The following is a 72089-nucleotide window of genomic DNA, read 5'->3' as shown; positions in this document are numbered from 1 at the left end:
CACACGCCAACTGGGTGACCTTGGGCTAGTCACAGCTTCTCGGAGCTCTCTCAGGGTGTTTGTTGTGAGGGGGGAAGGGCAAGGAGATTATAAGCCCCTTTGAGTCCCCTACAGGAGAGAAAGGGGGATATAAATCCAAACTCCTCCTCCTCCTCCTCCTCCTCCTCTTCTTCTTCTACTTCTTCTACTTCTTCTTCTTCTTCTTCTTCTAGGATGAATGCATGTGATATTGATTGCCATCAGGGATAGTATTTTAGATTCTAATACTTCAATTGTATTTTAATGTTGTGCTTATGCATTGTTTTTATTGTTTGTGGCTGTGGCCAGACATGGATAGGGTATAAAAGTAATAAAAATGAAAATAAGAAACAGTGCATGTGTAACTTGACCCATGTCTTCGGTCTTCCCATATAGTGACTTTCCAGAAATAGGATGTAAACATGTTTCTAATGAGAAAAATACTGACAATGTGGTATGTTATATAAGTGATTTCTGGATGGTCCTGGCCACTAAGAAGACTCCATCCCATCTGATCATTCACTGAACATACAATGCCAATAGAATATGGCGATTGTTCTCTCTCGCTGTCCTAAGTATATGGAAAGTTTTATGCTGCAGAAGACAATCCTTAAGATTCCTCTGAGGTCAAAGCCAGTACTTTGAATGGGACATCGAAACACAGTGGAAACTAATGAAACTGGACTGACCCCAAAGTAATACGATCAAACCAACTTGGCCTTTTCAGTAATTGGGCAGCTGCATTCTGTATCAGTTGAAGGTTCCAAGAAATTTTCAAAGGCAACCCCAGCTGGATCGTATTGCCATGATGCAATCTGGAATTCACCAGACAGATTTCTCAAGGAAGGAATGCAACTGGTATAACAGCCTAAATGGTGAAAGACAACTCCTGGCCAAAGCCACTGAGGAACAGCACCTGATCCAGTCAATGAATCTGAATCTCTGAGAGAGGACTACAGTCCTCTCAGCAAGCACACTGAACCCTATATCCTGAGTCAGCTGTCTTTAAAATTCTGTCTAATTGGGATTAGTCATTAATCTAGTCATCCTCATCCAGTCTATGCTGATTCCACATACAGGTTAAACATATCCTCCTCAGGAACCAGGGGGCATTCATTGAAAATGCTGGGGGGAAGAATTAGAACTAATAAAAGGAAACACTTCTTCACGCAACGTGTGATTGGTGTTTGGAATATGCTGCCACAGGAGGTGGTGATGGCCACTAACCTGGATAGCTTTAAAAGGGGCTTGGACAGATTTATGGAGGAGAAGTCGATTTATGGCTACCAATCTTGATCCTCTTTGATCTGAGATTGCAAATGCCTTAACAGACCAGGTGATCGGGAGCAACAGCCGCAGAAGGCCATTGCTTTCACCTCCTGCATGTGAGCTCCCAAAGGCACCTGGTGGGCCACTGCGAGTAGCAGAGAGCTGGACTAGATGGACTCTGGTCTGATCCAGCAGGCTCGTTCTTATGTTCTTATGATCATGGCAATATCAATACCAGGGGTGAAGGATAGTTTAATATTGGGAATATATTATCACCCCCCCTGACCAAAGCACACAAGAGGATTCTAAGATGGAAAAAGAAATTAGAGAGGCCAACAAAGCAAAAATGTAATGGTAATGGGCGATTTTAACTATCCCCACATAAACTGGAAAAATGCATGTTCAGGTCATAGTCTTCTGTCATCTGAGGTTGGGAACCAGTAGAAGCAAAGGAGGCAGGGCGCAAAATCGCACAGGCAACAGGTAACAGCCAATCAGATCGCTGGAAAATTGGCACGCCTGCAAGGATTCCTATCTTTGTGGCTTCGAAGCTATCCACGTGTGCTAAAAAAAAAAAGCCTTTTCTGTCCGAACAAGTCAACCAATCCGAATAGTTTTCTCAAGTTTCAAAACATTATGAAAGGCCCCTTTGCAAATTCAATCCTTTTTAAAAAAAAAAAATAGTATTTGGAAAACATTATAAAAAGTGCTGTGTGGAAAAGGCCAGCGTCCTAGTAACATATTTTAGATCCTGTCTTAACAAGAAACATTGGACCTATTGCTGCATTCTTGGGACTCAGAAAAATCATTAGGGATCAGGGCCAATCGGAGGGATACCAGCAAGGCCTCAAGCTCAAAGGAGTCCTCAAATTAGACACTTATTAATTTTTTAGTGTTTGAAAAGTCTCACGTTGTGTTTTTATGAGCATTCTTATTGGACCAAAATGCAAGTCACCCCCTTAACTTGGAGCTACAAAATACTTAAGGGATGTGATCTGTCTCAAGATGCAACTGCCAGTTTTTATCACTCTTTTGGTGCCTCATTTTTGTTTTCATGTGTTGTCATTTTTTTAAAAAAAAATTCATTGCAACTGTAAGTGGGCCCAGACCTCTTGGTGGAGACACAGTGTTCCTGTGGATCTCCTGGTGTCATTCATCAACTAAGATGAGAACGGCTGCTTCAGGGCCACAAATGGGCCTGAAATTAGACTGAAAGGATGTTTATCCAGATAAACATATGCTTCCCATAAGCATAAGTGAATGGGCCAGTCCAAGATGAAACTTTCATCTCACCTCATCCTGAGTGGTTTTCAGCAAGCCGTGTTACAGCTCACAGTCAACCCCCCCCCCCCCCCATCACAACTTTATCAGCCATTAAATCCTTTACTTTCTTGGCTTGATGTTGATTGAGCTTTTGGACAGGCAGCTTTTTCACGTAGGTAATATTCTTATACATTAAATGACATGGATTTGTGCCATATTTGCTACAAATTGAAGTGGTGGTTCTTCTCAGAATCTAAGGCTCATTCCGCACACACAGAATAATGCATTTTCAAGCTGCTTTCAGGGCTCTTTGAAGCTGTGCGGAATGGCAAAGACAGTTGTGAAAGCAGCTTGAAAGTGCATTATTTTGCGTGTGCGGAATGAGCCTAAGTCTCAAGACTACCCTGTTGTTTTAGATGGACGCAAAGTTTCTGCCATTTGTACTGACATGTTTTGTTGCATACCAAATTAAATAGCTTTGTACCTTTTTTTCCTCTTTGCTATGATTACTCATATATGTTGCAAACAGCCACAATTTGTTGATTTGTTTAGGGGAAATGAATGGGGCTAGATCCAGCCAGCTTTTCTGCTCAGGAGAAAGGAAGTGTCCTCTTTATCTACCCAAACAGGCTGTGCTGAGAATTATGACTTGCATGTACAAAAAACGTGTGGGACTCTGGCTGTACCGTGGAGAAGGATTGAGTGAGACAGAGCGAAAAAACTGGCCAGATGCAACCCATGATGTGAACATTTTTCATCATAGTTTACAAAATTTCACTCTACATTTCAATATGATTCATTGCCTATATCATAGGTGTCAAATTCACTGCCCTCCAGATGTTATGGACTACAGTTCCCATCATCCCCTACTTGCAGGGGATGATGGGGACTGTAGTCCATAACATCTGAAGGGCCGCGAATTTGACACCTGTGGCCTATATCATATTGGATTGCAGTTCCATGACTAAGAGCATTTTAGAAGAAGGAGAAGGAGAAGGAGAAGGAGAAGAAGAAGAAGAAGAAGAAGAAGAAGAAGAAGAAGAAGAAGAAGGAGGAGGAGGAGGAGGAGGAGGAGGAGGAGGAGGAGGGAGGAGGAGTTTGGATTTATATCCCCCCTTTCTCTCCTGTAGGAGACTCAAAGGGGCTTACAATCTCCTTGCCCTCACAACAAATACCCTGTGAAGTGGGTGGGGCTGAGAGAGCTCCAAGAAGCTGTGACTAGCCCAAGGTCACCCAGCTGGCATGTGTTGGAGTGCACAGGCTAATCTGAATTCCCCAGATAAGCCTCCACAACTCAAGTGGCAGAGCGGGGGATCAAACCCGGTTCCTCCAGATTAGAATGCACCTGCTCTTAACCACTACGCCACTGCTGCTCCCTTGATGTGTTGAGGCTTGGCCCAGGTAAGAGTGCAATAGCATCTGGTGGGAATCCATATCAGAAGTCTAGACAGTCATGGACCAAATAAGTATTTGTTAACGAGCAGCTTGAAGTGATAAGGGGGAATTGGTTCTTGGAATGAAGCCATGAGATTTGGCTGGGAAGTCAATCGATAGCAAAAGAGAAAATATGGTTGCTGGGTCACATCACAGAGACGTCACACTTCTTTAACCTCTGTTACAACATCTAAAGTGGCTGTCCTGGTTTCTCCCACCAATTTCTCCCCTTATCTAGTGTAACAAGCAAGATTCCAGGTGTACTGCACCTAATGGGAGAATGGTGTATGACAACTAGTGGAGGAACAGTTGGGGAAAAGCTCCATTGCTTCAGGGTGCAGTGGATTTACAGATTTTGAAAGATCTCTGGGTTGTAATCTGCAGGACAAGGGGTACCCCAGGTTTCCAAGATTGTCGTCTGACACTTTAATTCATACATCAAGTTGATTCTCTGTTCTCCTGTAATCCCATTTTTGTTGCGATCTTCCAATCTCAAGTGGAAAGGTTCACAATTACAATATATAGATGATGACCACTAAGTTGGATGGCTTTTCCAAGAGGATCACACAAAATAACTACAGGAAGAGCAGCATACAAATCTAATAAAGTAAGTGGATGGATGGATGGCTACCAATCTTGATCCTCCTTGATCTCAGATTGCAAATGCCTTAGCAGACCAGGTCCTCAGGAGCAGCAGGAGCAGAAGGCCATTGCTTTCACATCCTGCACGTGAGCTCCCAAAGGCACCTGGTGGGCCACTGCGAGAAGCAGAGTGCTGGACTAGATGGACTCTGGTCTGATCCAGCAGGCTAGTTCTTATGTTCGATGGATGGATGGATGGATGGATGGATGGATGGATGGATGGATGGATGGATGGATGGATGGATGGATGGATGGATGGATGGATGGATGGATGGATGGATGGATGGATGGATGGATGGATGGATGGATGGATGGATGGATGGATGGATGTTCAGAGCCATTATACTTCTGACTGCTGGAATGAACCATAGGACATAGCTTTTGCCTTTATGCCCAGCTTGTGAGCTATGAAAGTCTCTAACCATCCAGGGTTAGTTCCAGGTTTCAGGGAACCTTGGCAGGATCCTACCAAGGAAGCCCTCTTGCCTGGCAGGCATCCAAGCACCAAGGGAGATAGTGGGTTGTGATTACTGCTAACTTCTTTTGCTACTTTCACCCTCACCCTTCCCTTTCAATGAAGAGTAGCCATTGCATCCATTCAACAACAGAAAGAAGGTAGGCTGAGTAGGGGCGAATTCATGGCTCCCACTTGGGATTGTCCACCAGTACACTGCTGGCAAGCAAATAACTCCTCTTCTTCTGTGTGGAGTACTGTGTTCAATTCTGGTCGCCATATCTCAAAAAGGATATTGAAGAGATAGAAAAAGTGCAGAGAAGGGCAATGAGGATGATTGAGGGACTGGAGCACCTTCCATATGAGGAGAGGCTGCAGCGTTTGGGACTCTTTAGTTTGGAGAGGAGACGTCTGAGGGGGGATATGATTGAAGTCTATAAAATTATGCATGGGGTAGAAAATGTTGACTGACAGAAATTTTTCTCTCTTTCTCACAATACTAGAACCAGGGGGCATTCATTGAAAATGCTGGGGAGAAGAATTAAGACTAATAAAAGGAAACACTTCCTCACGCAACGTGTGATTGGTGTTTGGAATATGCTGCCACAGGAGGTGGTGATGGCCACTAACCTGGATAGCTGTAAAAGGGGCTTGGACAGATTTATGGAGGAGAAGTCGATCTCTGGCTACCATCTTGATCCTCCTTGATCTGAGATTGCAAATGCCTTAACAGACCAGGTGCTCAGGAGCAACAGCAGCAGAAGGCCATTGCTTTCACCTCCTGCATGTGAGCTCCCAAAGGCACCTGGTGGGCCACTGCGAGTAGCAAAGAGCTGGACTAGATGGACTCTGGTCTGATCCAGCAGGCTCGTTCTTATGTTCTTACTCTGGTTGGTGGAAGAAGGGAAACAGTGTTCTACCCATTTCCGTGGACACAAGTGCACAGCAAGGGAGTGAAGGATTTCCTGGTTTGTGCATGCAGCAGTAGCAGCAGAACTTTGTTCCTCCCTTCCTGCTCAAAGCATAGAGGGTAGAAAAGAAAAGGAGGCTGCCATTGTGGCCAAGGTGCCATCCCAGTAGCAATGGCCACTGCTGCAGTACAAACCCGTGCCATGAAAAAGAGAAAGGGCTCCTTGTCCTTGGTGTGCCAACGAAAGAGGTGACTTATTGCTGCCAGCGTAGTGGTTGGGACAGGGTTGTTAAGCTCTCCTGGGAGCCCAAGGGTCATGGCAGCTGATGGCCTGTGCAGTGGTCGATACCAATTCTGTGGCTCTCTAGTGTTAGAAACAAAATGCTAAAATCAGTGGTGGCGAACCTTTGGCACTCCAGATGTTATGGACTACAATTCCCATCAGCCCCTACCAACCCCCCCCACCCCCCCCCCCCCCCCCCCCCACCCCCCCCCCCCCCCCACCCCCCCCCCCCCCCACCCCCCCGCCCCCCCGGCCCCGACCCCCCCCCCGCCCCCCCCCCCCCCCCCCCCCCCCACCCCCCCCCCCCCCCCCACCCCCGCGACCCCGACCCCCCCCCGCCCCCCCCACGCCCCCACACCCCCCCCCCCCCCCCGCCCCCCCCCCCCCCCCCCCCCCCCCCCCCCACCCCCCCCCCCCCCCAACCCCACCCCCACCCACCCCCCCCCCCCCCCACCCCCCCCCCCCCCCCCCCCCCCCCCCCCCCACCCCCCCCCCCCCCCACCCCCCCCCCCCCCCACCCCCCCCCCCCCCCACCCCCCCCCCCCCCCACCCCCCCCCCCCCCCACCCCCCCCCCCCCCCACCCCCCCCCCCCCCCACCCCCCCCCCCCCCCACCCCCCCCCCCCCCCACCCCCCCCCCCCCCCACCCCCCCCCCCCCCCACCCCCCCCCCCCCCCACCCCCCCCCCCCCCCACCCCCCCCCCCCCCCACCCCCCCCCCCCCCCACCCCCCCCCCCCCCCACCCCCCCCCCCCCCCACCCCCCCCCCCCCCCACCCCCCCCCCCCCCCACCCCCCCCCCCCCCCACCCCCCCCCCCCCCCACCCCCCCCCCCCCCCACCCCCCCCCCCCCCCACCCCCCCCCCCCCCCACCCCCCCCCCCCCCCACCCCCCCCCCCCCCCACCCCCCCCCCCCCCCACCCCCCCCCCCCCCCACCCCCCCCCCCCCCCACCCCCCCCCCCCCCCACCCCCCCCCCCCCCCACCCCCCCCCCCCCCCACCCCCCCCCCCCCCCACCCCCCCCCCCCCCCACCCCCCCCCCCCCCCACCCCCCCCCCCCCCCACCCCCCCCCCCCCCCACCCCCCCCCCCCCCCACCCCCCCCCCCCCCCACCCCCCCCCCCCCCCACCCCCCCCCCCCCCCACCCCCCCCCCCCCCCACCCCCCCCCCCCCCCACCCCCCCCCCCCCCCACCCCCCCCCCCCCCCACCCCCCCCCCCCCCCACCCCCCCCCCCCCCCACCCCCCCCCCCCCCCACCCCCCCCCCCCCCCACCCCCCCCCCCCCCCACCCCCCCCCCCCCCCACCCCCCCCCCCCCCCACCCCCCCCCCCCCCCACCCCCCCCCCCCCCCACCCCCCCCCCCCCCCACCCCCCCCCCCCCCCACCCCCCCCCCCCCCCACCCCCCCCCCCCCCCACCCCCCCCCCCCCCCACCCCCCCCCCCCCCCACCCCCCCCCCCCCCCACCCCCCCCCCCCCCCACCCCCCCCCCCCCCCACCCCCCCCCCCCCCCACCCCCCCCCCCCCCCACCCCCCCCCCCCCCCACCCCCCCCCCCCCCCACCCCCCCCCCCCCCCACCCCCCCCCCCCCCCACCCCCCCCCCCCCCCACCCCCCCCCCCCCCCACCCCCCCCCCCCCCCACCCCCCCCCCCCCCCACCCCCCCCCCCCCCCACCCCCCCCCCCCCCCACCCCCCCCCCCCCCCACCCCCCCCCCCCCCCACCCCCCCCCCCCCCCACCCCCCCCCCCCCCCACCCCCCCCCCCCCCCACCCCCCCCCCCCCCCACCCCCCCCCCCCCCCACCCCCCCCCCCCCCCACCCCCCCCCCCCCCCACCCCCCCCCCCCCCCACCCCCCCCCCCCCCCACCCCCCCCCCCCCCCACCCCCCCCCCCCCCCACCCCCCCCCCCCCCCACCCCCCCCCCCCCCCACCCCCCCCCCCCCCCACCCCCCCCCCCCCCCACCCCCCCCCCCCCCCACCCCCCCCCCCCCCCACCCCCCCCCCCCCCCACCCCCCCCCCCCCCCACCCCCCCCCCCCCCCACCCCCCCCCCCCCCCACCCCCCCCCCCCCCCACCCCCCCCCCCCCCCACCCCCCCCCCCCCCCACCCCCCCCCCCCCCCACCCCCCCCCCCCCCCACCCCCCCCCCCCCCCACCCCCCCCCCCCCCCACCCCCCCCCCCCCCCACCCCCCCCCCCCCCCACCCCCCCCCCCCCCCACCCCCCCCCCCCCCCACCCCCCCCCCCCCCCACCCCCCCCCCCCCCCACCCCCCCCCCCCCCCACCCCCCCCCCCCCCCACCCCCCCCCCCCCCCACCCCCCCCCCCCCCCACCCCCCCCCCCCCCCACCCCCCCCCCCCCCCACCCCCCCCCCCCCCCACCCCCCCCCCCCCCCACCCCCCCCCCCCCCCACCCCCCCCCCCCCCCACCCCCCCCCCCCCCCACCCCCCCCCCCCCCCACCCCCCCCCCCCCCCACCCCCCCCCCCCCCCACCCCCCCCCCCCCCCACCCCCCCCCCCCCCCACCCCCCCCCCCCCCCACCCCCCCCCCCCCCCACCCCCCCCCCCCCCCACCCCCCCCCCCCCCCACCCCCCCCCCCCCCCACCCCCCCCCCCCCCCACCCCCCCCCCCCCCCACCCCCCCCCCCCCCCACCCCCCCCCCCCCCCACCCCCCCCCCCCCCCACCCCCCCCCCCCCCCACCCCCCCCCCCCCCCACCCCCCCCCCCCCCCACCCCCCCCCCCCCCCACCCCCCCCCCCCCCCACCCCCCCCCCCCCCCACCCCCCCCCCCCCCCACCCCCCCCCCCCCCCACCCCCCCCCCCCCCCACCCCCCCCCCCCCCCACCCCCCCCCCCCCCCACCCCCCCCCCCCCCCACCCCCCCCCCCCCCCACCCCCCCCCCCCCCCACCCCCCCCCCCCCCCACCCCCCCCCCCCCCCACCCCCCCCCCCCCCCACCCCCCCCCCCCCCCACCCCCCCCCCCCCCCACCCCCCCCCCCCCCCACCCCCCCCCCCCCCCACCCCCCCCCCCCCCCACCCCCCCCCCCCCCCACCCCCCCCCCCCCCCACCCCCCCCCCCCCCCACCCCCCCCCCCCCCCACCCCCCCCCCCCCCCACCCCCCCCCCCCCCCACCCCCCCCCCCCCCCACCCCCCCCCCCCCCCACCCCCCCCCCCCCCCACCCCCCCCCCCCCCCACCCCCCCCCCCCCCCACCCCCCCCCCCCCCCACCCCCCCCCCCCCCCACCCCCCCCCCCCCCCACCCCCCCCCCCCCCCACCCCCCCCCCCCCCCACCCCCCCCCCCCCCCACCCCCCCCCCCCCCCACCCCCCCCCCCCCCCACCCCCCCCCCCCCCCACCCCCCCCCCCCCCCACCCCCCCCCCCCCCCACCCCCCCCCCCCCCCACCCCCCCCCCCCCCCACCCCCCCCCCCCCCCACCCCCCCCCCCCCCCACCCCCCCCCCCCCCCACCCCCCCCCCCCCCCACCCCCCCCCCCCCCCACCCCCCCCCCCCCCCACCCCCCCCCCCCCCCACCCCCCCCCCCCCCCACCCCCCCCCCCCCCCACCCCCCCCCCCCCCCACCCCCCCCCCCCCCCACCCCCCCCCCCCCCCACCCCCCCCCCCCCCCACCCCCCCCCCCCCCCACCCCCCCCCCCCCCCACCCCCCCCCCCCCCCACCCCCCCCCCCCCCCACCCCCCCCCCCCCCCACCCCCCCCCCCCCCCACCCCCCCCCCCCCCCACCCCCCCCCCCCCCCACCCCCCCCCCCCCCCACCCCCCCCCCCCCCCACCCCCCCCCCCCCCCACCCCCCCCCCCCCCCACCCCCCCCCCCCCCCACCCCCCCCCCCCCCCACCCCCCCCCCCCCCCACCCCCCCCCCCCCCCACCCCCCCCCCCCCCCACCCCCCCCCCCCCCCACCCCCCCCCCCCCCCACCCCCCCCCCCCCCCACCCCCCCCCCCCCCCACCCCCCCCCCCCCCCACCCCCCCCCCCCCCCACCCCCCCCCCCCCCCACCCCCCCCCCCCCCCACCCCCCCCCCCCCCCACCCCCCCCCCCCCCCACCCCCCCCCCCCCCCACCCCCCCCCCCCCCCACCCCCCCCCCCCCCCACCCCCCCCCCCCCCCACCCCCCCCCCCCCCCACCCCCCCCCCCCCCCACCCCCCCCCCCCCCCACCCCCCCCCCCCCCCACCCCCCCCCCCCCCCACCCCCCCCCCCCCCCACCCCCCCCCCCCCCCACCCCCCCCCCCCCCCACCCCCCCCCCCCCCCACCCCCCCCCCCCCCCACCCCCCCCCCCCCCCACCCCCCCCCCCCCCCACCCCCCCCCCCCCCCACCCCCCCCCCCCCCCACCCCCCCCCCCCCCCACCCCCCCCCCCCCCCACCCCCCCCCCCCCCCACCCCCCCCCCCCCCCACCCCCCCCCCCCCCCACCCCCCCCCCCCCCCACCCCCCCCCCCCCCCACCCCCCCCCCCCCCCACCCCCCCCCCCCCCCACCCCCCCCCCCCCCCACCCCCCCCCCCCCCCACCCCCCCCCCCCCCCACCCCCCCCCCCCCCCACCCCCCCCCCCCCCCACCCCCCCCCCCCCCCACCCCCCCCCCCCCCCACCCCCCCCCCCCCCCACCCCCCCCCCCCCCCACCCCCCCCCCCCCCCACCCCCCCCCCCCCCCACCCCCCCCCCCCCCCACCCCCCCCCCCCCCCACCCCCCCCCCCCCCCACCCCCCCCCCCCCCCACCCCCCCCCCCCCCCACCCCCCCCCCCCCCCACCCCCCCCCCCCCCCACCCCCCCCCCCCCCCACCCCCCCCCCCCCCCACCCCCCCCCCCCCCCACCCCCCCCCCCCCCCACCCCCCCCCCCCCCCACCCCCCCCCCCCCCCACCCCCCCCCCCCCCCACCCCCCCCCCCCCCCACCCCCCCCCCCCCCCACCCCCCCCCCCCCCCACCCCCCCCCCCCCCCACCCCCCCCCCCCCCCACCCCCCCCCCCCCCCACCCCCCCCCCCCCCCACCCCCCCCCCCCCCCACCCCCCCCCCCCCCCACCCCCCCCCCCCCCCACCCCCCCCCCCCCCCACCCCCCCCCCCCCCCACCCCCCCCCCCCCCCACCCAACCCCCCACCCACCCCCCCCCCCCCTCTCCCCAAACCCCACCCCCCCCCCTCCCCACCCCCCCCCCCCCCCACCCAGGCTGATGGGAATTGTAGTTCCTGAACATCTGGAGAGCCGCAGGTTCCCTACCCCTGGACTAGATGGACTCTGGTCTGATCCAGCTGGCTTGTTCTTATGTTCTTATGTTCTTATGCTTAGATAAAATCACTGAGAGAAAGCCAGCTGAATTGGACAATATGACAAATGCTCCAACAGTAATAGATCGCCCCAACCTACCCAAGAGTTTGCCTTTTAACGCTTGCTGTGAACCTTTCTCTGCCTGCTTCACACCAGATTGGCACCCTGTTCACCTTCCAGGGATCCTGTAGGCTATAAAACATCATTCTTGACAAGTGCTATATACCAGTCCTTTGCTCACTTTTAATGATTAGCTTATGTATATGTTTGACTTTTATCGCTCCTTTGCTGCCTTTGTCTTGGGGCTAAATCTTGATAGTTTTAGAATCAGTGGCAGGGCGTTGAGGAAAGCAAGTGGAGAATGGGGGCGGGTTGCAATGCACACATGCACAGAAGTTTCAGAGCCCTCTTCCACCATTTTTGGACCTCAACACCCACCCACCCCACTCCCCGGCATTTAAGCTCTTGAAATCAAGACATGAGCTGGACCAACAGGGGCTACTCCTGCAGCCACAGTTGTGATCAGAATGGAGCCCACACATTATTTACAGGCAGAATTTCATCCCTAAAATGGTGGAGTGTCCCTACAGGGGGGGACAGAGATGCCATCAAGCCTAGATTGGCGCTCAGTGATACCTAAATGACATACAGAATTCTCTTCGGTGGGGTGCTGTGTGGATTCCGGGCTGTATGGCCGTGTTCTAGCAGCATTCTCTCCTGACGTTTCACCTGCATCTGTGGCTGGCATCTTCAGAGGATCTGATGGTAGGAATGGAAAGCAAGTGGAGTATATATACTGTGAGGTGAAAAAGTGAGGCCATCTGAATATAGTAACCTGGCATGTGAGTCACAGAGAAGTCTGTAGCATGGGAGTAACAATGAAGCTAGCAAGGTCAATAGGTGAATGGGTCTGAATAGAAGTATCCTGGTCTTTGTTCCCTTTGAGTGCTATTGTCTATAGTTGTCCTGTGTTTGTGTGGAGCTGATCAGTCACTGTCTTGATTCTAGAGTTTTTCAACACTGGCAGCCAAATTCTGTTCATTTTCATGGTTTCTTCCTTCCTGTTCTCTTCATCAGATGCTTTGTGTGCAACATTAAATATAAATATATCTGATATAGATGTGCATTTTATGCATCTGAGGAAATGAGCACGGACTCATGAAAGTGAACGTAAGAATGAGGTTTGGCTGTTGTGGGTCTTCTGGGCTGTGCAACTGCGATCTGGTAGTTTTTGCTCCTAACTTTTTGCCACCATCTATGTCCGGTGTCTTCAGAGGCATGTCAAGGTGAGATGTGTTTCTCTCTGCCGCACAGAATAATGTTTATAGAATAAGGTCTGTCAAATAAGAGGCCTTTCCCCACTTTCCCCTCCACCACCGTCCTCGCGGCTCCCGCACTCCTGCAGTCGCGTCATTTCTAGAATGTAGCGGCCCGGCTTCCCCCACAACCAGCTCATCAAAAGGCGCCGTTTTCTGCTCGAAAGCGCCAGGAGTGCGTGCGCTGAGAGAAGTGCGGGAGAGAAGGCGCAACGTCGGGGCAACTGCGTTCTCGCTGCCCCTGAAGTGGGGAGTGCAGCTGGACCCCGTGCTACTTGAGGAGAGTAGCGCGGAGCTTAAGGTAAGTGGGGAAAGGGCCAAGGTTTGTAGAACCAAGTGCCACTGGACTTCTGTTTAATTTACAAGTTTCAGAAAGCCACCGGATGTCCCAAACCCTCGGGTGTATTCATCAGCAAAGAACATGTATTGTTAACTATATATGCTCCTTAGCAGAGCTGCAAGAATACACAAGTCGGGATAAAACTAACCAATAGCTAATCAGGTGACTTTCTAATTATGCAGTGACCTCAGCAACTATTTAATATACAAACAGTTAACTCTTTCCCGGCTTAGTTGTGTGACAAACACTTGCCAAATCCCAACAACAATCCACGCTGGACAGTTGACACCAAGTGCTGGAAGGGTCAAAGGACTATCTTCCGTACTGCCCTCACTATGGCCTTATCAGCGCTGCAGTGTAGATGTACATACCTTCTTGTGCAAAGTTTGTTATGGCTTTGTAATTTAACCAGGGCATTTTTTAAAAATTCACATGCATACTATTCTGTGTTAAGCAAATTAAAACGTGTTACCTTTTATCTACCATTGGTACTCAAAGCCAGGACCCCAGAAAAGAAGGGTGAAAGGACAGATGACTCCTTATAATGGGATTCTAATCCATGGCGGCAGTTGAGTATAAATGCACATGATAGCTGTTGTTCTGGATTAGTTTATCTGCCAAAAATGGGCATTATAATCTTGCAAAAAACAAAGCTGGGTGGCTGGCAGAGGAAAAGGAGATTTCTTATCGACTAGTAGCAGTTTGTCAGATAGGGAAGTTCACATACAAAACACTACACACTCGCTGAGTCACAGGAATGGCATATCAGCGTATGTGTGTGTGTACTGTCACGTCACAGCTGATTTATGGCTACCTCTTAGAGTTTTCGAGGCGAGAGACATTTGGAAGTGGTTTTCCATCGCTTGTTTGGGCTGAGAGAGTTCTGAGAGAACTGCGACTGGCCCAAGCTCAGCCTACAGGCTTCACGGGGAAGTGTGGGGGAAACGAACCTGGTTCATCAGATTAGAGCCCGCTGTTTACGTGGAGGAGTTGGGAAATTAAACCTGGTGCCCCAGATTAGAGTCCACAGCTCTTCGCCACTGCACCACTCTGGTGCAAACTAATACACCTTTGTTAAAAAAAATGCAACATCTAAATTTGATCCTCTTACCTGTTGTAGAAAATGCAGATGCTGAACTATATGAGCTGTTTTTTCTAATGGGAGACATCTATAACGCCTTATTACCGAGAAAGCAGCCCGACCCCAGCTGAATACACAGCTTCCTGGTGTGTATATTATGACTACATTCTTCACATTTTACTGAAGTGCTGTTAGTTTGGGTTAGCAGGACATTTAGTACAGCCTGTGTTGAAAGATGAATTGGCCCGTTGGCCAAGGAACATCATAAATCTGTTTGAGTAGGTTTGTCACACCCAAGCCTTCCCTTTCTTTTCTCGGTGCAGAACGCAGCTTAAAGCTCTAAGACAGCTGCTAGCAGGGAAAAAAACGGTCCAGCGTCTGTAAAAAAATGATTTACGTCTCCTGGTTCAGGGCTACTTCATTAAGAAGGTGGGATTGAGAGGGCAAGAAGCAAGTACTCGGGAAGTACAGGAATCTGTGAGACATTTAAACTGGCAGTGGACTGCTCCCTGGGTAACTTGACAAAGCCTGATCTAATAACTCCAAGTAATTGTCCATGATAATTGTGGGCATTGGAAATTGACTAAATGCCACAGCTGTTTATTTGAAACAACAAGCAAATAAAAGTACCTTCCTAAGATCACAAAGATCCTCCCCTTCAAGTGTTCTAAAGATGTAGCCAGTGGTGGGATCCAAAAATTTTAGTAACAGGTTCCCATGGTGGTGGGATTCAATCTGTGGCGTAGCACCAATGGGGCTGGGTGGGGCACGACGGGGGCATGGCCGGGCATTCCAGGGGTGGGGCATTCCTGGGCGGGGCTATGGCAAGGATTCAGCCGCTGCGCCAATCCTTGGGCGGGAAACGAATGCACATAGGCGTAACCCCCTCTCAGCACACACAAATAATTAGTAACCTACTCTCGGGAACCTGTGAGAACCTGCTGGATCCCACCTCTGGATGTAGCTATTAGATAAAAATCAGAGGTCTACACATGGAGATGGCTAATAGGTTTTGGAAACAGAACAGTGGACAGAAAAGTGGCCATACAATATGATCTACAAGCAAATGGACTCTGCGTGGTGTTGTGGTTAAGAGCAGTGGATTCTAATCTGGAAAACTAGGTTTGATGCCCCACTCCTCCACATGAGTGGTGGACTCTTATCTGGGGAACTGGACTTGTTTCCTTACTCCTACGCACGAAACCTGCTGGATGACCTTAGGCTAGTCACAGTTCTCACAGAACTTTCTCAGCTCCATCTACCTCACAAGGTATTGTGGGGTAGAGGAAGGGAAGGAGCTTGTAAGCTGATTTGAGACTCCTTACAGGAGAGAAAGGCAGGATATAAATCCAAACTCTTCTTGTTTTTTAAAATGCTGAAGGACCAAATGTTCTGACACTACAGCCAGCATGGAATAGTGGTTAAAAGTGGCAGACTGCAATCTGGAGAACCAGGTTCGATTCCCTGCTCTTCCACAAGTATCCTGCTGGGTGATCTTCAGCCAGTCACATTTCTCTCAGATCTTTCTGTGTGGCCCCAATCAGCAGATAACGGTCGTTTCCCCACTTACCTACTGCTGCGCGCTAGTCCCCCGGCACTACCCACTACAGGGGCGGCAACAACGCAGCCGCCCCAACGCTGCCGCTGTCGCGCCCCCTCAGCGCGCGTCATTCCTGGCGCTCCTCGAAACAGCGCCTTTTGATGACCCTGTGCAGAGTGCGGGGTCATGGGGAAGCCCGGGAGCGTGCCAGAAATGACGCGCGCTGGGAGTAACGCGCAGCAACCTTTGGTCGAGGTAAGTGAGGAAACGACCTTAGATACCTGCAGATGGGGAACAACCTTGAGAAATATTTTTTAAATGGCATAATGCTGACATTGTTTTTTTGTAAAATGCTTGGCATGGAAAAATAGTCAAGTGACAGTGAAAAATACAGGATACTTGATTCTGACTTAACATGGTTGGGCTGCACAATGCACCTAACTGCATCTTTTATTGAAGCCATGAGATCTTTTATTGAAGTCATCAGAACTTCCCAGTTTTAATATATTTGTATACTTCAAGTGGAAGGGGATACCATCACTACCTCAAGCAGCCAACCACTTACAAGGAGCAGCAGTGGCATTGAGGTTAAGAGCAGGTGTACTCTAATCTGGAAGAACTGGTTTTCATTCCCTGTTCTGCCGCTTGAGCTGTGGAGGCTTATCTGGTGAGCCAGATTAGCTTGTGCACTCCAACACACGCCAGCTGGGTGACCTTGGGCTAGTCACAGCTCTATGGGCTACTAGCTCCCATTGGAAACAATGGGGATGGGGCATCCACTTTGGGAGTCCATAACTTTGGACTCCCTGAACCAAACCTCACCAAACCTGGGTGATAGCATCAGGAGAGTCTACAGAAACATCCCTGAAATTTTGGTGCTGCTAGCCTAAAAACTGCCCCCCTACAGGCCATCACAAGGCACCCTGGGCAACTGCCCACTTTGCCCAATGGGAGGAACGCCTCTGATGGAGCTCTCTCAGCCCCACCCACCTCACAGGGTGTTTGTTGTAAGAGGGGAAGGGAAAAGAGATTGTAAACCCCTTTGAGTCTCCTTACTGGAGAGAAAGGGGAGGGTATAAATCCAAATAATGGCCCTTTCTGCACAAATCTCCTAATCTCTTCAGTTCCCCCATCCTTTTGTTCACACTCACCCCTTTGAAAAGATTCCTGGCTTCCATTACATGATTCCCTCTCCCTTGTTTTTAGTTCTGTGTGGAATCGATGCTTCAATGCTTCTCAGCCTCACGCTGCATTCTCTATTCCTCGTGTACTCATTTGAAGATTGCCTCTCCCCAGAATAAAAGAACCAATAGACAAATGCTTCAAATAAACAGGTGAGGGGGAATTAAGTGAGCTCAAAAGATGGTGTCAAGGAGGATGTTCAGAGAAGCATGGAAAATGTCAGCAACTGAAGATGTTTTCAAAACGTTTCAGCCAGAGAATCGCTTTAAAAGTGGATTCATTTAAACCATTTTGAAGCTGAAAATAAAATGTTTGGGAATAAAATCAATGTGGAACTCCATGGAGGAAATGTTTTATTTCCTGCCTAAAAATGTTTTAAATGAATTGTGCAGAAAAGCTCAGTTTCTTGTTTAAAAATAACTGTAAGTTCCTCTCCCCCCCCCCCCACAATTTGCATTGGGGCCTAATTTGAATTGGGGTGTGTGCTAATGCTTCCCTCCCTTCTCTTTATTTGTTTACCCCTTCCTCCAGAGCCATGCTATCAAAAAAAAAAATCCAATAAATTTCCCTTTCCTCATCTCCAGGTACGATTTCTATCAGGAAAAGTTCTAAAGAGAAAGAAGCCCATGTATTTGCTCAGCACTGCAACTCAAATTCTAGTCATCGGCCCCTTCCGCACATGCAGAATAATGCGCTTTCAATTTTACTGTGAGAAATAGCAAAATCCACTTGCAAACCATTGTGAAAGTGGATTGAAAGTGCATTATTCCACATGTGCGGAAGGGACCATCCTTTTGCAGTCATTTTAATAATGTTAGAAACGTCATAAGATCACAGATCTCCCAGGTAATTTGGTCCTAAGCTGTGAGCCATGACCCCATCTCATAGTAGGAATTGCATGTTGAAAAATCCCATTGTAAGCCAGGCATTATTAGAAGCTTCATGTCAGATTGCTCCTTGGCCAGTGTGCAGCATAATATCTATGCATACAAAATCTAATGGCTACTCAAGGGTTTTGAAAAAAAAACATGCTGTGGTTTCCCCCCTGAACGAGCACTTAGATAGCTGTGATGTGCTTAATGGGTGTTGGAAATTGGTTGGGTAAGTAAGGTTAAGAGCCCACTCTGTGCAAAAATGGCCATAGACATCAGCAACCGTGAGTATTTAAAAAACCTTCAACCTCTTCTTGAAGATAACCCGTTGCTAGCATCAGTAGCAGTTCAAGCAAACGTGCAGGTTATTAAGAGCTTCATTCTTCAAGAGAGTCATCCGCCACAAATCCATTAATGAACTAAATCTTAAACCACATGTCACAGTGAGTTAACAATGGACTCCGCTGAGTTGTTTGAATTAAACATAATCCTCTGCTAAAGGGTCATGTGGCTACTGTCTCCTCTGAGCTGATAACCCCAGTAACTTTCAAGTCGTACTGAGAATCTATTTTCCTGCTAGGGTGACTTTGAGCCTACTTTCCTTAGGCGTTATGCCTTTGGGAACTACCTACCTTCAGGATGTCTTTGTTAAGATAATTCATAGGTAAGGACCTCTGCTCAAAAAACCCTGTGCCCCTCTCTCCTATTGTCCTCCTTATTTGGATCACTTCCTGCTTTCTGGCTTTTCCCCATAAGAACAATCCTGTTAAATTTAAACCAAAGAACGAAATCTGGCATTCAGTTTTTCAAAGTGGCAAGCCAGAGACTTCAAGGCAGCCCATTCCAAAGAATTAAATATTCACGGCTGCCGTGCCACATTCTTCTATGTCAGGGGTCTGCAACCTGTGCCTCTCCCGATGTTCATGGACTACAATTCCCATCAGCCCCTGCCAGTATGGCCAATTGGAAAGCCACAGGTTGCAGACCCCTGTTCTATGTAGTATGCCGGGCAGTTTTGATGTTACTCAGAAATTGGTGAAAATTAAGCTTTCTCATTTCCACTTCTATCAAGGTGTTGCTTCTGGCTACTCCTTGCTTAAGAATAGAATCTGCCTATCAGCCCCATGCAAAGTGGGTGTGTGTGAATTTGCTGCTGGAAGCAGTGCAGGGCTGCGCTGGTGGATTTGCAGATTCATTGGTGGGCGGCCACCACAGCCCTCTGTGGTGGTGAAACGTGGTAGTCAATACCGCACCAACATCCCTGCACTCACGCCGTCCCCACCAGCACAGCGGGGGGCAGTCCAGGGGTGTGGCCAGGGGAGGAGCTGATTTAGTTGGCTTCCTCCTGGCCGTTGCCTACATTGCGCCTTGGATCGAGACAGCAGCATTATAATATCAAGTCATTTCATTTTCAAACACTTCCCCAATAATCCCTAACATAGAGTTATAAGTCAGTTTGGTGGCATAAGTCCATTAAGCCCAATGGGGGCTTTCCATCAGTGGGGGGGCCTTTTGTGTTTGTTGCCTCCCTACACCACTGGGAAGCCTCCTTGGGGCAGGTGGACCTGCATGGTTGCCGTGACACATCTGGGTACCTGGCCTGTTGGATGGGACTGCCTGTCATCCAGGACAGGGGTTCTCAGCCTTTTTAAAATCTTATGTCCCATCATTCACTCTGTCAAACAACCTGGGTCCAGCCATGATTGAAATGAAAGACCATTTCCCCCCGAAACAACATTTATGTCTTTACAGGTATTCTAGTATTATATTTATCATTTATGGTCAATGTTGTGCGAGTATGATTGAGAATAAATTTTATTCATGTGATTAATTAGAAGTAATTGAGGGAGAGAAAATTCTCAGTAGCTGTTGTGAAAATTGTGTGCCCCACCTAGACTACCTTCTACATTACACCATTGGTATGCATATCACCATTTAAGAACCACTGATCTAGGATACATAGCAGAGTTGTCATTTTGGATAATTTCCTTCACTGCAACTTTATTTACTTATTTACAACATTTATTAGCTGCCTTTCTCCCTTAAAAAGCTCAAGGTGACTTACAGTGTACATTAAAACATTTCAAAGTATGTCATTTTTATATGGTAAATAATAAAACTCCATTCGGGTGGGGTTTATCTTTTTCATAATTGAGGTTTCAGGCTGTGTACATACTAAATTTATAGGTTCATTAACAAATTAGGCATTTCTCCTTAATTTAACTCTGACTCAATGATGAACAAAAAACATGATAATCCTTTGAAGAAGTTTCGTGCAAACATCTGGACTGAATGTTGTTGGAGCTATAACATTAGATCTATAAAATGAAGAACAAGTCCATATAGAACTTTACAGTCCCCACTATTAGTAATTCCATAGCTCATGGAGGCAGAACTAATTTACAGAAGATCAGTCTTCTATAAATCCTGGGCCAGTTTGCTAAAAAATAAGTACCACTGTAGTCAATATAGACCATATTAGACCATATTAGATTATCACAGGTTAACAGAATTTGCTAGGGTGAAGCTGAAATGTCTGGATAGCTCAGCTAATCAGTTGCTGAGTATGAAGGTATGCCGGGGTTTCTTGCAAATGGCTATTCACCTCCCACCCTGTTTGCCACAATCAAAGGCTCGTTCCGCACATGCAGAATAATGCACTTTCAAACTGCTTTCAGTGCTCTTTGAAGCTGTGCGGAATAGCAAAATCCACTTGCAAACAGTTGTGAAAGTGGTTTGAAAACGCATTATTTTGCGTGTGCGGAAGGGGCCAAAGACTGTGGTTGTGCCACATCTTAGCCGGACAGGATCTGCGGCAAATAATTTTGAATCGCAGAAGGGCCTTTTGGGAAACAACTAGATTATGGATGGTATTTAAATCTAGGAGCACTGAAATTCTGAGGAAATGTTTTGTACACAAAACAAACCGGCACCGGATAGCTCATTAAGCTTATGTTGTTTATATTTGGGCTCATGCAAGTTACACAAGTTGCAGGTCTACTGACTATAAGCATTCTGGATACAAGGTTGCTTAAGCTCATCTTGTGTAAAAAATTATTCTGGTCGTTACTTAGAGCTTTTGTTAAAAAGTAGTAAGTTGTTATTGACTACAAGCCTCTGACATGAGATTGTTTAAGCTCATTTTGTACTTAGCGTTGCTCCTGTGACCTCATCCCATCTGGTCATTTGTAACTATGATTATTGGTGTAAGTGCAAAATCAAATGTACATATAATTATTTTAACCAATATTGTTACACTTGGTTTCTTCTTATTGTTTATGCTTCTGTATAATTGTAGCCCTCAATAAATTTGTTGCTAATATTTTGGAAGGTCAACCTTGGGCTTTTCCACACAATTTATTTAAAACATTTTGAGGCAGGAAATAAAATGGAGTTCTGCATAGTTTTTACCCGCAAATGTTTCATTTCCAGTTTCAAAACATTTTAAATGGACCCCCCCCCTTTTAAAATGATTCTCTGACTGAAATGTTTTCAAAACGACTTCAGTTTGCTGTGCAATCTGTTGACTACATTTCCCATGCTTCTCTGCTTCCCTGAACTTTCTCCTTGGCACAATCTTCTGAACTCACTTAGTTCCTCTTGCCTGTTTATTTGCAGCATTTCTCTATTGTTTTATTTTGGGGAGAGGCAGTGTTTGAAGTATTGAGTATACGAGGAGTATAGAATTGCATCAAGAGGCTCTGAAGCATTGAAGCATCAACTTAACACAGAATTTTAAAAAGGCCAGGAATTATTTCAAGGGGGGTGCAAACAGACAGGTGGGGGGATTGAAAATGTTTTGCAAATGTTTTAGGAGATTTGTATAGAAAGGGCCGTTATCACTGTGATTCCTACACTGTGATTCCTACACAGTCGATAGCCAAGCATAACTTTAAAAAATCCATCTTGTAAGTGGTTGGCTGCTTGAGGTAGTGATGGTGCCCCCTTCCACTTGAATTATATATTAAAACTGGGAAGTTTTGATGACTTCAATAAAAGATCTCATGGCTTCAATAAAAGATGCAGTTAGGTGCATTATGCATTTTATCTGTGCAGCCCAATTGTGTTAAGTAAGAATCAAGGCCCCTGTATTTTTCACTATAATTTGACTCTACATATGTCAAGCACGTCACATTCAAAATTTTTTTACAAATGTTTTACAAGCATTTTAGCAGATAAGTGCAGAAAGGACCACTATATCATCATAACCCGCTGAGGTTTCTCTGCTCTCTAAAGTCCATTTGCCCAGGCCCCAGGCTTTACCCCCCAAATCATCAGGTTTGTCTTAACCCAGAGTGGGCAACCTTAATTTCCCCAGATATTCACAGAAAATGGAGCAAGAGTGGAAGTTGAGGCATGAAGTAGGAGAGAGCAAGCAACAAATGACCAACTCATTTGGTTGGAGAGGGCAGCAGTGGTGTAGTGGTTAAAAGCAGGTGCGTTCTAATCTGGAGAACTGGGTTTGTTTCCCCGCTCTGCCATTTGAGCTGTGGAGGCTTATCTGGGGAACTAGATTAGCCTGTGCACTCCAACACATGCCAGCTGAGTGATCTTGGGCTAGTCACAATTCTTCAAAGCTTTCTCAGCCCCGCCCACCTCACAGGGTGTTTGTTGTGAAGGGGGGAGAAGGGAAAGGAGTTCATAAGCCCCTTTGAGTCTCCTTTCAGGAGAGAAAGGGGGGATATAAATTCAACTCTTCCTCTTCAACTCAAAAAGATCCAAGGATACACTGAAATCAACTGATTCCCTCTCCCACACACACGCTGCATTTTCTATATAACTCTTGCTATTTCATGTCTTCATATAATTATGGTATATCCTCCAATTACACATGATTAGATAATTATATGTTTCAATCACTAAATTACAATGGCCACAATCCTGTACTTCTAGTGCTTTCAAAAATCTATTAATACCCAGAAGGAAATATAGTATGTGCCAGCATGGTGTAGTGGTTAAGAGCAGGTGGACTTTAATCTGGACAACTGGGTTTGATTTCCCAGTCCTCCACATGTAGCCTGCTCGTGACCTTGGGCCAGAAATCTCTTAGTTCCCCCTACCTCACAAGGTGATTGTTGTGGGGAGGAGAAGGGAAGGTGACTGTAAGCTGCTTTGAGACTCCTTATGGTTGAGAAAAGCGGGGTATAAATCCAAACTCCTCCTCCTCCTCCTCTTCTTCTCAGTGCCAACCTATGCAGAGTTGCTCCCATCTAAGCTCATAGAAATCAGTGCACTTAGAATGGTGGAACTCTGCTTAGGTTGGTGCTGTGTCTCTCACACTGAACTCAGAAAGGACTTCAAAGTGCTTGGGTGGGGCTGGATTATGCCCAACAAATTCATTATGTGACTGTCATCATTCCAGAGATCTTTTAAAACTGAAGATGGTTTGAAGTTGAATTAAAAAGTGAGACGGGCTGCCAAAAAGCAGTGGAAAAAAATGCTGATGGATAGAAACACCACACTGTTTGTATATTTTCCAGCAAATACTTTAAAACTAACTTAAGCTCTGGGAATTGATGCGGTAGTGTTCATTTTTCACTCCCTCTATCTTTCAGGCGGCTGCAGTACTGTTTTGATAGCAGAAAAGTATAGACTTGCAGGCTACGAGGATTATCGAATTAAAATCTTGGATATTTATAGAGCATCGATTATCTACATCTTGTTTTCACTTTCCAGAGTTAGGGTTGCCAATCTCTAGGTGGAACCTGGAGATGTCCCAGAATTACAGCTGATTTCCAGACAACAGATCACTTTCCCTGAAAGAAATGGCAGCTTTGGATCCATTGCATGGCAGCTTTGGATCCCTTCTTCCCCAAATCTCGCAGGGACAACCTTCGAATCCCCAGGAATTTCTGAAGCCAGAGTTAGCAATTGTAGCTCCCAGTGGGAGCAGTAAAGAAAGTCAGTATGATATAAATGAGGCAGAGTTTCCAAAAATAGTATTTTTCCCATTTGCCACATAGAGGAAGTGGAAACGTTGAAATCCAGCAATAACATAAAATCAGCTGGTGCCTTCCAGTAGGTAGGTTCTCCTTTTCTGAGCTGTTATACATAGGCGAAGCTACAAGGGGATGGGGTGTGTGCCTCGCACTGGGCACATGCCTGGGGGGTGGAAAATTGCCCCCTCTCCCGAACCCCTCTTCGTAGTCTCCTACTTACCTTTGTTATTAGTCACAGGTTTAGTTTCAGATTGAAAAGTGACCTGTTCTGTTCAGTCTGAAATGGGCCCTTGTGGGACTACCCAGGAGACCTTGTGAGCCCCAAGGGCTCCTGGGTAGTATAGTTCCCACCTGGGTTTTTTTCAACCTGAACTGAACAGTTCAGGCTTTTCAGCCTGAAACTAAGAACTAAAGTAAGTGGGCAGAGCAGGGGGGCTGGGGGGGGGGCAGGAGTGGGACCCATTGGCGGGGCGGAAAACACAGAGTCCACCCCGGGAGCAGTTTGGCCCAGCTACGCCTCTGCTGTTATGCCATCGCATAAATCTGAGCAGTGCTGCTCCTAGAACCCTGGGAGTCTTCATGACTACTGTGCAGACCCATATAGGATTGCGCATGCACAGGCCAGTTGCAGAGATTAAGAATCAAAAGCTTTCTAGAACTTTCTGAACACTTGGAGCGCTCCTCCCCCCCCCCTTTGTCATGTGTCAGCATCTTCCACCCAAGCCAGCACGTGGAAGAGGTGGTAGGATAATTTCAGATGTCTTTCAGCCCTCTCTTTGCTGCCACGGAGACAGTATAATTTCTGAAGTTTTCCATGAGCTCTCCGCTCAGGAGATTTGTGTGTGTGTGAAAACATCATACCTGGGTTTTGAGAAGGGCTCATGCAATTCAATTTTTGACTGAACTTCTGCTCAGAGGTTCCAGAAGGCCATCTACATCCAAATGTTACTGGGACTGATCGCCTCTATTACCGCTACAGCTCCCTACAATTGGCTTCATACGAGGCCACTACACAGCTATTTTATTCATAGGTTCAGCATTAGCTGTCCATCTGAACGGCTCAGTGCCGCATGCCAGTGACTTCAGTGCACAAGGATAGAGAGCCTGTCCTTTCATGCTTGTTTAAGTAGAATTTTGCGGTCATGCTAGTAGGACACATTTACACAGTGGCTTGAATTGCCATTCCCAATGGTGGTCCTGAAGTCCCTTCACTGGTGGTTTCAAGACTCCAATAATTTACAGGGATGTGAATTTGGTACCCACTATCTTGTAAAGGGATGTGAATTTGGTAGAAGTGTTCACAGATGCCTCCCTAGTGGGCTGGAGAGCACATTGTGAACGGTCACTGGTCCGAAGGGGGAAATTTGCTGCACATATTAAGCTTTTACAAGTCAGAGCAATCACATATACTCTCACCTCTTTTACAGCTCTCTTGCCTGGCAAATGGTTCTGCAAAATTCTACATAAACAAACATGAAAGGGCAGGCTTTTGTCCTTGTGCACTGAAGTCACTGGCATACGGCACTGAGCTGTTCAGATGGATGTCTCCCTTCAGGCAATTCAAGGTCGAATCCCCACTTCCGTCTTCGCCAGGTTTCAGAACACAAACTAACCAGGTTTGAGGGACGACCTCCCCATGGCTTGCGTGGCAGATTCCGTTTCTGGCGCTCGTTCTCCCCATTAATCCGCTTTCCGGCAGGACCTGGTTGCAAGTGGCATAGACCCCTTTAACACAGTTCAGAGCTGATCCGAGGGGAGGGATGAGGATTGAAACCCTGACTCGTTTCCCACCCTGGAGTGTGACGCGGAATTCGGGCAACCAATCAGCTCTGCGATGCGCGCGCAGCCTTTCCTTGGTTTCATTTCCACTTTTGCGATCGGCCAGCAGAAGGGGAAGCAAATGTTAAACAGTCAAATGTGTAAGTTTGAATCGTTAATGGTTCACACAGGTAACGATTAACTGGTTGCACAGTTAAATGTTAAACTTTTACACGTTGGTTTTTTGATCCCTACAATGTATGTTTCCACAGTGGGAAAAGGTCCCGTCCCAACCAGGCATGCCAGCCAATCAGGGGAGACCGGCGAAGCGAGCTCGCTTGGTAGTGGGGATTGCTAAGAGTTCTGCAACCGAGTGTGTCTGCTGTGTGCTCACTGCTGTGGGGAGGGAGAAACTCCGATGAAGAGGACACGGTTTCACAACGAACAGGTTTGGATCTGCGCGCAAATTTCAAGTGGGGATTCGACCCATATTGCAGGCCATTGCAACAATACAGCAGATGCCCCAGACATGGAGCTGACTGAGGACCACAAGCTGTCTCTCAGCAATTGTTATCTACACTCAGTTTTTCACAAGTGGGGCCAACTATGTGTAGACCTCTTTGCTTCCAGAATGAATGCCAAGTGCCCACCCTTTTGTTTCTGGGCAGCAGCAGTCTTGGGCTGTAGTGAACAGGAATCTGAATGCAGAAAGATCCCTGAATTAAAGAAGAACTGTTGAGAGTAGCCTTTTCTTTCCTCTGATTATTGAAATGAACTTCAGGACGATCCCCTTTCATTGTTGTTGTTTGCTCTTGTTGCGTCGATTGTCTGCCGAAAAACCACACGGCGCTTTATGGAAACACATAGGTTCAAAGAGAGACCCTTCGCAAGAGAAACTTTCAATCTGTTTACAGAAGAAAGACAGCAAAGGGGAGGGAGCAAGAGTAACTGGATAATGTGTTCAAACGTAATTGCAAGTGCTTAGGCTTTATTTAGAATTATGTTACTGGATTTTATACGTTATTTCTTCCTTTTTTCTCACTTTAAAAAAAAATTCAGTGTTTGGAATGGCCGTGTACCGTGTACAGATCAAAGCAGACCAGCTGCGTGTCCCCAAATCGGCATACTTTTTAGGATTCTCCATTTCACAAACCAAGAGACCATGTAAAATGGAAGACAGCCCTGGGGTAGTGAAGAGCTGTGGTCAGTTTTCCATTTAGCTGTCTCCTTTTATCTTTGCTCAAACGCAAAATAAAGCATGTCCTGTTATTGCTGGGGCTAGCCGAGAAAGAGGAAATAAGTTCATCCATTCACTATCTTATGTTGACAGTATGTTCTTTCTTGGTCACTCATGTAACGGACAAGCATTAAGATCCTGTTCAGATGACTTTTCAAATTGTTTCTTCCATTTCCTGTCTGGTATAGTGCAATCTCTGGTGCCTAAATACAATCTCTCTCTCTCTCTCTCTCTCTCTCCACAATAAAAGCCAGGAGGGTGTTGTTGTTTTTAAAAAAAATCACCAGATTTATATCCTGCCTTTTCATCTTCCAGTTTCCAAGGTGGCTTAGAATCTAAAACCAGCATTCCAACGAATCATGTCAGACTGCTGAAACATGATAAATACGGGGAGGATAATGGGCATAAAGAGGAATACAGAAAACTCCAACATGAAATGTACAAACAAATGAAGCTGTTTAACTTGCTGTCTAAAAGGGGGAGGGGGAGTCTGGTATGAAAATATCTGGGAAGGAAACTCCACTGCTCCAAGACTGGCATTGTAAGCAGAGTTGCACAGCACGAAGTCCATTGAAATCAGTGGCCTTACAAGGGTGTTGCTCAGTACTAGAACATAAGAACATAAGAACTAGCCTGCTGGATCAGACCAGAGTCCATCTAGTCCAGCACTCTGCTACTCGCAGTGGCCCACCAGGTGCCTTTGGGAGCTCACGTGCAGGATGTGAAAGCAATGGCCTTCTGCTGCTGCTGCTGCTCCCGAGCACTTGGACTGTTAAGGCATTTGCAATCTCAGATCAAAGAGGATCAAGATTGGTAGCCATAGATCGACTTCTCCTCAATAAATCTGTCCAAGCCCCTTTTAAAGCTATCCAGGTTAGTGGCCATCACCACCTCCTGTGACAGCATATTCCAAACACCAATCACACGTTGTGTGAAGAAGTGTTTCCTTTTATTAGTCCTAATTCTTCCCCCCAGCATTTTCAATGTATGCCCCCTGGTTCTAGTATTGTGAGAAAGAGAGAAAAATTTCTCTCTGTCAACATTTTCTACCCCATGCATAATTTTATAGACTTCAATCATATCTCCCCTCAGACGTCTCCTCTCCAAACTAAAGAGTCCCAAACGCTGCAGCCTCTCCTCATAAGGAAGGTGCTCCAATCCTTTAATCATCCTCGTTGCCCTTCTCTGCACTTTTTCTATCTCTTCAATATCCTTTTTGAGATGTGGCGACCAGAACTGAACACAGTACTCCAAGTGCGGTCACACCACTGCTTTATATAAGGGCATGACAATCTTTGCAGTTTTATTATCAACTCCTTTCCTAATTATCCCCAGCATAGAGTTTGCCTTTTTCACAGCTGCCATGCATTGAGTTGACATTCCCATGGAACTACCAACTACTAGAGAGGGCCATGGTATGTGCCACAGAGAGGGAAAATCCACTGGTGCTATCACGTGCACTGGTGGTTTCACACGCTCGTGCACGCGTGCGCGCGCTCTCTCTCTCACACACACACACACACACCCCGTATGGTGCTCTAAGTATAGAAATTAGGATTTGTTTCAAACAGTTTGAGAACCACTGGAATATATGCTTGATGAAAGGGGGGATGCTTATGGTTCCTTAAAATTCAGTTAAGATTTGTTAACAATTGATAACTTAAGACTCCTTATTTGACAATCGTGTGGAGGAGTGGGGAATCGAACCTGGTTCCCCTGATTAGAGTCTGCTGCTCATAACCACCATGTCATTGACATAAAATAGTTTGGTTTTTATACCGAAGGTAATAATGTGAAATGAAGGGCAGAATAGTAGAAGCCGAACGGGGAGGGGAAAGCACTTTATCCCTGCTTTTATTTTTTTTTAAAAAAATGCTTGAAAATGTTGCAATGGGGAATCTAAATGGGCCTAAATTTAAATCCAGTGTTCCTTTACTCTGCATTTCTTTATCGTGGTTAAGACTGCCATAAATCACTTGTGTAGGAGGAATATGTGGCAGGGTAATGGTTTAATGCTCATGTCTCGTCTTGTAAACATTTATGACCAATGGGGGTGCATTTTGCATCTTTGATGTTACATCTATGTCTCTCTTTTCAATCTCACTTCCTTTTTTGCTGTTGTGAAGAAAGAACTAGATGCTTGTGTTTATACAAGAACAGCTCACAGGCTGTTCTTGCTTTTTTTTTCATTCCCATACCCTCCCCCCCAGTTCTCTCATCACTCATCTTTTGTTTTTCTTCTCCTTAGACAACCATAGGCCAGAAATAACAAGCTTCGCAACCTAATTTCTGCTCTTGCCACATTCATGCTGTAGAGTCAGGGATGCTCATTCACAATAAGTTGGCCTGCGCTGGGTTTGCAAAACCCAGAAAGGCACTGGAAGGCCCCATTGAGGCCATCACCCAGAATGCCCCGCTCCGTGTGATGGACTGCTGGTCTTTGGCTCAGCTTCCAGATTTGGGTACTGCAGAGCCTCATGGTGCCCTGCCACCGAGGTAAACGCCTCTGCATTGGCCTTCATGCCTGTTAGTGCAACTAGCAGCAATGGCGCCAGCACAGGGGCCACACTGTTTTCAATGCAACTAGGCCCCCCCAACTTTTGATTACACAGTTAGTCTATGCCCTTGGTGGCGAACCTTTGGCACTCCAGATGTTATGGACTACAATTCCCATCAGTCCCTGCCAGAATGGTCAATTGGCCATTCTGTCAGGGGCTGATGGGAATTGTAGTCCATAACATCTGGAGTGCCAAAGGTTCGTCACCACTGGTCTATGTCTACACCTTTTTAAAGTGAAGTTCAGAAATCTCTACTCCAGATGAGGTCTAAGGCCCATTATGCATGGAGGTCTCGCCTTAAGCGTCTTTGCTCCACCGTGGGGCTCCACCCAAGATCCTTTTTAGATCCCTCTTCCTGAACTTTTGTATTCAAGTCTTCTTGTTTAAATGCAGAATTCTGGACTATCCGCTGTTGAATTTCATGTTGTTAGTTTCAGCCCAGCTTTCCAACCTGTCATTTTAAGGAAGTGCCCCTCTGCCTGCTACAAGGCTTTCAGTCATTTTGCTTGTCCTCACTTTCCAGTTGTTTCTGGTCACTCACTAGATTGCCACTTTCCCCCCCAAAGCCCTTTAATTTTTCCATCGTTTTATTGCACCATAGCTACTGTGGTGGCATGTCAGTGTCAATTCTTTTCTTTTTTACAAAAGCCACCCATCAATCCCCCAGAAATCCAACAGAAATTCAAGGAGTGGGCAGGGGAAGATGGAGAGGAGTTGAAACCCCGAAGCTAGGGAAAACATCAGAGTTGGCCCACTCTCAGCAACCGTGGGGCTTCTGGGATCAGCCGTTCTGTAAGCATGAATGTGTCTGCAATCTGCCCCGAAGGAAATGTACCCTGCAAGGCAGAGCACCAGTGTATAATCAGGCTAATTATAATGGAGTAGAATGGAACAGTATTTTTTCTGTATTGTCCTTCAGATCCTCTGAAGATGCCAGCCACAGATGCAGGCGAAACGTCAGAAGAGAATGCTGCTAGAACACGGCCATACAACCCGGAAACCACACAGCACCCCAGTATTTTTTCTGACTTTTATAGTATGTTTCTATTCAGCGGCTTATAATTATGATAGCCCTTCCTACAGCTGTATGATGGAGTTGACTCATGTTCAACTTACTGACTGAAATCCAAAGATCCTTTTTAGATCCCTCTTCCTGAACTTTTGTATTCAAGTCTTCTTGTTTAAATGCAGAATTCTGGATATCCGCTGTTGAATTTCATGTTGTTAGTTTCAGCCCAGCTTTCCAACCTGTCATTTTAAATTTCCTTCCCATCTTTTAAAGTCTGTGGTATTCCCTCTGTTTCATCTCCAGATCTGATAAGGATTTCCCGTACCTTCTCCAAATCACTGATCAGAAGGTTGACGGAGTCTGTAACTACTCCTTTGAGACGTTCTCAAAGAGTCATATAGAAAAACACTCTTTGAGTACAACTCTTCAACCAGCTGTGAATCTGCCTGATAGTAATTATCAAACCAGCATTTAATCAAATTACTAATCTATGGCTGTTTCCGCACGGCCTCCCTGTCGCCTCCACGCTGGCGAGAATTCCGCCGGCGTGGAGGCGAAGGCCGTTCGCATGCACGCATGCGGACGGCCTCAGCAGAGGCCAGCAAACGGCAGGCGGCTCCGCATGGAGCCGCCTCTTCCCCCTGCCCCGTCCCACTCACCTTGTCCCCGTCGTCACCTGCTGGCCGTCGTAGTCCATAACATCAAGTTGCCTCACCCCACTGCTGTTTCAGCACTTGAAAAGATGGGTGCGGGGACAAGACTATGGTATTCCAGGACCAGTCAGGATCAGACCTTTGTGGCATTTTAAATTACTTTCAAATTGTGGCAGCATCCTTGTGGCAGCCATGAGAATGCGATCACCTCTAGTTTAGACCGAAGTCTTGTGTAGAGAATTAGGTGTCGCCATTTATAGGAGCAATCATAAAATGTTTTTCGAACCAAAACTGAGGTGATAGGGAATAAGTAATGCCAAACTTTCTAGTGGAAATTCTTGCAAGGGAAACTCAGCATCTTTGCTCAAACTTCCCCCCGGCCTTCATATTTTCTTGGAGTTGTCAGAGAAAATTACTGTTTAAAAAGCCCAACAGAGGAACCACAAATCAATCTGAATAAAATGTAATGCCTTTTCTTGTGTATTGGATGTAGACCAAATATCATCATGGATTGTTTCTGTCAGGGTAACAGGTATAAGCATATTTCAAGTCATTCATTGTTAACTCTGATTCAAGAGTATAGTGTTTAGGATGCTGGACTAAGGCTGGGTTGAAATTCCCACTCAGACTTGAAACTCGTTAGATTATTTTGGCCCTGCCCCTTTGTCAGCCTCACACATGTAATGGAGTCCTTGTAAGGATAAAAATGGAAAGGGAAGAATCGTGGATGTTGTCCTGAGCGGCTTGGGGGAAGAGTGGGTCAAAATGTAAATCCCTGATTTATTCTCCAGTCTACAAGTTCCAAACCAGCCTCATTCCTGATGTTGGAAGTGCAGCTTTTGTGGCCTTCCAAGTCCCTCACAATCCTGCATGAAACCAACCAATTGTTAACCACTTAGTTGCTGACCAAGTCCTGATGGCACTGCTGTTAGCCTGCGCTGAAGGCAGTGGTGGGATCCAAAAATTTTAGTAACAGGTTCCCATGGTGGTGGGAGTCAAACAGTGGCGTAGCAGCAATGGGGCTGGGCGGGGCACGACGGGGGTGTGGCCGGGCATTCCAGGAGCGGGGCATTAATAATTTCTCTGTTACTGTAAAAAACTTTTTCTGTTAAAAAAAAGTTCCTAATTTCCAGCTGGTATCTTTCTGTCCATAATTTAAACTCATTATAGCAAATCCAATGTCTACTGCCAACAGAAACAACTACTTCTCCTCTAATCGACTGCCTGTCAAATACTTAATACTTTCAAATACTTAATTTTGTTTCTAGAAATCAAAAGAAGGATACTTTCCTTAAACAAGGAACTTTACCATATTACTAAAACATGTTTTTAAAAACAGCCCAACAGGGAGAATTATCCCGTTTTCTACCTTCGCTAACCAGCCACATAGGAAACAACAGGACTTGATGATTTTTGAACCTAAGAGAATTTCTAACAGAAAAGCAGACCCAATTAGTAACCCCCTCTCTGCACACACAAATAATTAGTAACCCACTCTCGGGAACTGGTGAGAACCTGCTGGATCCCACCTCTGGCTGAAGGTTTGCACACATGTGCAAACAGGCAACTCCCATCCCTCCTTCTGTACTACAAACCCATTTGTGAATGTGCAGAGAACTCTTCTATACATCCATGAATTAGTAGAGGAGCAGCCAAATGAGCCAGCTGACCATTGGCAGATGGGGAATACGGCAAAGTCAGCTTTTCATACACAGGCACACAGGAACACAAGAGCTCTCATTAATTGTCACAAAACTATGCACTCCCTCAGTTTGTCAGTGTCTTCACACATCAAACGATGCTGGTAGTAAGTGACGTTTGGTTTCAGTAAGGCACCGGGAGGATAGTCAAAGCAGTTAATGATATGCAGAAAGAAATGTGACATTGACTTTAGGGATACAGTGTGCTGGAATTGTTGCGCTTACTCCATAGTAAGAATCACTAGCTAATTATACTGTATTTTAGCACATTGTTTTTTCAAACTTTCAGGGTTTATGGGGCGAGCACGGGTGAAGAATGCAGAACATTTCTGCAGTGCAGCTTCTTTTAACCTGTCGCTTGTTTGGAATAAACCTCCTTAGTGCACAGCTTAAATGCCACCCAGGAAAGGAAAAACAGTGGGCATCCCCCCAAGGGGTCCAGAGATGAGACATGAACCAAGGGTTCAGGCCTGCTCACTGTGCTGGAATTCATCACTGTAACAAATGCCTATGTATCCACAGATATGAGTGTTCTGTTTGCAGTGACCTCCTTGCCTTTGGACAATGGCCACGGGAAGGTTTCCAAGCAATGTAGGATGAAGGGCCCAGCAAAAAGAGAGAGGAGGGAATGGGGGACACGTTCTTTCAATAGGTGTGCAGTTCCACTAAACCAGTGATGGCGAACCTTTTCGAGACCGAGTGCCCAAATTGCAACCCCAAACCCACTTATTTATCGCAAAGTGCCGACATGGCAATTTAACCTGAATACTGAGGTTTTAGTTTAGAACAAAACGGTTGGCTCTGAGGCATGTGTTACTTGAGAGTAAGCTTGGTGGTAGTCAGTGGCTTTGCTTTGAAGCCCCTGTGCAACTCTTCCAACAGGTGAATCATGACCCTAGGAGGGTTGAGTCAGAAGCAAGCCCTATTGCCAGCAACCGAGCTTACTCCCAGGTAAAGGATTGTGCTTTTGTTCTTTGCATGAAAATCAGTGGGGTTTAACAGCGCTTAACAGGGTTACCTACACAGCCTCCCCAAAACTAGATGTTAGGTTTAATGCTAATAATCAAACCCAGCAGCCCAGGCCAACCTAGATGTGTGTGTGGGGAGGGGGCAATTCTGTTTGTGCGTGCCCACAGAGAGGGCTCTAAGTGCCACCTCTGGCACCCATGCCATAGGTTCGCCACCACTGCATTAAACTGTCTGAGGTGTGCCTCCTCTAGGTCAGTTGACTTGATGCTTTGGTTCCTTGTTTTCTTCATGTTTTAGAATTCTAGCCTTCGTCTCCGTGTGCATAGTTTGGTTAATTAATTTGAAGTCAGTAGCAGGAATGAAGGAAACAGTCCAACAAAAGATTGACCAAAGCCTTTAGGGAGAGTAAAACAGCAGGACTGCTTGACTGCCAGCGTGGTAAAGTAGTTAAGAGCAGATGGTCTCTAATCTGGAGAACCAGGTTTGATTCCCCACTCCTCCACATGAGTGGCAGACTCTAATCTGGCAAAGCAAATTTGTTTCCCCACTCATACATTCCTTACTGGGTCACCTTGGCTAGTTGCAGTTCAAAACTCTCTCAGCCCCCCCTGCCTCATAACGTGTCTGTTGCGGGGAGAGGAAGGGAAAACGAGTTTGTAAGCCACCTTGGGTCTCCTTACAGGAATAAAAGGCGGGGTATAAATCCAAACTATTCTTCTCTTATAACCATTTGAGCATCACCTCTGAGTCTAATACTTAGAAAAGCTCCAAGAGAGTTTGGATTGTTTCATTATCTGTTGTACCCAAAAGCTTAAGTAGACCACTTTTGATAGAACCATCCAGATGTTTCAGGGCTGCTGCAGCTGTATTTGGGTAGTGTTGGTGAGACAGTATTCACCTGCTGAGTTTCACATTCAGGGCTGTTTTATGTTGACATGACCATTTCCGTGGGATAGTCCGTCTCATGTACAGTGTTTGAACAATTAAGCACAAAGCTGGGATGGGTAACTAGGGCCTGAGATATAGTAGTGGATTGATGGAAGGTGGTACTGCTGCACACAGAAGTAGAGCATCCTGTTGGGTAGGAAGTTAAGCTACCTGTTTTGGTTGGAGGATGTCACGTATCTGCTGAGTCACTTTCTGTCTTTGCTGTTCTTCCTGCATGCCACTATTCAGGAAGACAGTGAACTTCAGGAATATCTGTCCAAATTAACATTTTTCAACTTTCCCCAAATGTCAGAAATAATTGGATTCAAGCACTTTATGATAGTGATGCTGAAATTGGCTCTTACAGCCTCATCCAAAGTCCTTGGTGGTGGGATGTGGCTCTGCTGCAGGGCTCCCCTGCCACCTCCAAGAAGGCTTTCCAGGAGCAGGGGTATCACAGGAGGAGGACCAGTAGGGCGTACAGAACTCCAGGGGCAGGGGTACCACAATCTTAGCCCTAGACCCCAGGTGGGAGGGGACTAACATTGCTCCACCCCAGGAACTGCCCAGCCTGCCCCCCGCACGCATACACTAGCATCTTATTGGGACATCAGCATAGCCCCACCATGGCCTGGACTTCCAGGTTTTGCATCAGTGAGACTGAAGGGCAAGTGACCACCAGTATAGCTGCCTGCTCCACTGGGAAAAGAGCCCCAGGGAGGGCAAACGCTCCAGCGCAAAGCCGTGCCACTCCCTCAAGCCCAGATGGGCCTGTTCATTAGTGACGTTCTGCCCTCTATTCCCTTTTCAGGACACCATGTTGGCGCTCAACCATTTTGAAGGCTAGAGGTGAGACATTTCCCATCCTTAACATAACTAATTTGGTGAAAAGTACAACTTCGCTACAGTTCGCTATTTGGGTGACTTCTTGTTTGCTGGCCCTACAAAATCTGGATTCTGTGGTAAGGAAGCATATTGCCATGTACTGATATCCAATGAGGGGTGAGACCTGGAGTTTCCCAGTTTGTTTGTTTGTTTGTTTGTTTATATGCCGCCCTCCCCCGAAGGTGGAGATGCTGTAAGATGCTGTAAGATGCTGTATGATGTCCCCATTCTACATATATTATATCTGTAAGATGCTGTAACACTTCCCCCAACACTCCACCAGCCTCTTTCTTAAAGACATATCAGGTGATGAAAGTGGGCATAAGATGATCATTGTGTTAGGTCAAGTAGGATTTTTTTTAAAGCATACCTGTTTGATTGATCCTTATTTTACTTTTTTTTCTGCCACCTACTCACTCTGTGGGGGATTGGGGTAGATTCTGTATGGTTCCATTGAGTCAGCTGCCTTGTTTAAGTGTCGGTAATCACAGCAATATTAGCATAAGTAAACTGTGGTGTATCGCCCAGGGGGACATATGGGGTCAAATGTCCCTGGGCTGTGGCCATTTAGTCATCTAGGGGTGGAAAATTGTCCCCACATCCCTCCTCCTTCCCCCCGGGTCCATACACTGACTTCAAGCCCTGGTGCAAAAAACCCGTTGTTTGGTCGTGGTGGGGGAGGGCGATTGCTCATACGGGGCAGCGGGGACTCAGATTTTGCACTGGGCTACATTTTCCCTAGATACACCTCTGCAGGTGAAGCATTTCAGCTGTGAACACAACATTAAGTGAGCCCTGTGAGGCATCACCTAATCAATAAACCCGAACTGGAATTTAGATTGTAGACAAACAAAAATTCATTTAGATTACGGAAAAAAATGTTTATACATGCTCGTACCATGTGGGAAATTTCATGTAAACCACCCTGAAGAATGACAGAAAAACATAGGTAAGAAGTAAAGAAAAGAATGTCTCTGTATAGAGTTTAACAGTAGTAAACAATTTAAAGCTCCTAGCCCTTCTGCTATCTTTTAATATCCGGATCATCTGAATATTTTTAAATTAGGCTGTATGATGTCTCCGCTCTACATCATGGATATATGTGTGTGTGTGTGTGTGTACATACATACATACATACATACACACATATATACATACATACATACATACATACGAGGCTAAGAGTTAAGATGTGTACATATACACACATACATATACACATATATACACATACATACATACATACATGCATACATACATGCATACATACACATATATATACATATATATATATATATATATATATATATATACACATACATATATATATATATATATATATATATATATATATATATATATATATATGTGTGTGTGTGTGTGTGTGTGTGTGTGTGTGTGTGTGTGTGTGTGTGTGTGTGTGTGTGTGTATGTGTATGTATATGTATGTATGTATGTATATGTATGTATACATACATACATACACATACATATCTGTATGTATATATGGACTACATATATAATGGCTATATATACTGGCTATATATATCTGTATGTATATATGAAGGGACAATAACATAGTTCTAGATGAAACTCCCTTTATTTGTTCTACTTGTGGATTTTTGCTGCTGTTTAGGAAAGAGCAAGGTGACAAAAGGAATTGGAAGGTAAACCATTATTGACCCGAACATCTTAAACATGTTGAATTTATTCAAAATGCAAAGAGCCACTAGCACTGTTATAATTTTGCTGTTTACATCACAGGGCAGATGGGCAGAGTTCATTATCTAACACTTTCTTCTTTTCCCTTTCTGACACATGGATTCCCAATGGAGCAAACTCATCACTGGTGTAGTTTTTACTTGGAAGGTTGGCTTATTTGGACCATGGAGAAATGTTGACCTTCTGTCTCATGCAAACACAATACAAATTTATTGGTCTGACAACAAGTGCATGGAGTTACTCCTGCCAAACCAATAAGAGAAGGGTTGTTGTTGTTTTTCTTCCAAACATGTCTTTTATTTAAGAAACTACCGGGAGCTGATGCAAATGTCTTGCTAACTGTACAAAGGATATATTGTATGCCTTCCGGGTATAAAATATCAGACGGAATGCTATGAAAATAAATAACTTCTAACACAAACAAAATGGAGAACATATCAAACTGTTACTTCTTAAAACATACTGTAAATAATAAAAAAAATTACCAATCCTTCTACACAATAAATATTAAGAAAACAATGACATAGTTGAAAATGTACTCAATATAAATTAACAACTTTAATTACATTAGCCGAATGGACATTGGTTAAAGCACTGCATGTAGTATGCCAAAAAAAATGTAACTCAATAATAATAACAAAACATTTTTTTAATCCCCAGCAAAATAAGTGTCATCATATCTTGGTTTTCTATATATTTCTATATATGTATGTATGTGTATATACACACACACACACACACACACACACACATATATATATACATACACACACATACATATATATATATATATATACAAACACACACACAAACATATATATGATGGTTTGTGTATGCTTGTGCATAAACTCACATAGACACACACGCAAATACATATATTTAATTTCCTCAATCCTCAAGGTCATCATGTGCAGAATTATATATTAGATTTCCCTTTCTTGCCCCCGCCACAAAGATGGACGAACGTATCTGTTCTGACACTGCTGATCACTTGCTAAGGGAAAATAAGGAATGCCTAGATGTAGTCCCCATCATAGTCAATGGAATTAACCAGCCTTTTAGCCTTTAGCACCGTGGTGGCGAACCTTTGGCACTCCAGATGTTATGGACTACAATTCCCATCAGCCCCTGATGGGAATTGTAGTCCATAACATCTGGAGTGCCAAAGGTTCGCCACCACTGATGCCTGGTCATTTACCCCCACACATACAGGATCAGATCCAGAGGGGAAATCCAAACACTGAAATCTGTTCATGAACAGGGATGGTACTTGCTGGATTGGGGTTTCTGTATGTGTGTGTATATGTGTATGTGTGTGTATATATACAGAGATATATACACACACACGCATACAAATACACACACATATATACACATATGTGTGTGTGTATTTATATATATATATTTATATATATATATAAATCGTGTATATGTATGTATACACAACCCATCATCAAAGTCCTTTCAAAGAGTTTAAATACGAAACTACACTATTACAAATTAACAACTCGCTGAATCAAAGAAAAATAAATAATGAGATAAGCTAAAAATACAGATTGCTTCTGTTGATGGAAACATGGACTTCACAAGGGTTTCTGTTCTTGATACCCCCAAACTCTTGATACTGAATAACACATTTAACATGTCGACCAGTTGCAGGTTAAAGAGATGCATTTAAGTATGTCAGAATCTGGCTTGTGATATTCATTACAAATTTTCTATCAGATTTAGTTTAATTGCACGGATTTCAGTGGGACAATCGTCATAATAAAGTTAGGGCTGAAGAGGGTTACGGATTCCCAATGGACAAAAATGTTCGTTTGTACAAAGACTTTGCAAAAAGCTCCAGAAAAGGCAGGTTGCTCTCAATCGGCCAGTGACATGCTTGAAGCAACTCGCAGATTGGAATCTTGATACAATTTTAGAAAATCAATATTGGAATATTTCAGCGCTGCAAGGAAAGAATTGCTACAGAACTTCTCTTATTGAAGGTCAAAGCTAAACCCCTCTTAATTTGAAGTGTTCAGGACTGGACAATAAATGTAAAGCCACAAAAATATTATGGAGCATATCTAGAACATATAGACATCTGCAAGATTTTCTACTTTTGGCTCTGTGCAACTGCAACACTATTCAATCCCCTAACCATGGTTGGATGAGGAATGCTTAATGGGCTCTTGGAAGGCATTTCCCTCCCTTTTATATTTTTGCCCCCACACTAACTATATAGTTGGGAATGGGGCACAGTTTACAAACTGTGGTTTGGCACTAACTATGGTCAGAAAAGAAGCAATGCTGGTGTTATCCTGACAGTTGATTCCAGAACTCAAAGGGTATTGCTTGCGTGAGGCGGGAGGATGAATATACGTTAAGAGATCAAACAATATTTTATCTGCACGGAGCCACTGTAAACCACACAGACCGATACATTCATTCTTCCCAACCCACTGGTCAATGTTGCACTTATCACAAAATCAAGTTCTTAAGGAATGTTAGTATCTGAATTTCAGGTTGTCTCAGTAGGTGAAAACATGGTACTTTGGATAGCCTGGAGAACACCTGAGCCACGGTTGCAACAGATACTGAACAAATGTGTTACTATTTAAAAACCCTCCTATTTTTATTGCTACCTAAAAAGGACTCTTGTTGCTAAGACCATATGTCCTCTACAAGACTTGTCAGATGTGGTAGCAATTTAAACTCTATTTTGAGGACATGCCAATTTAATTAAAACAAATTATCATTTTTTTTGTACTGGAACCACAGTCAGTCTTGATTAATGTTCCAATTTCATATTTTATTTTTGCATATGCTTTTTCACCTCCCTCTGCTTTGAATAATCACAAATCAAAAACCTATGACTGACTGAAGAAAATGATGAGTGAGAGAGAAAGCCCTTTAAAGGGATATACATCTGCGTGAAAGCTACTGGATAGGGATGAGAAACGGTTTCTTGTTAATTTGTATACCTCCCACTCTTTTCAGTATGCATATCATGAAGTTGTCTACCACATCTAAACTTTTATTTTTCCTCATTCATTTCAGAAGTATTGTTCTTGTATGATAAATAGATTAGAGCGAATGGCGTGAACACCATAGAGGCCCATCTTCCAAGTGCAATGGATATCCATGGTAGATGGATGGATTTAACGTCTTCAGTTGGAGCAGAATTGGATTTGTTCCAATATCTTTTTAGCAAAACTAATATAAATATGGCTTTTGCTAGCATGAAGTTGCCAATGCTGTTGTCCAACAATGAAACAGAAATAAGCAAGTGATTAACTAGTAAAGGGAATGTTCATTAGTACTAGATGTGGCGTTGTTTATGGATGTTATTGTTAACTGTTTCTAAAACATTTCAACCTTCTTCTCTCTTTTAGCCTCACAATGCCTTTGTGAGGTAGTTAGGCTGAGGGACAGTGACTTGCCCAAGGCAAGCCAGGGAAGAATTTGAACCTGTGTCTCTGGCACACTACCTCAACACTCCTGCTATTGCACTACATTAGCCAATATCTCCAGCCTCTTTTGCCCTGGTCTGAATTACTTTCCATTCCAACTTTTGTTTTCTTCATGTGGACAGCCACTGGTACATCCAGAACTATACAGCTGCATCAAAGACACTGGAACAATTCACATAAGAAAACATTGTGAATCGTATTAGTTACTAGGTCTATTTCTGAGCTCCATAGAATGAAAAATTCTAGAAGATGTGTCTTTTTCTATCGCTTCAGCACACTGATGAGCAAAATCTCTGGTGAAATTTATATTATTATTATTACCTCAGGTACTCAGGTTTTCTTGTAGTCTTGATCTGACAATCTTGAATACTATATGTACAACTGATAGGTCAGATCGAACCTAATGAAGTAACTGGAGCAATTCTGTTCGTTTACATATACACTCAGTCAGCTCGGTTCCTTTGCCCTCTAAAATCCCACTTCAACAAGTCAAGAAAAAGTTTCAGAAGGAAATCTTTTGCATACATTTGATACGAATGCCTGCATATCTTCTTGATTAATTTTTTAAAAAATCTTCTGTCAATAATTTAACTCTGAAAGCCTTAATATATAATGGAATACATGTTATGTAATCCCATTAGAACAATTCGAACAAAGTTTTTGTCTTTTTTTAAAGTTGTAAAAAAGTGTGGTATTAAAAAAAAACCCTCTAGACAAATGCATAATCCATTAGCTCTACTACACAGGCTGAATACTGCAGAATAAATTAACTTTAGCTATAAGTTTTGATATCTAATCAACAACAGAACATATTTCCCCCCTTCTCTTCCCCCTTTATTTTGTGTTTTGTTTAATGCACGCAAGCACATAAATGTGTTGGCATTCACCAGATACCGTACTCTGACCCTGAATTAAGGGACCCACAAAGGGCCTCACAAGGCTACATGCTTGTTGTATTAATGAATCCCCTTCCCCACTGCCTTGCTCGTTTGTTTTTAATTCATCTCACCTGCACCTACCAAGCAACAGGTGCTTTTAGGAGCCTATCACCTCTGAGCACTACCTGGGAATTTAGCAGGCTGGATGCATGCTTCCCAAGTACCCTCCCCACCACAAACACATACACCAACCCAGCAGGCTTTTCAACTGGCAGTGTAGCCAATTTGTGGGCAGAAACACATTTCTGAACACAAATTGTCTTCTTTGGATCAACAAAGGGTCCCCCCCCCCCGTGCTTCTTTATCACCCTTCTTGCCCTCAAGGTGCTAACATTCTATCTTGGTCAATGTCGATGGGGCTAGCCTGGGAATTTCATTCATTTGAATTTAATTCATTTGCCAGATGTTAAAAAACATTAGTCCTTTGCTCTCCAGAAGGCTCCTTAAGCAAAACACCCCTCCCGACTGATAACAAAATAGACAGCTGCTACATAGCTTTACTTGTGTAAGTAGAAGTTATTAATGGACCTCGAAAATAAGCAGAAAGTTTTGCTTACAATAGAGTGGATCCGGCCAAATGGCTCCTTTATTTGGAGGAAGGTGAGTAAGTGGCTGGATCCGCCCCAGTAGCTACTACTGGAGTCAATTGGAGTTGAGCTCTTAACAACATGGATCGTAGGATTTCACCAAGAGATAATCATCACCAAGAGGAAAATTCTGTTAACATCCTCTTTCAAGAGCGACAAACTTTTTGTTTTGCTCACAGAGTTCTTATTAGTGACCATTTTGTTGTAGCTGAAGCGAGTGGACTGCAAATGCAAAAACACCACTGATTGTGTGCGTTCACAGGAAAGCATGGAGAACATGTCCACACCAGCAAACTCAATAGGGCATTTGCTCAAGTCAGTATGGGCAGCAACAGATATTGCAGAATGCAAACTGATTAGAGATGTTTTGGTGTCTCGTCCAATTGGGATGCATAGCCTCCATGTCAATGTTGTAAAATGCCCAGGCCATGTGCGTATAAGTCCCTGGACGGAGAATACATACATTGTATTCCAATGTACATACTAACCAATTGAACTTGCCCACTTATTCATATTTTCCAACATAATTTGAAAGTTATGAATGTTGATTGGACAGTGTGTTCATGTGGTCAAGTTGCATACATTCTCCACACCTTCACGTGACATACCTCTGGTGCTTATGCGCATTGGCCATCCAACTCACATTGTCCACAATATACATCTATTTAAGTTCCACGAAAGTTACTGGATATTGCTGCAGTGAAGGATAAATACGGGGCTGGAGAAGGGTACAAAGCTGGATTTCACCTAGAACTTTCTACATTTATGCTGGAGATTTTATTCCTTTCATAGAGAGTGGTATGCTTTAAAATAAGTTTCCTCCACTGGGAAAAAAAAAACATTTAATATACTGTGCTTGGCACACAAACATTCATTGTTTTTAAGAACATTAAAAGTGTAGCCAGAAGTGCTAAAACTGTATATATACATACATATACAAATATAGATTCCCCCTTACAAGAAGTTTGCCAACAGTGTACAGCTGCTGTACATACAAAGGATTCACAACTGAATTATTGATGGGCCTGAAACAGAATCTTGATTCAGAACACCCCGATAGAGTGTTTGAAATACATGGGCCAAATCTGGAATTCAGTGTTGTGTTCAGGGCACTAAACAAGTTTAAACCATCGACAAGATCCTAAATGCAGCCAGCCTTGCTGGTAACCCTTTTTAAGCCAGATTCTAACCTATGAACGACACTAGCTAAAAACAGATTGTTTAGAGGCTCACATAAGTGTCTTTGGTGTACACATCTATTCTTTTAAAGGTATAAAATAATAACAATTATAATAAAAATAAGTATTTTTGTGTGCTGTAGCAGTTCTTGTATAGCTCACAATAAGTGCAGCTTTTTAATTCCCTTCCACCCCAGCCAAGTTCCCTCCCCCCCAATACTTGTTAAATAAGGATTAGACAAGTTGAACATTATTGTAGTGCAAATAGTAAACAATTTAAATTTTTTTCTCTTTTTTTCTCTTTTTTACAAAATATAGAAATGTTTGGCTCCAGTAGCTGGACAAACATATTCCTTTCAAGTATCTCGCATTGAAGAAAACAAAAAAACTAAACATGATACTTCCATTTTTTTTAAGTCTGGGTTTTTTTTCTTTCTCTCTCAGGTAAACAGTTTCAAACCAACTTGGTTGCATAGTTCTAATGTCATAAGCACCTTTACGAAATGTAACTTTGTATTTTCTTTCATTCTCTTTCTTTCTTTATAGTTTTTAACTCTTTTTTTGCAAAAATAGTGCAGAAGATAAAGGTGTGTACACCTGCGTATTATTGTCCCCTTTACCAATATATATACACAAGTGTGTTCAATCTGTGCGGGTGCCATGAAAAACCTGCACACACACACAGATGTGCATACTCATTGCGTCCTTGGTAAACTGACGGGAGAAAAGTGCCCGTGGATGAACTGATCATACACATGGCTTTTCTAGCAATATTAATACCATTTTGGACTTGGCATCCAAATTGCTGCGATTTAGGCAAACTGTCAGGGCTCGAATGCATAGTTAACTGAACGAGGGAAAGCATACCTCCCCTTGTTGCTGATTAAGTGTGAAAATACTATGTAATAAAATATGGATCATATAAGAGAAAATGCCCTCGCCCGCACCATTTGAATGTTTCTCATCCAAGCCCTGGCGAAATGATACCATTCTTCTTTGCTTTGTCTCTAAGTCATTTAAAAACAAAAACAAAATCGGATGCTATTTTAGAAATGTGGTTGTTTTTCCGGAAATGTGGGACCCACCGGGTCTTTCCTTTTTTTTTCATGTTCTGTTTTAAATTGTTTTGTTGAAACCGGCAGAGAGGCAGCCCCGAGCATATATGCAGGTGAGGGTGCGTGGTATACGGGCACACCTATGAGCACCCGCATTCTTCCACAATCATGTTCTGGATGTCCTTTTTGATGATGTTCTGCCCATCGTCGTAGTAGAGCATAGACATGGGCCGCAGCTTGGTTGGTACGCAACATGACTTGAGGTTGGAGATGGGGCTGTGACCTCTCATGCGGTAGTGGTTGATAACAGTGGAGTGGAAAGACAAGGTCGAGCCAGATGTGCCCGCAATATGGGTGGGACAGTCTCCTTCACAGTAGTTGGCGTGGTAGCCTGGTGGGGCGATGATCCAGTCATTCCAGCCAATGTCTTTGAAACTGACGAAGAAGTGCTTCTTGCAGCAGATGTTAACTTTGCCATCGCACTCGAGACCCCGCCGCCGCCGCCGGTGCTGGCGATCCTCCGAATGTCGGGCGAGCATCATCAGGAAGGGCCTGTGCGATTGTTCCTTCTCCTCTTCTCCTGTCGTTTCACTGCCTTCTTTCTCCTTCCCTTCTACATCTTCTTCCTTTTTTTTCCTCTTACCCAGCAACACCAAGCTGGCTCCGGTTTCTTGGCACTGGTCGCAAGCAATCCGCACATCCAGGGCATTCTTCCCCTGGTCCAACAGGCGCTGAACGCTGCTAGAAACCGGGAATATGTGCCAGGTGCTCTTGCGAGTGTCTACTGCTTTTTCCGAGATCAGCATTTCTCCTTTCTCTCCCCTCAGCCCTCCGTCTTCTTCCACCCCTTGGGGATTTCGCTTCGACATTTTCTGCTGCTGATATAGCCGGATGGTCACTTTTGTCCGACTCCTGTTGACTTTAGAGACTTTTAGGAAGAGCCACACGTCAGCTTGGGCTACTACTGATAGCTCACTCCCTTCCTTGGAAATTTCAAAATGCAGCATTTTCTTGGCGGGACCTATGATTTAAAAAAAAAAACCACACACAAATATGAGAAAATCAATTAGCAGAGGCACAGAGCACGTTGTTTGGAAAGGTACGAGACAGTTAAAACGACAGATTCTCGGTCAGGATTTCTTTGCTTTGGTAACCAGTTTAAATGAGACGTTGGGCCCGGTGAAAATGATTCACAGTGCCAGATTTCATGTGGCTTGGAATCCCTCATTAAAGGCTTTTCGATTCATTTTCATGAACTCTATTTGCATGCCACCCCTTATTTCTGGGTCATCGTTTATTGTCGGGGGGGAAATTGGCCGTTGTACAAATGGTAAAAAAAAATTCTAAACTGCTCTCACTTTTACAGTATAAAATATCAACCTTGTTATGACAACCGCTGTGGGCATGGTCCCAATGGCTAAAAGCACACAGTTGTTTTCTATAGCTGCCCAAGGGAAGATAATTATCTGCAAACACACTGTGTGAGGGCTGATGTTTCTCTTCTGTAAGTGGTGATAGAAAACAACTGTGTTCATGACCAGTGGGATGAAAGAGTCGGGACATGCACAGTTAATTCTAGAAAGTAATTGTGAATGCTTAATTTCCTGCTTGCAACTCAGTTTGTCCAAGGAACATGAAGGTAGGCGTGTTTTACCGAATCTCTTCTGATCTTTGTTCGGGGCCAAAGCATAAACAAATAAAAAACATTCATTTATGTTTTAATTATCACATATTTAAAATGGTATCAGAGGGAACCATTGTTCATCATGTCCTAGTGTGGTGATGGGGAAGGGTGAGGGATGATCAAAGAGCTGAATGGTTCTATCTGCCCACGTAGTCTCCAAGAGAAGTCTAGGTTTTTATGTATCCTATATCTGGGATGCATATTAGGAGGATATGTAGATATATAAAGGAGGGAAGACAGCATGGTGTAGCCTGATCTGGTCAGATCTTGGAAGCTAAGCCAGGAGGGGACTTGGAAGGGAGACCACCAATGAAGACTTTGCTGAGGAAGGCAATGGGAAACCACCTCTGGTTCTCAGTTGCCTTGAGAGCCCCTTGCTGGGGTTGCCATAAGTCAGCTGTGACTTGACAGTACACACACACACACATGCATATATTGCAACCAAAAGGAAAAGCAATGTCTGTGCTTGCATAGACTCCACAACTCAAACAAATAAGCAAACCTGAAATCTCACTATGTGTAGCAAACCCTGGCCAGAGATAGCTAGGGATGGGAAGCGCATCTAGGATACATGCTATTGCAAATCCCCCCCATCCCCTGCTAGACACCAGTTGTGCTTGCCCATTCAGTAGGCTGATCAGACGCCCTGCTTTTGGCGGGACAGTCCCGCCTTAAAACAATTTGTCCCACGTCCTGCTTTTTCAAGTGTCCCGATTTTTGGAAGGCTGCCGCACTGCTTTCTGGGGCGCAAGGCAGGCAGTGCGGCAGCCTCCCACACGCGCGGCCACAGGGGCGCTCCCGTTTCCCGCCCTGTGACAGGGTGGGAAATGGGACCGCCCCAGAAGGCCATGCGCTCCTGTGGCTGCATACGCATGCGCGCGCGTGTGTGCGCAGCCACCCACCTATCTGCCCGTCCTGGTTCACAAAGGTGACCATCTGGTCACATTACCATTCAGGCCTACCTCATCACCTGACCAGCAGTCTTGGGGCAGGGCTTGGAGCAGAAAATATTCACCCCATCAGCTTGTCCACAGAAAGACACGAAGAGTAAGGCAGAACAAGCACCAAATATGAAAATGTTTATTAACAAAGTAATTGTATGAATATTTAAGTGGATATTTATTATGCAGGTACACGTTCTGACTGTTCCCTTTTTAGTTTTGCTGCAACTGTGGAAGACGGCAATCCATATGCTAGTTCTCCATTCTAAATTCAAATAGCCATTTTCCTTTTTTTAAAATCCTGCACCCTAAACTTGCACTCGACGGAGCTTTGGTTATATTGCTCCAAAACCTTCCCTCGGGCCTACTTTCCACGGACTTATTCTTAGGATTCCTAGCTGCCTGCTAATGGTGGTCAATCGCCCGCTGATTTGTGCTGTTGCCTGCCAACATTCGGCTGGTTGACAGGAAGAAGCAGGCCCACGGAAAGGGGAAGGGGCAGGGCAATGACACTACTTCCAGCTTGATGGCGAGGCTCAATGTTTTGGCACTCTCCCCCAAAACTCTATGGAAACCATTCATACAGAGTTTTGGGGCAAGTGCCAGAACTACCCCCTGAGGCGATGCCAGCACTTCTGCATCAAGCCAGAAGTGATGTCATTGTATGCGGGATCGGCTGGAAGTGACATCATCACACAGGGGTTCAGCATCAAGATGAAAGGATATCATCACAGATCACTAACCTTAAACCCATCTCCCTAAAGCTCCGACCGGTTGCATGGAGGGACCTAGCAACCCTCCTTTCTATATCTTGAAGACACTAGCACATGTATGAATACAGGTTTTTTCCATGAACTATTCAGGGCAGAATAAGGACACCAAAAAATTGCACCCAGGAGAATGCATCTCAATCTCATTTGACAGTTTCCACTTCCCTCCAGTTTTTGTCTTCCACACAGTGCTTCTTCCAGATCACATCTCTTCCTCCTCACGCTCTGTGAGTAACTAAGTGACTGACTGGACTTTCTCTTCTCAGACTCCTCCTGATTAAGCTCAGGCTGCCCTTTTATTTTCTCTTCAGCCAATTGAAACGTATTATTTCACAGGCTTTCCACTTGTAAGTTCAAAGGGAAAGATCAATGGTGGTGATTAAATAGCCCACTAACTGATGAGTCATAAGCATACTAAGCAGAAGCCAATCTTTTTGTCCCCTATATGTATGAGAGAGAAAACCACTCCCATGGAAACAAATGAAGAGGCATTAGTGCTGCACCTTGGCAGGCTGCCCAGAGGCCTACACTCTTTGTACCTTTGGCTCATTCCGCACATGCAGAATAATGCACTTTCAAACTGCTTTCAATGCTCTTTGAAGCTGTGTGGAATGGCAAAATCCACTTGCAAACAGTTGTGAAAGTGGTTTGGAAACGCATTATTTATAGCGGAAGGGGCCTTTATCTCCTTCACAGAAGTAAAGTCACCTCACATTTACTTCATAATTCCACAATGACTAAATATTAAATATTACTGATTTACAATTATTTACACCAGAAGCAGAGTGAGGGGGAACATGCTTCACCGGGCCTTACGCGCAGGCTGCCCAAGGCGCTCTACCATGCCCCCCCCGCCTCGCCACTTCTGCCCCGGAACGCCCCTGGTACACCCCCACCATGCCCCTGTAGGGGTGCACACAGTGCATTACGCAGCACCACCCAGCCTCCTTGGTGCTACGTCACTGATTTACACTCCTTATACCTTTCCACACAGGGGTTTTAGCCATTTCTCCACACCAAGGAAAACATAAGAAATCAATACCACCAGATAAGAAAGGTGCAACACTTTTTTTGGAATCGGGAATAATAATCTTTCAGATCTTCATAAACTTAGACTGATCCATGCTATAGGTCCGTGGTGGCGAACCTTTGGCACTCCAGATGTTATGGACTACAATTTCCATCAGCCCCTGCCAGCAGGGCCAATTGGGCCATGTTGGCAGGGGCTGGTGGGAATTGTAGTCCATAACATCTGGAGTGCCAAAGGTTCGCCACCACTGCGGGCTGCAGTAAAAAGCTACTCAGAAGCTTCAGCTAGTATAGACTCCGGTCGGTGACCTAAGATTCGTTGAGCTGACTCCCCAGATCTTCGTTATACTAGTGCAGGGGTAGGGAACGCAAATACTCCAATTAATTCGCAGACTCTGATTACATCGGCCTCCTGGCGCGGCGGTGGCCATGCTGGTAGGCTGATGGGAATGGACCAGGCTATCGGAAGCGCAGGATATGAAGTGCTCCAGTCTCTCCATTGGTAACCCATGAATTTCCAGGTACTGTTTTTAAGCTTTATGTCTAGGGTCTCTGCCTCTATATGCTTTGTGTCTTCTTAATTATTCTATGTACTAAGTTAACAAAAACAGAGCAACATTCTCAGTTTTAATACATTGTGAAACCTTTTATCATTATTCTTAGCAAAAGGAAAAAAGACAACATATTGTCACCTAGCTATGGACAAATGTTAGGAATGGGTTGTACAGTATGTCTTAGAATAATATTTTAGCATGTTTTTATGTAATCTTAATTTAAAACAGCATTTGCTGTGTGTGCGCGCATTTAATATCGTAACCTGGTGTAAGTTTATAAGTCAAATGCCATATAAATAAATAATATATAGTGTGAATCAAAGGGAGACAGATATTGTTTAAATATTATGAGAATAATCCACTGGAAAGTTGTCTTGTGCAAACCCATTCATAAAATGAATGTTCACAATGTTCCTCTGCTACTCCAGTTAATTTATCTGCGCCTTGCAAGCAGGAACGTTCTTGCGCATCGCATCCTAGAGAAAGGGTTTATACTCTGAAAATAACTGTATAGCAGAATTCAGATAATAATTTCTCTTGACAGATTTTTTCTTAAGGAAAAGTGCATTTGTTCAAGATATTTTTGCAAAGGGATATTTCCATCTCATTAACTGAGGAAGTTGTATTTGTTAACCTATAGAGTACTAAGGAGCTGCATGGCATAGTGGTTAAGTGCTTGCAATGCCACACACACGGTCAGGAGTTCAAGCCCCCTGTGGGTCAGATATCCTGGCAGCTGGCTCATGGTCAACTCAACTCAACCATCCATCCATTTCTTGGTTGGTAAATGAGTACCTAGCTCATAGCTTGAGGGTAAAGAATAGCTGGGGAAAGCAATGGCAAACTACCCCACAAAAATGGCTTGCCTATAAAATCACTGTTTGCAGTGGTACCCCAGGATCGGACACGACTAAAGGGGAAACGTTACCTTTTTAGAGCACTTTCAAACTCCTTACTAAACTATTTGCAATGGCAAGTGGTTAAATCATTGCACTGTGTCTTGCCCCTCTGCTCAGGTAAAAAAAAAAAACCCTTTGGAGGTGGAAGTTCAGTAGCTGCACATACGAATATGAAAAAGATATTGATTTTGAAAATAAAACCTCTGAGAAAAACCTATACATCTGTTAAATATAGTAAATATTCTAGCGTAGTTCCTTAATATTTAATGGCACTTATTTTGTAAATTAATAGCATTTCTTTCACATGAAGCAAGTACTTATAAGTATTTTAAAATTGCTAACTTTTAGCAATTTTAATTCAGAATTAAAATTTGCCACGTGACAAACTTTTACCTCAGAATTTGAAAGCTTTGAACTGTATTAACCTCTTGATTGATTCTATTTGGGCAGACTTTAAATATGAAAATTCATAAATTGTCAACTTCTGTATGCTAATTACCATTCCTCATTTTTATGAAATAATGTCAGATTTTAAAAAATACCTTAACATGTCAAATATTAAACATTAACCATCACACATAGTGACATATGATATCCCAGGGCTTTCAGGGAATCATGGGTGGTTATCCACATTCATAGTTAATAGTTTGAGTTTAACAGCCCATAGGCCATACCCATTTAAAAAAACTTTTAAGAAAAGTTTTAAAACCCATTTTTATAACTTTTGACAGAAAACGACAAAGCAGAATTTTGCCACATCTACTACACAATTTTGAGTTAGACTGTGAAGAAGCAACCTTAATGTCACAAACATCAGGGAAAATTTAGCTATCCGTTTAGTCAGAAACTTTTTCCTTTCTGCTTCATAATTAGGACAGTCAAAAAACGCATGCAAGGATGGTTCAAGTGCATTCATTTGACAGTCACAGAATCTTTGATTTGAAGGGGTTTGTGAATAATGGCCCTTCATCTCAGCTTTTGGGTGTCCATTACAGCGTGCTATCACATATGCTCATCTCAGTTTAGGGACTGTTAATATATAGAAATACAGCATTAGCAGTAGGTTAAGCTCATTCACTGTTCAACTGAGTAGCAGGTTGCCTGGAAGTTTATCAAAACCCTTCAATCAGATGGTCAGTAATTGTGGAAAGAAAGTTTGACAACCACTACAGGTCTTCTCTAGCAGGACACATTTTTAATTTTAACAATGAGAGTTGGTGAGATCCAACAGTCCATGTGAACTGAGCTTGCACCTTACAGCCTGCCCCAGCATCTTGGGGTTCTGTAGCAAATGTGGATAGTCAATGTGGAAAGCACTCTCTAGATGTAAAAAGTGCGACAACCACTATTATATGTATTAGCTATCAACACTGCCATGTGAAATAATTACATATTGTTATTGAATGTGGTTATACAGCAAGTCTCAGATACATAGGACAGAAATAAAATATCTATAGAATATCCATCAAATAAGTGAGCATTCGGAGAGTGTCTAGATAATAGTCAGCATTAAATTTCTCAGATGAGAATTTCGTGGAGCAAATTTGTTTCAGCTCATAACAAAACTTCTATCACATGTTGCATTTAGCTCAGGAGTAACCCTAAATTCTGCTCTCTTGAAACTTTCCCCAGATGTGACTAGTACAATCTCCACAGGACGACCTAAGAGTCTGTTAAGAGTAACATTTTCTGATGCAGCATAGTAAAATCTCACTGCTGACCTGCCGATCTGCAGAAAGGACCACTAACTTCAGACTATCGGCAGTCCCACGCATGTTTCTGTCTCTAACCATAACTTGTTTATGCCAGTAGCCCAATCATGGAAGCAGAATGTTGCGCAATGGAGCTGGATTTTGGTTACTGGAACCAACTCATAGGAATGAACAACCGCAGAGCCTGCTGCTCTTAATTTGATGTGCTGTGCCCATCATTACTGCAACAACAGTAACTCTTCTTTGAAATTAGGCATACAAACTTGCAGCTGATTTTGTTGTTAAATTCAGTGATGATTATTAGGAGAGGTAGCAGATGTAATCAGGCTAGGATCTTGGAGACCCAAGATTTGAATCTCTGCTCTGGCACAGACCTTACAGGATGGCCATGCGCCAGTCACTCTCTCTCAGCTTAACATACCTCCGCAGGTTGTTGTGGAAAAGAAAAGAATGTTGTAAGCCATGTTGGGTTCCCAAAAGTGGGGTATAAATGAGGTCAATAAAACAATTAAAATAAAATAAATGGTTGTGATAATAAGAAGGAAATTGCTTTTATAGAGACTTTAACTCCCTGAGTAATTTGAGTAATTTCTCTCAAAGGCCCTTCTGCACAGGCCAATAAACCCACATTCCCCCCCCCCCAAAAAAAAGGGTTATTGGAGAAGTTATTGGAGAAGTGCACTATCTGCGATTCTCTTGTTTTAATGTGTTTTGCAGCCGCTCGCAAACGGCTGCCCCAGGAAGCGCTTTACTCAGCCACGCTTCCTGGGTTTTAATAGTCCCCACCCACAGCCTTCCAGCAGAGGGAGGTGCATTTTTTTAAAAGCCACACCTCCATGCGAAGGCGCGATGGCAGCCCGCGTTGCACCTGCGGGCTCCGCTGCCTGCTCGAAGGCATGCGAATGCGAAAACAGGGGAGCGGGTTACTTTATCCCGCCTGCAACCCGCTCTCCCTGTGCTGTGCAGAAGGGGCAAAACTGTAACTTTCTGTAGTTATAAAGGTTAAGAAAGGCTGTTCTGTGGCTTGATCAATAGAGAATGAAGACAATGAAATATGAATAAATTAGGCTCACGGGCTCAAACGTTACAGAGAATTGGAATTGTGCTATGGAGTTCTTCTTCCTTCTCCCCTCTTGCTCATGGCTTCTTTTTTTTTTAGTTTCTGTTGCAGTGCAACAGGTAGAGAAGTTTTATTTAGATCTTTTAACCATCTTTTGCTATGATTACGTAGTGCTTTCCCTTCCAATCAGAACTGATGGTTTAAAACAGTGGTTCTCAACCTTCCTAATGCTGCGAGCCTTTAATATAGTTCCTCAAGTTGTGGTGACCCCCAACCAGAGGTGGGATCCAACCAGTTCTCACCACTTCCCTAGAAGTGGTTACTAATTTTTTCTGAGGGCCGAGAAGGGGTTACTAAAGCAACCTCCCTGCCCAATAGGGACTGGAGGTGCGTGTGTGCAGTGGCGCCACTGTTTGAATCCCACCACCATCGGAACCTGTTATTAAAATTTTTGGATCCCACCACTGCCCCCAACCCTAACATTTATCCATTTGGCGGATGGAGAACACTAATGCAGAGAGTCTTAGGCGACCCCTGTGAAAGGGTCGTTCGACCCCCAAAGGGGTCCCAACCCACAGGTTGAGACCCACTGGTTTAAAATCAGACATCACAGCAAACTGAGGTTAGCGCAAAGCAGAAGCGTAAGTTGGTAAGGGGATCGAATCTTCAGAATTATGGTCTGGAGAATCCTCTGAGTTTAGACTTTTTCAAATGAATGTTTTCCTTATTTGCTTTCTTTAACAATGAGGGGAAAAAACTCCATGAAGTGGAATGCCACCCACCTCTAGACCTGAGTGCTGTGACAGAAGGTGTATAAGTTTGCCTTCAAAAACAAATATCCACAGTTCTTAAAATTAAGCAACTGCTCTCAGTCATTGACCACAACTTTAAAAAATTGCACGGCACGAGGAGAAAAATAAGGGGGAATGAAGCTGCGCGAAAGGGAGAATGAGCACAGTCATGTGTTCTGATGACCTTCGAAAAGAGAAGATCTTGTCAAATCACTTATCTTGCTTACTACTATATGGTGTTGGAATAGAAACATCAGAGCATTTTCATAGAATAATATAAGAAACAGAAGGAATTTCTCTTAACAGAAGGAAAACTAAACTGAGTTTTCAAGTAGCTGTTTACCTGTAGTGAGTAAGAATAATTTCTGGGCAACCAGGCAGGAAAACAATCCGTCCGTCCACCCCGTCCCCCGCTTTATTTTAGACTATTGATGGGCAACAAGAAATTTCAATGGATGTGTTTTTTGGGCAGAGAAATAAAAATACGCTTTTGCTAGTGGCTGTTGCAGATTTATTTGCAAGGCTGAGCTGAAGCAACACTATCCAATAAATCATTAGGGGTTTCCTTCTGTTTGCTCTTGCGTGCGTTTGATACAGTACATCCCTCTTAGAAGAGTCCTATATCCCTCATTTCATCCACCGTGACAAGTAGACTAAATCCATCGTAATCTAACAGGCCGTATGAGATTTTTTTTAAAAAAATAAGCCAATTCCCCCTCAGGCTTCTTCTGCACATGCAGAATTATGCACTTTCAAACCACTTTCACAATTGTTTGCAAGTGGGTTTGGCTATTCCGCACAGTATTCTGGCCAAGTGGATTGAAAGTGGATTGAAAGTGCATTATTCTGCATGTGCAGAAGGGGCCTCAGTCTCTCATATGGTCTTCCTACCTTTAACACAGGGGCCTCATATGGTCTTCCTACCTTTAACATAGTGGTCTTCCTACCTTTAACACAGGGGCCTCATATGGTCTTCCTACCTTTAACACAGTGGTCTTCCTACCTTTAACACAGGGGCCTCATATGGTCTTCCTACCTTTAACACAGGGGCCTCATATGGTCTTCCTACCTTTAACACAGTGGTCTTCCTACCTTTAACACAGGGGCCTCATATGGTCTTCCTACCTTTAACACAGGGGCCTCATATGGTCTTCCTACCTTTAACACAGGGGCCTCGTATGGTCTTCCTACCTTTAACACAGGGGCCTCGGTCTCATAAAGGTCTTCCTACCTTTAACACAGTGCATGCCACTTATTCCTAAATTGTTTACCACAAAAAGCTCCCTGTACGAAAAATTACAGTGCAACCCCGTCTAGATTTACTGCACCACAAACCAACTGGAATTAACAGGCTTATACTCAAGGAAACCTGCACAAGACTGCAACAATAAAATGGTGTCCAATACTGGAGATTCTCTGCCCCCAGCTAATGGCTGCTGCAGATGGATGAAGAGTTAACTGAGCTCCCTGCCCATTTCGGTGGCTATCTTAAGAGTAAAATACTGGAAATAAGGACAACCCCTGGAGCAGTGAAGTAAAAATGGCTCTGGAGCAAACCAAACTGGGTCACTCATCTCAGAAGTGCCTCCGTGGTGGATATTAGCTCAACCATATGCAGTGATGTTCAGCGTTCACTAGTTGTCTTTTTTCACACTGCTGCTAAGTTTCAGGAGGAGGCAACAATTGGTGAATTGACACAAATTACTACCGCTGAAGAAGATTCTGAGCCATGTTGCCCCTAAAGTGCCAACAAAGTTGCTTGAGCTTGGTTATGAGGTACAGCAGGCCAAAATAACAGACTGGGGAACAGCCACCAAAACCGCCATCGCCTTCATGTTTGAATGAGGCTATGACTTAGTGCCAGGTTGTACATTGTAGGCATCATATAGAGGTCACTTTCACTTGCTCCATTTACAAGTTATTATTATGATGTGGTTCTTTGTGGCAACCAAAATGCCACTGCTTACCACAAGTCAAGAGCACAAGTAGTTCCCATTGCCATCCAGCTCTTGAAATCAGAACTGTCATTTGTCTCTTAAGACCAGAATATGATTTTAAGGAAGGAACAATTATAGCACAACCCAAGGTCATACCTACTTTCTTGGAAGTTCCTCCTTGGAATCAAAAAAGAAATGTTATATTAAATTCTCATCTGGGCTTCAGACTCCGTCAGTCAAAAGCTCTTATAAGATGAATCACTTCTCAACAGTTTGTAGTGATGTGCTATCCTCCCACAAAAATGTGCTGTAGGTTGTAAAGAATTCAACCCTCAGCTTGTAGTGTTGTGATAAACTTATCTATAGCTTTTGGTATGGGAATGCACGTAGTAGGAAAAACATCAGCATGAATTTCTCCAAGAGTTACCTGCTGGCATAAGTTTCATACCTCCCCACCCCACCCCAAATTCTATACACCTGGTGCATCTTGCAAGTGGTTCATCTGAAATGACAGGTTGTTCATTTCCAGTCACCCTGATCTTGTCTGTGTCCTGTCTATATCCTGTAGAAAGCCTTGAAACCAGCAGAAGACATGGAGTGAGGAACAAGTCACTTCCGAGAAACACCTCTCTAAAAATTGTTCAAATGCCTGTGGTTTTACCATAGAGTTTCGGCCAATTCCTAGAGAGGACTGGTGTAACTTCTGGTAAAAAACCAGACATGGAATCAGTCCTTTTTAGGAACTGCTGACGTTCATAGAGAAGTATGACATCATTTCCAGGTTTTTCCAGAAGTGGCATCTTGCTAGGCAGTGACCATTTTTATTTGATTTTTCTCCGGCTGACACATTGAACAGTGGCAGGAAATACAGTGGGATGCCCCGCCTCCATTAGGGGCTTGGCATCACTACATACTCCCCCTCCCGCATATCTCCTATCAAAGCGCCCATCCCTTAACCATAGCCCTCAGGTTTTTGAAAATACATGGAGAGGTGGGGTCAGTAATGCAAACCTGAATTTACCATAAAAAATAACAACTACTTTTGTTTTTCTCTTCACCGTACTACACTGGTGTGCAAGCTTGAAATAGCAAGCAGCTTTTATTCACATAGCGAAGTACAGAGCAACCGATATGCAACTGATACTACTTCTGTGTGTTTTTGTGCATGTTCACAGAAAAGAGTGGTAGTGTAATCCTTAACACAGTCACACCCTTCTGAGCACACTGACTTTAGTGGACGCAGAGCACTGTAACTCTTCTTATCATTGCATTGTAAATGTGTCACAGAGCTGTACGGTCCAAAGCGTGGTTTAGTATGATTCATGTTCTCCATATGCTTAAATCCCAGGCTGGAAACTTTTTCATTCTTCATAATTTTTCTACAGGAGAAGAGAAGGCGTAGATCAAGGATGCACATATGTGTTCCATTTCTGGCCTGGAATTCAGTTTGGGCCAGATCCTCAAGGTGGCTTCCTATTGAGGTAATCAATGCAGATCTGATTACTAAATGTTTTTTTTAAAAAAACTAATCACTACCTCTGTTCACTCCTATTTTTTCCCAAAATCCTCTGATGGAAAGTTTTGCTATGTCCCTTTTAAGAACATAAGAACAAGCCAGCTGGATCAGACCAGAGTCCATCTAGTCCAGCTCTCTGCTACTCGCAGTGGCCCACCAGGTGCCTTTGGGAGCTCACGTGCAGGATGTGAAAGCAATGGCCTTCTGTGGCTGTTGCTCCCGAGCACCTGGACTGTTAAGGCATTTGCAATCTCAAATCAAAGAGGATCAAGATTGGTAGCCATAAATCGACTTCTCCTCCATAAATCTGTCCAAGCCCTTTTAAAGCTATCCAGGTTAGTGGCCATCACCACCTCCTGTGGCAGCATATTCCAAACACCAATCACACGTTGCGTGAAGAAGTGTTTCCTTTTATTAGTCCTAATTCTTCCCCCCAGCATTTTCAATGAATGCCCCCTGGTTCTAGTATTGTGAGAAAGAGAGAAAAATGTCTCTCTGTCAACATTTTCTACCCCATGCATAATTTTATAGACTTCAATCATACCCCCTCAGCCGCCTCCTCTCCAAACTAAAGAGTCCCAAATGCTGCAGCCTCTCCTCATAGGGAAGGTGCTCCAGTCCCTCAATCATCCTCGTTGCCCTTCTCTGCACTTTTTCTATCTCCTCAATATCCTTTTTGAGATGCGGCGACCAGAACTGGACACAGTACTCTAAGTGCGGTCGCACCACGGCTTTATATAAGGGCTTTTGCCCTTTTGCCTTTACTGTCAGGTTTCTGGTCCTTCCATTACCCTATGGAAGTGTTTATCCTTCTGTATGCTGTCCCTCTGAGTTTGGCTGTGTAAATTACAAAACTGTGAAAGAGTATCTGGTATGTTTAAAAATGTTAACAATTTACAACAGACTTTTTTTCCAAAGTGAAGAAACTCTGACTTCTTCTACTAACTGCCTTATTGTATATGTATATTAACTTCGCCAAGGGAATAACCTTGTAGTGTAAGAGAGCCCAGCTACTTCAAATTTCCATTATTCAAGTCTGTTTAATTTTAAGTTGTTCTATTTTACACTGAAAGTGAATGCGTTTTTTCCCCATATAAGGCAAGCTGTTGGTTTTACAGTAGCTTACTTTTTGACTGTGTTTAGGTGTGTGTATATATAACGTATGTAACTAATGCAACTGCACTAAAAATGCTCTTAGCTTAGCTGGTTGTTTCATTCCCTAGGAGGCAATGAAAGAGATGTGATTAAAACGTAATTTCTTATGATGCAAGAAGAGTAATTTCTTATGATGAAGTAACCATTCAAAACTCTTGCCAAGGTCTCTTGTCTGTATAGATTTATACCGATCCCTTACGCACTAACCATCTTGTAGGTACTTCGCAAAAATGACCAGGTGGTGGTAGGTGACTGCAAATCTAGTGATACTTTCCTGCGAGTAAGACCCGCTGCGTGAAATTGATCTTATTTCTGAGTTGACCTGCTTAGTGGAGGGTAAGTTTTTTCCTACACCATAATGGTGTCCCCAGCTACCATGCTTTATTTTTTTATTTTAGGAGTAAATAGTAGCCATATTATACAGATCTTTTAGCTTTCCAGGTGTTTTATGCCCCTTGTTTTTATGTGCTTTTATGTTTTGAGTTCTTATTGATTGGATTAATAGTCTGACTTCATGTTTTTATTGTTTGGGTTTTTTGCTCGTGAGGCACCTCAAGCTACCCTGTAAAAAAGCAGCATATTTTTGAAAACATAAATTCACAAATATGAGAAAAGATGAAAATGTTTGCTCATGGTCACCACTGGGTGTTGAAATCTGGCTCCTACACATGAAGACCCAGTTTCTTAGGAGAATAAGTTTTGTTCTCCCCATCTCTCATTCCATAAAAATCAGGGAAATCTATTGGCCTCTGGATCTCACCCCCATCATCTTATAGTCCCACCCATCAGGTCTATTTTTTAAATCACAGGTGTCAAATTCGCAGCCCTCCAGATGTTATGGACTACAGTTCCCATCATCCTCTGCCAGCTTGATGCTGGCAGAGGATGATGGGAACTGTAGTCCATAACATCTGGAGGGCCACGAGTTTGACACCTATCTAGATTGTGACAGAGATGAAATATTCACAACTGGCATATCGCTCGCATGCAAACGAGGCTGATATCCAACTCAACCTTTTTTCTTCTCCTTGATACATTTTCTGGGTCTTGCCACTACATTATAAGTTTTTGCTAGCAGTGTCTGCTAACAAAAAATTATTTCGTTGTGGCCACTTTACTTCTTTGGTACTCCTAAACCCTCAGCTTCTTTAACTTATGTAATTATAGTTATCCCTCCCACATTGCTGGGGTTAGGGGTGTGGTGCCCCCTTACCCGGCGATCTGGAAATCCGCATAAAAATTTTTGGCCCTCCCTTTGCATCAGAGAATAAGTTTGAATTTTTCTTTTCCTGTTATTTTAACTTTAAAAAAGAAATTGTGTATATTTATGATATGATATATTTATGATATTATTACAATACTGTACATATATTTTGTGCATTTCTCAGTTTTCAAACTTTTTTTGTTCTGTCTGCTGGCCTTCGTGTGTTGTCTGCAGCTTCTGCAAAACTCCTCCGAAATTCCCATTTAATTTCTTACGTTGACCCGCAATATATCAAAACCGTGATGGGGAAAGTCACAATGTGGAAGGGGTAACTGTATGAAGAAACACCAAACAGATGGCGGAGACACACAGGGGGACCTGAATTCTACAAATGACCGGCAGTTAAAAGATCACTTATCACACAGACTTGTTAAAGACACTTCATGCCCGCAAAGTTCAGCTGCTTATCTGGCACTTCAATATCCTCCTCTGCCACAGAATGACTTAAAATATTCACCATCAGCTCACTAATGAAATGGGAAACACAGGACCAAAATATCCTTCGTTTGAAAGGTTGTCTTTCGTTTTGAACTTCAAAATAGCGTGCCCCTTTATTTCCAGCAGCAGATGCAAAATACAGTCTGCCTGCTCTATTCTGTCCTGTCCCGGAAAGAATTTGCAACATATGAGAATCCTGTTCATGTCTTTCTAGTTAGGCAAACTGAATAATCTAAAGGCTGTTTCTTGACTGGAAACCTTGCCTTGCCTTATGGAAGGGACTCTGACACAAAAGTTTTAGCTGCAGCAAATTTTGAAGGAGACCACAGCAAGAAACCAGCTGGCATCATGTTTGGACTCGGAAATGGCACATAATAACATGTATGTATTGCTTTGCTTCATTTATACTCTGCCTTCCCCTTTAACAGGTACCCAAAGCAGCTTACATTATTCTCCGGTCCACCATTTTATCAATTTATCTTACCATTGTAATGCAGCTCAGGCTGAGAGTGTGTGACCGGCCCAAAATCATTCAGCAAACATTGGTTGCGGAGTATGGATTCGAACCTGGATCTCCCAGATCGTAATCATATACTCTTACCACTACACCACCCTGCCTTTCAGTGTCACAACAACAGCTTTTGGCTGTGACCAACTGGTCATGTTCTGTGACTTACGTGGGAAGATCGGTAATTCACAGGGTATTTCTTTTACTAGGTTTTTTTTATTCCTAAGCAAAAAAGGCACTGATGTTTTGAAATTAATAACATGGGATTAGTTGCAGCTAATTTTTTATGCTGTTTTTCATGAGCAAGAATGATTTCAAATGGATGAGGGCTGTTGCATCTCAAATACTGCACTATGTACCTGTCACTTTAAATTCTACACTGCTCACATAAAGTTGGATGACAAGTATCAGCCTTTTGTTTACAGAAGACTAAGCTATAACAAGTAGAGGGTATTAAAATTACTTGCAAACAATTTGGATTTAGCTCCAATGTATTTATTTACAATTCGCTTATTTCATTTTAGCTCCACCTTTCTCACCCATGGGAATATAACCCCAAATGGCTTATATGGTTCTGCTCGTCTTCATTTTATCCTCATAAAACCCCTGTGAGCTGAAAGTTGGACCCAAGGTCACCCAGCCCTCATGGCAGAGCAGAGGTGCACACCTTGACCTCCCAAATCCTCGTCTGGCACTCAAACCACTATGCCTCACCATGCCTTCATAAACACACCTCTCCCTCCAAGATAAAGACATGCACATCCAGGATATGAACAATTATTAACTTTTCCATCCACATCATTTGTACATAGAGACTAGGCTAATAGAGTTGCATAAATATATCTGTAGAAGCATAATCACTCCTAATTACACATCCACTCGTGCATGCAGGCCAAGGAAGGAAGGTATAACCCATGGCCAGGCCTCAGTTACCCTGAGAATGTCCACTTAGCAATGAGCAAGAACCAGCAAGGCAAATTACATTAATGGCATCGCCAGGCTTTTCTTTGCCTCCTTCCTATATCGGTATCCATCTAACTTTTGAAGATTTGGGGGATGCAGCCTGAGGAGGGTAGGGTTTGGGGGAAGGCGTGGGACTTCAATGGATATAATGCCGTAGAGTCCACTTTCCCTAGTAGCCATTTTCTGCAGGAGAAATTGTCTCCGGGAAATCAGTAGTAATGCTGGGAGATCTCCAGCCACTGTCTGGAGGTTGGCAACCCTAGGAGAAGGACAGAACCCGGCCTAAGCCTTGCCTTTTTCTCTTCAAAGCTACAGGCCACAGATAGGTCAAAAGGTTGATCATAGGCCTCTAGCCCCAAGTTGTAATTGCACTGTGTCTTAAACTGATGATTAAGGCAGAACAGAGCGTTCCAACCAAGAGCCGCCCGGCAACTGAAGGTACGGTCTCGTAAAAGCCTTCAGTGCTGAAAGCCAACCTAATCTGATACTATATGCAGCAGTTTCCTCGTCTGCACATAGTATTCAGGTGCATCCTAACAGAAGTAAAACCCAAATTATGAGTATTCCTGCTTAACAAAAAAAAAATCCAGGTTCTTTTGAGTATCCATCTATAACTGCACGTTTATACCTGCTCTCAGAAGTTCTCTTCTATGAGGACCCAAAATGATGTGCAAACATCCTCACTTGAATGAACAAACACACAACTTCCTTCCTTACTTACACCACGCTTGTATTCACAGCACAACTCCACTATATCTTTTCTAAGTCATATCAGTTAAATGGCAACAATTTGCCGTAGCATTTAAAAATTAGGTTTAGAATAATTGGTTTAATGAAGCAGTGAGTTTTTTTAAAAAACCAAATTGAGGTAAACTTGAAATAGTTTTTGAACGTTGAAAAAGAAAGCTAAATTTTGTGCAAACAAAAAGGGAGGGGGAGAGACAAAGAAAGAGAAAGAGAAAGGAAAAACTAAGCCCAGTTTACAAACTGAAGACATTTGCAGGGCTTTTTAAACACAAAAAGTAAATATGATCCTAGTCAATGTCTAACCTTTTAAATTCTAGGTCGATCAGCTTTTATCCCCCTACCCCTGGTCCCTTTTTTCTTTTTGCCCCGTTTTTTTTTAAATCACGTTATTTTTGCACTGGAGTTCACCACTTTCACCAGTTATGTTAGCTGAAGGAAACAAGTTGATCGCAGAAGCTGCAAACAAGCACCACAATGTTTGTATCCCAGAGCCAGTTGGGTTAAAAAGTGTACAGTTGTAGTGAAGCTAACCTGTAGAAAGCCTTTGGAGTGTGCCCTCTAGTGGCTATTATGCTTCCCTGTTATTTAGTATGACAAAGCAATTAGAAAGCGTGGAGTAATTTTTTGAAAGTAAAAGTAATCATTCCCTTTACCTCTGTCCATTTTCTTTAAAATGTGCATCTATTTTTTTATTTGCTAGTAAGTCTCCAAAAGGCAGAAAAAGATAAAAAGCAAGACTATAATCCTATACATGCTTACTTGAGACAAAGTCTGACTAGAATTGCTTACTGCAAAGCAGACTTTTAGGATCTGGTTATAACTTGGATCGCAAAGCATCAATCACTGTTTCCACTAGTTCCTGCGACTTCTCATCAGTCCTAATGATCAGAATGTCACTGCTACCTACCTTTCCCTGTTCATTATTGACTGGAATTAGCAACTTCATAGATTTGCCAGTATTTTTGAGCCGACCCAACATTGTCCAAAGGGCAGTTCCATATCTATTCGTTGTTCCCTTGACCAACTAAAGTAGTTACTGGATCATTCCAATTGGTTAATAAGCTCTAAAAACATGTTTTTAACAATAGTGGTCGACAAATTAGTTTATCATTGACTGTCGTCAAAGGAAACAATAACAATTGGTTATTTTCACAAGGAGTATTCCTTCGACCCTTTAATGTCTACTTAACTACAAGAGTTTTGGCACACTTAAGTTTGTGCCAGAACTGATCTATGTATATTCTTTTAAATTACTAATAAAATGTACATGTTCAACAATATTTTGTTAATATCGTTCTGAACGCTGAAACTGTAACAGCATATTTAGGACACCATATTTCCTGACACTGCAAATTGTTTATCCATATTCAAAGTCAGGAATTTCACAAAAATTTTAGCAACACCTGCCAAAAATTTGCCTGATCTCTTTGGTCTCAGAACACCTGTGCTCTGGGATGACCAAATTCAGTCTCCTTCCTCTCACTTTCTGTACCCTGTATCCTCTTGAACTGTATCCTCTTTAGTATTTGCTTCTCTCCTCTAAACTGCAAAGAGGAGTAGGTATCCAGATATAAACATGCTTGCCATTTATCAGATCTGTATTATACTCAAAATCCAGAAGATGCATCAATTATAAATGGTGAAATACTTCTGGTGAGGTTAAAGGGTTGTATAATTCCTCAGAGTACCCAGACAATGATATCAGATCTAGCTCCTCCTCTTGAGAAAGAGTGAGAGTGATTACTTCGGTTTTCCACAGTATTCAATTTACAAAGCTTAACGGTGTACTTCCATTCATTTTCACTGATTCTCTACTGCCGCCTTTTCAAATTGTGGTTGTTTTGAGTAACAGCACTATGAATGTCATTCTGCTAGAGGAAAAAAAATATTTCCCATCTCATACTGTTCCACTCAAATAGAACTGGAACATGTCCTAAGTTGGTTTTGGCCATTCAAGATCTTTCTTGGATCTCTGCCCTTTTTAATGGCTTCCCCCATAAGCACAGGCAAAATGTTAGATTTCCTTTCAATAGGACCGAAAGATAAAAGGAAGCTCGTGCTACTTTAGATGTTCACCTTTACCAAGTGAAGACCTATAAGAAGCTTCATATCACTAGAAATAGTGTAAGACCTGTCAGGAAAAATATTTTTAGATGAGTTGCCACATCAGTCTGTAGCAATAAAACTAAATTTGAGCACCTTCACATTCACATCATCAGGTATTTCACCGAATGGGATCTGAGCCACGAAAGCTTGTATCCTGGAAAATTTTGTCGGTCTTTAAGGTGCTACTGGACTTATTGAACACATAACCACATAGAATAATATTTTTATAGATTACTATACTCCCTAAGGATTAATGCAACCAGAAACAGTGTCCAAAAGCAAAGGTCCTTTGAGTAGATTTATGTCTGAGCTAAATAGCATTCCTTATCTGTTTTACACTACAATTTGAAAACCATACAACTGACCTTCAAAATTGCAGTTTTGGAAGAATTTGACAGGTAGAAGGAGATGACAGTGGAGGAAAAAGCAAATGGGTGGTTAGATTGACTGTATATAGCGGCGCCGGGCGGGGGGGGGGGGGAAGGAATGCAAAGACATTGAAGTACATAACCGTTACAGGAAAGGCCTAAATAAATTGATGCACCATGTGCTCTCCTGACATCAGGAAGAAGAGAAAATGAATACAGTTGTCATCACTGATGTTTCTACAATATGCCGTCTGAGGCTGAGTGAATATTTGATCGCAGTAACATGGAAAAACAAGTAAGTTGCAGGACTATTGGTCACTTTCTGGGCAATGGCACAGCAACTATTAATCATGTGACTGGGTAAGCCAATTGCGCTTAGAGCTTCCAGTTCAAGACGGTCACCTTTTAAGCATGTCACAGTTGCCTTTGGTGCCTAGTTTAAGCAGAAACAGTGCAAACTGCTGGAACTCACGCAGTGCCTAGAAACCACAGTTCATTCCATGTGTCTGTTCCCTCAGCTGAGAGAGAGAGAGAGAGAGTATTGTGGTAAACTGAAGGCAACGTCTGCCCATCAGATGGTCTGACAGTTTCTTAGCTCCTAACTACTCATTGCTTGAGTGAACAGAGCTGAGGCATTTCTGGTGATTAGAGGCACTGAGACATCCAACACGTCCTTTGATATGGAGGGCCGTGGATTCTTTTTTCTTGTTGCTAGAATAATCTCTCAGTGAAACAACTGATGTGATAAGGACGGCACTGACAAGGACATCTACCCCCCCAGGACTTCTTGTACAGTTGGGACTCATGCAGTTAGTGACGGGAATGCCTGCTCTTAAAGCTATATATGCTTCCCTGCTGCGGGTCTCTTTTCCTGCAAACAGAACATCTGAGTCAACAGGTTTTTCAGGACTGGAAATTTTTAGAGTTGCTTTAATTGTTTATATTTCTGCAGCAAACTTTTAAACAAAAATGCTCTGCGTGCCTGTGCATACTTTGCCTACCATATGCTGTGCTAAGCAAAACAATGACATTCTTTGCAAGCTGTCTTGGCAACAGAAAAATTGGTCTAACTGGGCAACACATTTCATTTCTGCAAAGTTTTCAAAGCGTCGGTTTTGAATCAGTGTAGCTTATATAGCAAAAGGTAGAGACAGGTAAACTGATTTGGTGGGTGGGTGGGAGATTGTGCAGTAATAGAAGCATCCTTGCCAGGTAATTAAATGTAGCGTACAAGCCAAATCTTGGTATTTATCCTTATAGAAAGGTGAAGTGAATATCTGGGTATTGTGAAGCAGTAGCGACGCAAGCAACTGCTGAGAAAGATCATGTCAGACACATCTTTCATTTTTTTAAGAATAGTGGAATAGTTCAAAACACACCCTATCAAGGTTGCATTCTTTGGCAAGGAGATCTTGGGAACACCACGCTCTCTCTCTCTCTCTCTCTCTCTCTCTCTCTCTCTCTCTCCAGTGTGCAAAAGTCAGCATTACAATTTGGATTGCCTACAAGTATTTGTCCTAGTTACTTCTGAGCTTTTCTGACAGTAGTGGTTAACACTTTTACTGCCCTGAAAATTCACTGGCAGGAGGAGCAACTGCTTATAAATATCTACTCTCACTTTGATGCCACCGCTAGCAGGTTTTTACTGAGGATCGGTACAGAAATTGCTTTTTGCCTTACCACTCGTCTTTGTTCCGGGTCTTTCTGAAAGCTCCCTCTTACGTTTTGTCAATCCTTTACAACCATCCCCCTAGAGAATCCAGTTCCCCCCCCCTCCCCCGACAGCCACCGTGTTCTTTCCAAAAATTGTGGCAGGAAGAACCCACTTTCTCGGGATTTCAGCCCAAGACTGTGAGATAGCTCCCCTCTCCTTGTCTGGCGGGCTTCAGTAAGTGTAAGCAACTCATCAAAAGCCAAGGCTAAATTCTAGAGAGCAAAAGTCTTTCCTTCTTCCCCTCCCTTCCTCCTCTCAACCTGTAACCTCACAGTGAGAGCATTGCTGTCGCGAAGCGAAGTTAACTGTGACTCTGGCAGGACAAAGTTGGAAATTCCCCCCCCCCTTTTATCACCCACCTGATTCTGCAAACGTGATGATCTCTGAAGTTTGCTCCACAAGTTCATTCATTTCTGTTCTTCTTCCAATATCATCCTCTATTTCCACATATCCGTCTTCTCTCACTTTCCCCACGTGGAGTTTCTTGATCGCATTTAAAAGTGCAGCTTTGGGCACCGGCTGAGTGATGTTCGGTCTGTCCCTCAAGTGCAGCATGTTCAAGATATGCTTCTTTACCGCTTCCACCATCTCCGGCTGGGAGTTGGACACATCCTTGGAGAGCGTGGCCAGGGCACACGATGGGCAAACGGTGACCGAACCGTGCCCCTCAGATCCTGGAGTTGGGGAGCTCCTCACTATAATCCAGCAGAGCACCCACAAAAATCCTCCCTTCAGAAGCAAAGGCATCCTGGCAGCAACAGCTGTGGTGATTCCCTTTTTTCTAAAAAAAAAAAAAGAAAAAAAAAGGCACTGCTTTTTCGTTTCTCCAAACACACCACCACTTCGCACGCAGTTTTTTTTTTCTCTCTCTCTCTCCCCCTCTTCCTTTCTTTCCTCTTCGGCAAATTCTCTGGCGCAAGAGCAAAAAAGTTTGCTGTGAAGTTTTCTTTGCAGGTTCTCTCCCTCTGAATGCAGTAAGTGCTGTGGATGTTTGTGACTGTCAGTAAGAGGAGTTCTGACTCTCTGTCTCAGAGTGGGAGAGACACACACTGAGAAAGAGAGAGAGAGAGAGAGAGAGGAGGAGGAGGAGGAGGACCGATTGGCCTAAAGTGAGTGAGTGAATGAGAGAGGGAGGGAGTTTTTGTCTGTGAGTAAAAGCTATGATTAGGAAGGGGGAGGAACAGACCATATTCTGACAGGCTGCCTTCCTTATGCTCGCAGCGCTATAACGCACACCTCTCCTTGGAGTATCCCCACTACGTTCTCTGCCTTTCCCATCCCTGCTTTTCTGTCCCCTTTTCTCTTTTGCTGCAGTTAAGTTCGTCCTGTCCCCCCGGCTCCCCCCCCCCTTCCCAGCTTCAACAGCTTTACCCGGTTTCCATTCTTAGTTTCTTCAAGAGTGCCTCAGGTTAACAGAGCAGGATGAGAATGAATGAAGGGGGGGGGGGGGGAACCAGCCCTTTTAAGTCAGCACTTGCTGTAAGGAAATGCTGTGTAATGTGTGACCTGGAGTCAGGAGAAATATCTTACCAGGGCAGAGAAGAGGATCCCGCTTGTCCAGCCTCTCTTAGATGCTGTAGGTTATTGACGCTGGCGAGACATCTGAAGGCATTAAAAAAAAAAGCATTTTAGGGGTCCTATAACATGCTCCATATTTCTCAGCAGTGGGAAACAGAGAGGCACTGAAAGGTCTGAGCGGAACCTGTCTGTGTTCTGTTCCCAAGTTCTGTGTTACAGTTCTTTGCGGAAGGGGCCAACAAATACATTCAGAATGAAGTAATACTGCCAAAACTGTCCGCTGCTGCCAAACCTAGTCCTTTCTCAATTTTAACAAACTTGAGGCAAATCCATGTTGATCCCAATAGTCATTTTTGCCTAAGTAAAAAAGTTGGGTCAAAGATTAGTGAGGTCACAAATGCTAAGTTTTTAATCCAAGGTCCAGTTTAACTTCTTTCAGAAGTGGTTCCTGATCTCCTAGAAAGGGTTTTCCCCAATCTATAGCACTCATTCTAGATATAATAAAACATGAGAGGAAAAAAAAATGTATCGTTAAGCCAGATTTTCCTTTAGGGAACTTTTGCTAAATCCTGTAGTTGTATATTTATCAGAGATTCAGGCCCTTATCTGATATTTCAGAAATCCTTACATGACTCACGGTTTATTCTGGACAGACATTTTTGCTGTTCTTCTTGAATTTAATTCATATTGTTTGAAACTTTTACTTCATTTATTCATAAAGCCATTCCACCTCAGCCAACTTACATGTGATATGCTCTTTAGTTTCTTCTAAGACATTCAATATCTTTTATGCCATAGAAACATCTTTCTTAATGTAGACGAAGTCCTGTGAATTTCAATAAGATAGCTAGAAAAGTCAGTGAAAGAAAAGTAACAAAATACAGGTTCTTTACTGGAACAGTCTGAAGAAAACAATTTAAAGACATTTGAAGTTCTACTGACCTTTTCTAATTCTTCACCTTGGACAATAGATGTTCTCTGACAGTGAAAGGAGAAAAAATAATTTATTTTCTTTATTCTGCTTCGATCCCTGTGAATCGCACCTTCTAGATTTTGATGTGGCTTTGCTTAATAAATACCAAAAAAAATCTAATGTACATTTTTCAATGCAGTAATGGTACAACAGTTTGCATCCTTTTAAAAACAATCTGACTTTGTATTTTCCAGAGAAAACTTCAGAAGTTTTTAGAGAGAATGTGAGGCTTAATTTTTTTAAACCTTTCTGACTCATAAGCCTCTCTAGAGATCCTTCTCATAGTAATTTAAGAACTTTTTCAGATTCTTCAGTCAAGTTTGAACTATACAGCTTTATACTGAACTTCACATATGTACGCGTTCTTACTCATGGAAATCTGTGTTGTGGGCTGAAGCATTGCCCAATTGACTAGTCCCTTATTACATCAGTGTATGAGTGTTTTTTCCTGTGTGAGACATACCTTTATCTAATGGAAAGTCCTATTTGCCTAGTGTGACACAAACCTTTGTGTATTCATTTAAAGCTGAACTCTACTGAAGTTATTTCCAAGTAAACTTATACAGATGTGGGCTGCACATTCTCCATGCTCTTGAAGACCACACCTTGGACAAAAATTAAGCCAGACTAAAAGCAATAACGAATTGACCACTGGTTCTCAAAAGTTCTGTTTTAAGTAGGTAGAGAAGCAAATGAATGGGCTGTATTTACATAGCTGGACCAACTTTGTCAAGTTACTGTTGATTTTAGTCTCATTTTATTTACTCAGTGGCATCAGTTGATCAATTCTTAGAGAACACTTTTTACGTTCTTATCAAGTAAGAGGTAACTGAAGATTCTGTCTGAAAAATATTAAATTATAAAAAGCTAGGGAGGCTAAGTTATGCAGATTGATTCAACATTAGGCATGGTCTTCTCTAAGCTAGGAATTTTTGGAATCAGAAATATTGAATGGAATGGTAGGTACATGGGGGAAGGACCACACTCACTGTCCAATTATAGTTACAGTACCAATGTTTCTAAAGTTGTTGAATAATTAAAAAATACTTCTTGGCTAAAATGGATTGATTTGATCCAACATATGTAGCAAAAAATGATCATTAACTCTACTAAAGTCATATGTGCCAGCCAATCTTATGCAATTTTTTTTACTTAGCAGCAATTCAGTGGGAATAAATGTGCATAGACTTGAAGTTTGTAGGTTTACAATGACTGTTTTAGAATTGATTTTTATGAGCTTACTTTTGGGGGGGGGGTTATTATTTTATAAGCTGCCTTGAAAAACAAAAGAAGTGGCATATTAATAGAATAAATAAGAGGAAACTTCAAAACAAAATGGGTATTCAGCTTGAACCAGGATTGGATACTGCCTTTTCTTATATGGCAACATTGTTGACAAAGGGCCAAATCCCACTGTCCATGTTCATTTGGAATGCCCACTGGCTTGAAGAAGAAGAAGAAGAAGAAGAAGAAAAAGAAGAAGAAGAAGAAGAAGAAGAAGAAGAAGAAGAAGAAGAAGAAGAAGAAGAAGAAGAAGAAGAAGAAGAAGATGATGATGATGATGATGATGATTGATGATGATGATTCCTATGTTTCCTGACAGAACACACTGGTTATTTTGAGTTTCTGATGAGCTCAATATGGGGATGAGTTACTTTTGAAATAGGAAAGAATTGAATAGTCATAGAAAAGAATATGGAAAACCATCCCACAAAGGAATCCTTAGATCGCTGTAGACTACTCTCTAAAGATGAGTGGAATGGGGAAGGGGTGATGAATAACAAGCCACATTCTTATGGCAAGTTTGGTGGAATGAGCAAAATTTGGGAGCTAATGACAAACATATGACCAGATAAGTTGTCTTGTTTTTGAGGTTTAATATGCTACAACAAGCACATCAGGGCACCTCATGCTTTAGACTAGAAAGCTGAATGTCTTGGTAATATTTAAAATGATAATGGAAACAGGTTTTTCCCTTTTTTGTGAAGGCAATCGGGGGGGGGGGAGGAGGTTGATTTCTTTGCACCTAAGTCTTTATTATTAAGACAAAATGTTCATGGGTCGGATCCAGAGAAAAATAGAACTTTTCACCAGTTCCTTCTTCCAGCTACAGACTATTCTTGGGTTCTTTCTCGGGGTCTCCTGTCCTAAAGGAACGGCATTTCATGGAAATCAGTGGAATGCAGTGGGAGGTAGGACAGTTCCATTCCCCTGATGGAAAATTTAGTTAGGATCTAACTCCCAAATCTAGAATTTTAGAATAAACCAAAGGAAGTGTTTCAGTACAGCATTTTCCTTTGGAACTGTATATGGCTTTTCAATTTACAATTTTCTCCTAACCAAAGGCAACAATGTTCAGAGAATCATTTCCACATCAGGTTCTTGGCTAAGGATTAACTACGCATCCTGTGACGGAATCTTTCTGAATTGTAGAGGATTCTGGGAAGTAATCCAGAGCACATGACGTCTATCAGCTCATTGGCTCCGATGGCTGGTCTGAAGGCTACGCACTGAAAGAGCATCCTATAATAAATTGAATTATGCCTTATGGAGGAAGAATTGTAGTGGTGGGTGAACTCACCAGGGGTATCTCAGGGATACTTGGCTGCAGTTACTCATCTTCTCATTGATGAGCCCATGATAAGCTTTTAAGCAGTGGGTCCTAGCAGAACATTATTGGTTCAGTTTTGGCACCATACACACATACGTAGTGCACCTTATTGGTATGAACGGTAAAATATGTCCATGGGCTGCTTGCTTCCTGACACCTAATGAGGACTCAGAATATTTCCTTCCTGCCCAACAGGCACCACTTTCTTGTCTGAAGACACAATACTAGAACCAGGGGACATTCATTGAAAACGCTGGGGGGAAGAATTAGGACTAATAAAAGGAAACACTTCTTCACACAACGTGTGATTGGTGTTTGGAATATGCTGCCACAGGAGGTGGTGATGGCCACTAACCAGGATAGCTTTAAAAAGGGCTTGCA

General features: G+C 46.1%; 1 protein-coding gene across 1 annotated transcript; it reads right to left on the bottom strand.

Moving 5' to 3' along the window:
• Positions 1–38397: 38397 nt before the first annotated feature.
• On the bottom strand, positions 38398–67658 carry INHBA (inhibin subunit beta A). The gene is made up of 2 exons (XM_048511322.1): positions 66966–67658; positions 38398–45471 (listed from the first exon to the last, which is right to left on the bottom strand). Exons 1-2 carry the CDS (start codon positions 67351–67353, stop codon positions 44591–44593), a joined length of 1269 nt encoding a protein of 422 aa, XP_048367279.1. The 5' UTR covers positions 67354–67658; the 3' UTR covers positions 38398–44590.
• Positions 67659–72089: the final 4431 nt, after the last annotated feature.

Source organism: Sphaerodactylus townsendi, linkage group LG11, assembly GCF_021028975.2.
Source record: "Sphaerodactylus townsendi isolate TG3544 linkage group LG11, MPM_Stown_v2.3, whole genome shotgun sequence".
Classification (NCBI taxonomy): Eukaryota; Metazoa; Chordata; class Lepidosauria; order Squamata; family Sphaerodactylidae; genus Sphaerodactylus; species Sphaerodactylus townsendi.
Note: the sequence above shows the minus strand (reverse complement) of the source record. Positions and strands in the feature narration are given on the sequence as shown.

Excerpts from the sequence above, each read along its gene's own strand:
- INHBA (XM_048511322.1), bottom strand. The coding sequence starts at position 67,353 with ATGCCTTTGCTTCTGAAGGGAGGATTTTTGTGGGTGCTCTGCTGGATT. Across the intron at positions 45,472-66,965 it reads CATCACGTTTGCAGAATCAG|GTCCCGCCAAGAAAATGCTG; the intron begins GTGGGTGATAAA and ends TTTAAATCATAG.